The sequence below is a fragment of the Dama dama genome, chromosome 23, assembly GCF_033118175.1.
Source record: "Dama dama isolate Ldn47 chromosome 23, ASM3311817v1, whole genome shotgun sequence".
Lineage (NCBI taxonomy): Eukaryota > Metazoa > Chordata > Mammalia > Artiodactyla > Cervidae > Dama > Dama dama.
In genome coordinates, this window is record NC_083703.1 from 2,106,144 (window position 1) to 2,178,232 (window position 72,089).

The window sequence follows — 72,089 nt, forward strand, 5'->3', positions numbered from 1 at the left end:
GTCCAAGGGACTCTCAAGAGTCTTCTCCAGCACCACAGTTCAAAAGCAATTTTTCAGCACTCAGCTTTCTTCACAGTCCAATTCTCACATCCATACATGACCACTGGTAAAATCATAGCCTTGACTAGATGGACCTTTGTTGGCAAAGTAATGTCTCTGCTTTTTAATATGCTATTTAGGTTGGTCATAACTTTCCTTCTAAGGAGTAAACATGTTTTAATTTCTTGGCTCCACAGAATAGAAGACACTGATTACTTGACAACTAAAAGTACACAGCCTCAGGCCTCCTGGAGCCTAAGGATTGAGAATGTGACACCACCCTGTTCCCTCCCCAAATCAAAGAATTGTATACCAGCTCACCCCTCCCCCCTCACCTGGCTTTTAAAAGTGCTTTGCTAAACTCTTAAGGGAGTTTGGGCTTTTAGGGTGTGAGCCACCTGTCTCCTTGCATAGCCCTGCAATAAACCTTTCTCTGCTTCAAACTCTGATGTTTCAGTTTGTTTGACCCCAGTGTGCATGCACAGGAATGTGTGCTAACAGTAGAATAAGTGTAGTTGATATAGATATAGAATAGATGGAAATAATAGAGACATAGAATAGATGTAGTTCATATAGATGTAGATGTAGAATAGATGGAGATGATACAGATATAGAATCTGTGAAGAGCACCCTGGGGTGACAGTGGGGATGATGCTGGGCTGGTGAAGGGACCAGATCCAGGGCTGGCTTACTAGCAGTGGCAGTGACGCGAACGAACCCAAGGTGGGGGCCCGCACCATCATTGTGAGGCCGGCCGTTTCCTCCGACCTCAGCAGCCAAGAACACATGCCTCCCGCCAGCCCTGAAGTGTCCACGCTTATTCCCGACTGGCTTTGGGAGACCATGGAGCAGGAGAACCAGGAGTCAAGGAGAAGACCAGAGAGCCTGCCACTCCCTACCCTGCCCGGAGGCGAGGACCGTCACCCCCAGCTCAGCCCCCTCCACTCGCAACACCCGTGAGGACAGCAGCGCGCGAGCCACCGATCACGCCGGTGACCGCCAGGACACGTGCGGCGCCACGGCCGCGGGGACTACGCCGAGGCAAGCGCTGCGCTCGCGGGCAGGACCGGCCCCGGCCCCGCCGCCGCCGCCTACCACAAGCAGGTGTCCCTGTCGCACGCACGTGTAGGAGGAGGCGGCCAAGGGACCAGGAGCCTGCGGGAGTTGAGGGAGCTAGGTTGTTTTCCTTTGGTAGCTTTGCCAAGGTCACTTCCGTCTTACCTTAATGGTGCTGATGCCCCCTCCTGGGGCAACTTGGAGAGGAGGGGAAGGGGCTGTTTCCAGGGGGGCACCTGTCCCAGGACTTCTCAGAGGGGCTCAGCTGACGTCTGCTCTATCTTCCTGCCTTGTTGAGGGGAACCATGTTTTTAATTTATATGTCATTTTCTTAATTTTTAACTTTGTTGCATTTTGGCAACAAAACTTACCTTTGCTTTGGGGGGGCGGTTACACTCCTGAGGTTGGCATTATAATGAAGGTCCACTTGGTTCAGGGTTCTGTGAACTGTGTGGTCTCAATTGGGAAAATGTATTTCCTATACTTGTGTCTTTAAAAATAATGTGAACAGTGAAAGTTTAGGTTGCTGTGAGCGGGAAGTTTCCCGTGGGCTTCTCCAGCTTACTTCTCCTTCCACTGCTTAAAGTGTCCCAGATGCTTTAAGATGAGCTGCTTGGCCCTTTCCCTAACTTTGGGGACACCCTAAGTCATACTGAGGAGGGGGAGCATAATGGGTTTACGCCTCCGGAAAGTGACAAGGTTAGGAAGTGTTGAGAGTTTCTGTGTGCGTCCTAGCTTTGTTTAGCAAGCTTGAGTTTCTTTTCTGTAGTCCTTGTAATCATTCTCATTCTTAACAGTGCCAGCTTTGCTTGAATGACTTAGAGGTAGCATTGTAAGTGTCCAGAATAAATGTTTGGAATAGTGCTAACCTAAGGGATGGCGATTGGTTGAACTTCAATTCCAGACTGTTAAGATGGCAGCTTTGTGCTGGAGGAGTGGGTGGTTCTTAATAGACTCTAGTGATCTTACTTAAAAAAAAAACAAACAAAAAACTTGTGTTATATTTTGGTAAAAATGAGCCCACTTCCTTCTTCTGAAAGTACTTAGTGATAGAGCTGAAGGGGTCTCCTTTTTACATTTAAGGACTAAACTGGATATACCTCCTGTAATTAAGTAAATTTCCAACACTTCTCTTATCTGCCCCTCCCCCATCCCACCTCCTTTATCATGTTAAACAGTCCTTTTGCTTTTCTTATTCCTCCTCTCCTGGAGAGCTGTGATTAGAAACCACACCCATCCTTGAATGAGGTGCTTGAAAGGGAGGCTGGCTACCTGTGAACAAACATTGGCAGCAATGAGGGAAAATGACTGTCCCTGGACAGTGGACTAGATTACAGCCAGATATTTCAAGAGCAGCGAGACACTGCTCTCTGCAGCCTCTGACAACAAATGAGACCCATAACACACTTGCTTAAGCTTTTGAAACGTGAATCAGTGTAGCAAAAGGAAAGCCGTTTTCCCCACCCCACCTCAATATATTTTTCTTTTCCTCCTCTTCTGAGAAAGCCTGTATATTGGTGAGCACACCCTCACACACTTTACTGTTAGAGAATTCTGTTTGCTTTTCTAATCTGTTGGACCATTCCCTCATTCTTATATGAAAGCCTGCGTATTGTTGAATACACACGTACACACACTACACACACACACTTTACTATTAAAACTGCTGTTTGCTTTTCTAATCTGTTTAACCATTCATTCAAGAAGAGTGTGAGGCTATAGTTGGGGAAGGGAGTGACAGTGCATTTTCCGGTAAAATACTGGGGACTAGATTTAAGAAGCTAAAATGGCAAATGCAATTAAAATTTGGGAAGGCCTGTCTAGAAAAGTGACAAGTATAACGATTTGCACTTCATTTATACCAAAGTTGGAAAAGTAAGATTTAAGCCCAGGTCAGCTTTTACTTTATGGATATTAAGTAAACAAGTGTGTATTTTCCACAATGGATTTAAGCACTATGCTGATGGAAAGAAGCATGATGTTAATAGTTTTCATGAACTTTCAAAGGCTGTTCATGTTTATAAAAATGCACTGCTCTTAAACACTCATCTAAATCAAAATTAAATTTCAGTATGTTTGACAAAACCTGGTACACCGAGCTACAGAACTTTCTGCACACCTAATTCGTCTGCTTTTTCTGCAGCTGCTTAGAACCTTGAAATAGATCCCCTGCCTGAGGGCCAGTTCCTCTCCTGTTTTTCAAATGAGGACCTTTTCTGATCACCTTGACCTCTTCCCAGAAAGTACATAGATTATTCTGCTGCCTTCAGTCATTGTGTCTAATTTGGGTTGTTCCTTTTCCTTTTTTTTTTTTTTTTTTTGTGGAAGAGTGTAAAGATGATGCAGAATTTATCTAAAAGTTGTGAGAGGATGTGGTTGAAGTGATTTAATTCTTACTTTTAAAACAATTATTTTTTTATTTCGGCAATATACCAAACCTAAAAAGAACAACCAATTTACTTTAAAAACCATTTAAGACAGTTAAGAGAAAGGATACTAAGGCAAAGAGCAGTAATAGAAGTAATGCACTGGAGGTTTTTTAGGTTCATCCCAGTTCTTAGCGTTGCCTGTTTTCAGTCTCTCTCTCTCTCTCCCCTGCTCTCCCTTCCCTCAAAGATTAAGCCCACTGCTTCCTGAAGTCTTGCATCAACCACCCCTCCCCCTACCCAGGCAGAGAAACCCATCTATTTATGCTCACCCCCTGTTTCCATCTCATACTCAGTTCTCTCCTGATTTTTATTTTCATTAGGCAGACCATCCATACTCATGAAAGCAATTATAAAATGAAAGGTTGTGAGGTAGTTTAGCAGCTTCTTTACAGCTAGCTCTGATTTTAGTGAGGATTTAAGGCCCAGTTTAGTCTCCTACACAGCTTTTGGGCTGTCCCTTTCGTGGTTCAATTTTAAGCAATGTCTCTCAGCATAGACAGGAGGGTGAAGATTTAGAAGGAACTAATATGCGACCTATCAGTGAATCAGCTGACAAGAGCCTTAGGAAGTCTTTTTACTATGTATTATTAACCTCACGTTCTGAAGCTGTCTAAATTGACTGGAAGAAAGTTCTCTTGGTGCCTTATTGGTTTATCCTTGCAAACCTTTGTCATACTTTCTTGCCGTCGCTTCTGAAGAAGGAATTCATAGGGCCTGGACTCCATCTCAGGCCTGTCTGTGCTGGCCGTGCTCAGCTGCCTCTCCAGCGGACTCTGAACTCTCTGCTTAGTGCCTGTGGGGACGACAATGGAAGGATAAGACCCCCTCCAGACAGGGGAATCTTGAAGATCACATCCAGGCTACTCATTGCCTAAGAGAAAACAGACACTAATCACCCCTGCCTCGGGACACTATCTATCAGAATGTAAGCACAGGCTTATCAGTTATTAACTATTGGAATGTAACTGCAGGCTTATTGATTATTGACTGTTTGGACACGTACACATGGGGTAGGGGGTGCGTTTAGACACGTACACATGGGGTAGGTGTTGGGTCTGGACACGTACACATGGGGTATAAAAGATTTTCACAAATGCTGGACGGGGTCCTTGGCTAAGAGGAGACTCTGCCTTGGACCTGCCGGCGTAATAAACTGCACTCCACTATCTGCATTGTCCTTCTGAGTGAGTCTGTTTCCCGGAAAGCGTGGCTATAACACTTCCAACGACGGGCCCATGTGTGTGCTGTGTGTCACTGTGCGTATGTACAGGCTTAAATAATGTGCCAGCAGCCCTGTTTCCAAGTTGGTATTCATTAGGCCCTTTCCTCCTGGGCTAGGGCTGCACTAATCCTGACACCGGCTGCCAGGAGAAAACCTCATGGATCCCACACCAAACCTTAGTAACAGCATCTGTGACCTGCAGTCTCAAGTACAGAATGGGAACCCCAGAGCTAGGAGACGTAGTTGTATATTTTAATGAACTGCCACCCCTGCTAAAGAGGCTTCTTTCACTTTTGTGCTCTACAGAAAGACCAAGGAGGCTAGGAGGGACAAAGCTTTGAATCACTGCTTTCTAACACCAAATGGGGCCAACAGGACAGAGAACATCACAAATCTAGGCAGGTGTGAGGTACAGTGGCTGAGAATTGCCTGCTCCCTCTGCATGCCCTTTCTTGCCTCCAAAGTCCAATCAAGTGATTCTGGGAAAGAAATCTGCCTGGATTGAGGAGGGTGGTTCTGAAAGAAAAAGCTACCAGGACATGAAAGCAGAGTGAAGGGTAGGCAGGATGAAAGTAACTAAGTAACCAGACTCAGAACTCTCAAAAGCTTCTAGCAGCTTGATGACAATTACAGGATTTATTTCAGCCAGGATAATGTCTGTGGTACATCATTTGAAGACAATATTACTTCATGTTCTTAAAAACTGTATGCATAGTATGTATGTGTTGTGGGTGTATATAAATAATTTATATATATGGGAGATTTAGTGACTTTTGATACGGGTTTGGTGCAGGTGAATTTATTACTGAGCCAAATGAGGCACATACTGAGTCAGTAGTTTGAGCCCAAGGCATTCACTACTTTTTCTGATTTCCACATATGTGTATTGCCTGTCCCATGAGGTATTGTCGATGTCATGTCAAATCCAGAACTCATAAAGCAATGCCAGTGGTATTTTATTTGTAGACAATCAACTCAAATCTATAAATTATTACTGGTAGATGATTATAATATTGAATCTCTTAACACTAACAAAAGGAAATCCAGAGCATCTTGATAAAAAGTTTTTTGTTTTGTTCCTGGAAGTCAGTAGAACAGCAGTTGTATGTGGTTATGTTAGTTTCAAGGTACTTAATTTGCTGACACTATTTCAGATAAAAAATCTGTATGTATTATATTTGTGGGAAGCTAAAATAATGGTTTGAGATTTTTATCAAATATGGAGAGTAACTATTTATGAAAAACAAAGAAATGCCTGTTTTTGTTTCTTTGTTCCCAATTAATATAGATAAATTTTAAAGTGCATTAAAGCAATGGTAAAGTAAGTAAAAAGATGCTACACAAGTATTTTTCTCCTCATGCTTTTTACAAAGAGACACACTTGCTTTCTAAGTGATTCCCTGGAGTAGGAAATGGCAAACCACTCCAGTATTCTTGCCTGAAAAATTCCAAGGACAGAGGAGCCTGGTGGGCTACAGTTCACAGCATCTCACAGAGTTGGACATAAATGAGCATGTGCTGGCTGAAGGCACTATGTGGATTCTAACTTAATTATCAGATTTTTCAGATATGAGTGGCAACCTTTTTATTGATAATGAAATTAAGCAAACTCCAATCACAGAAGCAGAACTAATGAAAACATGTTTTACTTGAATATACTTCTTAGGTTTCTCCTGCCAATCCTGTGATTGTTTTATGATTCACTGGAAGAAGGGAAATACACAAGAACAGAGGCACTGCCTGACATTGTGTTGTTTCGTCAGCTCTGTCTAGACTGCTGAAGCAATTCGGATGGAAGCGGTGCTGTTCTGTGTGTCTGCTTGGCAGTCATGAACTCCCCAAACTTGATCATTCAATTTACAACTTGGTATGAAGGCCTCCCAGGTGGCTCAGACGGTAAATTATGTGCCTGCAATGCTGGAGACCTGGGTTCAATCCCTGGGTCTGGAAGATCCCCTGGAGAAGGAAATGGCAACCTACTCCAGTATTCTTGCCTGGAGAATTCCATGGACAGAGGAGCCTGGCGGGCTATAGTCCATGGGGTCACAAAGAGTTGGACATGACTGAGCAACTAACACCTTCACTTTCATTAAGGTCTAAACACCAGTCAAGGAGTCCAGATAAGGAGATATATATTCTCCCTCTATATTTGTGGAGAACTGGTTCCAGGAACATTCCCTCCTGCAAATACCAAAATCCACAGATGCTCAAGTCCTTTATGTAAAATGGTGCAATATTTCCATAATATAACCTACACACAGTCCTTCCGTCTTCCCCCTGCATCCTCCCATATACTTTAAATCATGTCTAGATTTCTTTAGACTAGACATTAGACTTCTAATGTCTAATACAAATCCTCAGTAAGGAGTTGTTTTAAGTATAATGCAAATGGTTGGTGGTAGGCAGCAAATTAAAGTTTTGTTTTTCTGAACTTTCTTAAATTTTTTCCCCAAGTATTTCCAACCCATGGTGATTGAATCCACTGATCAGAACCTGTGGATACAGAGGACCTATTGTAAGTTGATTTAAAGTTGCCACTTCCCTGACAATATGGACAGATGCTTAGCAAACCTGAGAGAATGTAGTGTCAAAGTAAGATGAGCATTGTTAGACTGGTACACATTAGGGCATTTGAGAGAATAGAAAATACAGCAGTTGAGCTGGATCCTGGTAGAAGAGCCACTGTGCCTTCCCCATACAGGTCTCCATAGTTGACACATCTTCCTGATGCTTTCTCATTGCTTATTCCCCACCAGTAGAAAAGGGGCCTGTTAGACTTGGGTGGCTAGAGAAGTAGGTCATAATGCATTTTTAGTGGCTTAGTTGCACAGCTCTTTAATTGGTCACGTCCAACAGAAGGAGAGGCAGTGTAATTGTTCTATGCATAGATTTGGGAGCTAGACTGACTAGGGACTCAAATTCCAGCTCCATCAATCATGGGCTGCTTGATCCTAGACAGATTGTTTAACCTTTTAGTACTCTCATCTTAGTACTTTCTCATCTGTGAAAGGGCGATAATGATGGTATTTATATTTTAGAGTTGAGAGGATCTGAAGGATTAAACCAGGTTAAGGTAAGTATCAATAAAATGAGGAGGAAGCAGCCATTCAGGCATGGGATGGGCGAGAATTGAAAGACTAGTTTTCAAGTTTGTGTCTGTGTAAGAATCATTGGGGGTTCCTATTAGAAATGTAGATTTCCTGGCTTTGCTCCAGGAACTGAGATTCATTTAGTCTAGGGTCCAGGAAGTGGTTCTTTTTGTTTTGTTTGCTTGTTTCAACTTTTAGAATTATTTTAGGTTTACACAGAAGTTGCAAAAATATATACATCTTGCCCTAATATTAACATATTATCATAGCACTTTTGTTAAACTGAAGTCAAGATTATCATATTACTATTAACTCCAGACTTCATTTGGATCTCACCAGATTTTCTACTAATGTTTCTTTATCTGTTCCAGGATTCCACTCATTTCTTACAGGCTTTCAGCCCATGAGAGGCAGATGGTCTAGGGACCACATCTTGTGAAATACTGGGACACGTAAAGGACCAAGCAAGGTCAAACTGCCCTATCCTCATGTTGGGAAGATGAATGCAATTTTGAAGCAGAAGGGAATAAACTGATGAGGCTCTGGAGGGGATGGGGCTGGATATAGCAGTTTGATTTTAAGCCTTGGGATGGAATTGCCTCCGTTGGATGAGAGGGGTTACCTTAAGAGTGAGGCATCTGTTCCTAACGCCAGGTGAAACAAGTTGTGGAGTCTGGAACATGGGGTTGCTGCTTAGCCTGAGGTGATACGTCTAGAATTGTGGGCAGGTCAGGGGACTGAGTGCAGCAGATGGGGAACAAGCACCTTGAGGAGGGCCCAAGTAGTTGATTAAAGGGGATCACAGGGACCAGTTAGCCTGTGAGCCATATAAATCCTGTACTTCCTGGAACCTGCTAAGGCTTTGGAAGTGGATCACAGTAGTAACCAGCATCAAGCACTGCCACATTTGGCACTAGCAGAAAGTCAGAGGGTGAAGCTGAGATGATCCTCTTGAGAGAGGCCAGTGGGAGGTGACCAAACACTCAACCTTTGCCCTTGGAAGAGTCAGTTCCCACAGGGAGGAAATACAGGGCCACCGTCTGGGGAGCCAGAAGTAAAGGTTGGAAATGAGAATGCTAGGATGAAGGAATAGATGTTTTAAGAAAAAGTTAGGAGAACAATCTGAGTAGATATGGACACATTCTTGAGTACCTTAGGTTCTGAGGCTGTCGCTGAATTTTTCTAATATTCAAATTACTAGCTCCCTTCACATTTACCTGGGCCTTTTTTAAAGAATGTTAACCACTTTTCATTTGACTCTGGATTCCTCTTAATTTCTATTTCACTTTCCTAGTTCTTTCTGCATCCTAGAGTTCCCTAAACCACAAACTGTTATTCTTAAAATTTGTTTCACATTAAGTAAATTGTTCTCTCATCTGCCAAACCCATTTAAAATAGACTAAATTGCCTCAGAAACCAGACTGCACCTGTGTACAAGGGACCAGACTTTGCTGAAGGGCTCCTGGATTTTATTTTTGCTGGCAGTGTCAGGCCGGCCAGGGTGGTAAGTGGCCAACAGTTGAGATCTTAGGTGATCTAATCCTTGGTAGCTGCTAGGGATAATCGACAGATTCTGCACAGAAACTAGCGCTTGCCTGAGAGAGGCTCTGCCAGCCATCAGGTGCTTTACCTAGTAGCTCTGAACTCACAGACCACAGCTTCTGGGCGAGGAACAGTCCTAGTCACTCTACATGTGGTTAGAAGGCTTGTGTGATCAAAGAGTTCAGGTAACCTACATGCTGTATGGAAACACTTCCCAAAACATTGCATAACCTGAAATATAGAGTGAATGATTTTCCAGTAAATACTGACTTCATCAGCACTTTTAAAAAATCAAGTAATGGTATATCTTATAAAATGGGAAAACTAGCAAATGAAACATGAGTTGTTATAAAACCAGGATTTAGTAATGTTGAATTTCAATAATGGGCATACTGGGTACTTTAGATGTGATAGAATAGGGTCATGATAGAATCTGATACAGAATGGAAAAAGCTTCTCAGAAACACTGGGCCCTAAGTTGTCTTAGGGTGAACCACGTGAATTTAATGTAGAAAAATGACAATTTCATTTGGTTCAAACATAGATTTGAAACCTTTGTCTTGTCCTTATAAAGTTCAGTTCACAGTATTCCAGTTAAAATTGCACCGTCGGTATATTCCAAAAACTAAAAATGAAAATAAATTTGAGTTGAGGTATTCTTTTATAGTCTTAGTACTTTAGGGAATAAACTCTTCCTAGGTATAAAATCTCAACACTACCCTATTGCCCCTACTAGGAACTAGTTTTCATGCCCTATAGTACTTATGAGAACCTTTAAGTTTTCCATTTATCAAAATGGCTGTAATTGTCTCTAGAATTAACACTGAAAGAGCAATTTTTAGTGATTCTAACTTGTCTTCAAACTACAGTCGTGTCCAAGCAGTGTTCCTACCCCCCCTTTTTTTTCACCTTTGACCACTCAAGATGTGACAGCATTTCTGCTTAGTAACTGGCATATTATTACATGGTACAAACTATCTTAGTGATTTGTCATAGTTTTTCTCTCCTTCTGCACTAATTCAGATTATTTCTCCTAATCAACAACTTACCAAGAACAAAGTTAAAAGATCTGACCCTAGGTAGTGAATTAAGGTGGATGCAGACACAACAGCACTACCAGGAGTGATGGAATCTTGCGCGAGTGCAGTGACCAGGGTCCTAGAGAAACCTGATGGTGACCTGGTACATCACATGGCTTGTTTAACATCACCCTCTTTATAACAACACAGTTCTACCTCCTCTTATTCCATCTTCTTTCCTGTTCAGTGGCTTGAAATCCTCAAGTAACTCATGTTCTGATTCAACAGTATTTCTGTAACTCCTTTCTGTGTTTTACCTTTTATCTTCCAGTGTGCTTTTTTCCCCGGTTGGTACAATAACACACAATTCCAAAGTGCCATCTAATGCACTATGCCACTGAGCACCACAGCCAGTGATTTTAAGTGTACTAAATTATCTTCTGGTTGAAAAGAACATAAGCCGAAGAAATAAATGCCTGTTAACTAAAGGCAACGGTCAAAGGAACTTTTGAATGGGTAGTCGGAAAATGCTTTCAGGCCTGCCTATCAGAGCGGACTGAGAACATTTGCGCTAAGCAGAGCCGTGATGTTATGTGAGCAGTGAGAAGATGCACAACAGCCACGTATTTTAATTAAAATAGAGTTTATTAGCTTTTCTTTTAATATAAACATGAGGAAGAAAAACCACACAAGTTGTAGCATTCTTTTCAAAATAAAACTGCAATCGATACTTGAATCTCCAAGCTCCATAAACAATATTTTTTGAGGTGGTAGACTGTAATATTTTATATCCATTATTTATCATTTATGTCTCTGTCCTTTAAAAATGATGGAACCTGTGGCACTCAATATAATGTGAAGCCTTGCTATAAAGAGAGAAAGTATTTCTAGCCCAGAAATGCTTTGTTTACAGGCAAAATTCCTAGGATTATGTTTGAGAAGGTAGGAGAAAGATTTTACATAGTTGAGAACACTTTTTTTTTTTTTTTTTTTTAATGTTTCAAGTTTAGGTGACATCATTACCAATTTCCTAAAAGACTGATTACTGGACCTCCCTGTCTTTTAATGGGCTTCCTGGTGGCTAAGTGGTACCCTGTGTTTTAAAAAGCCTGAGGTAAGGGTTCCTAAGATTTATCTTTCCTCAAGTAACAACTTGAAGTGACACACCTACAGCCAGGTTAACACGCAGAACAGAAAAGCTGTTTCATGTCGCTTACTTTCCTGTCACTACTACTAGGGTCCAGTTCCTTTCAGTTTATTACCGAGAACTAATGCTATTGTTCATTATTCCTTTACCAAACCTAGAAAAAAGAAACTTCCGTGTTCAAGCAGATCAACAGCCCAGCCAGGCAAAGGACTATTTTAAAAAGAAGAGGCCAGGTCTATAAAGATACAAGATATCCTCCTGAAGTCTTTGTGCAATTTGAAGCTTTGATACTTGTAGAAATATAAATGCTACAAACTTACAAAACATCACCTGAGAGTTTACTTGAATTTCTTCTAAACTCATTTAGTTTTGTAAATTTTAAACATTAAGCTCTTAATTTTAATCTTTTGTTTCAGCCTATTGTTTGCCATCTTCAAGAGGGACTGAAACAAAGAATTCAAATTAAAAGCTTAACATCTAAGATTTACAAAACTAAATGAGTTTAGAAGAAATTCAAGTAAACTTTCAAGTGACATTTTGTGTCTGTAGCATTTATACTTCTGCGGCAGTGTCCTGGAGTGTCCAAGCACACTGTATTAAAGCTTAAAATTGCACCAAGACTTTTGGGACACCTTCTATTTCACTATCTGCTTATTCCTGGACTAACAGGTTGGCTAGAATTATGAAAATATCCTTTAATACAAGTATTTAACAAAGAGGAAAATCATCAGAAAATGAGAAGCACCATTAGAGTTAACAAGAAACGCAGCTCGGACCCAATAGAAGTAGGTAACAACATACTTTCTCTGCTTATGATCCCAAACATGCTAATATGCTAATAAGTAGTGCTTGCAAAAAAACTGAATGACAAGTGTTATTCAGCAGCTTTTTGGTTTAAACTGATTGCCAAAAATGACTAGCAGCTTCAATGAAATAGGGAGGAAGAATCCTTCAAACAGTCTGTTCCCTAAGTGGCTTTATGAGTCGTCAGGAGTCCCGTGTTTGAACGGCAATACTGCATTGATTCTAAAGGAATATGCAGCAATATGGGCGAGAAAAATAGGAAAAAGTAAAAGTTACATAGTGTCTTTAAAGTCTAAAAATTTAAACTATTAAAAAAACCTCACATAGTTCACAGTTATCGGCCTACACAGTAAGCAAATATCTGTGGGTGGGTTGGGAGCTTTTAGCTTTGGAGTGGTTTTTGTAACTCTGTTTCCATTAAAAAGGACAGAAGAGTGTGTTGCCTTGACAAGGTCCAGTTTTTTCCTATGACCATAACCTTTGCTGTCTGCAAGTCTCTTGAATTCAGTGTCTTTCTTCTAGGTGAAAATACTAACTTTGCTGGTTTCTGAGCAGGAGAGGTGGTATTTCTCCAGTCCTTGTTGCGAGGGGTTCATGATGTTACAGCCCCTCACCTCTCTGTTCATGAGAGGATGGCATTGGAGCGCTGAATACCAATGAAATTATCAGCGCTGAAAGACCTTCTCACAGCAACTCTGCCCAAGTCTTTGTATTTGTCTTCACACAGTCTGGAGATGGCCTAAGAAAGTCAATCAGATAGAACGTAAGTATAATTGGGGGAAAAAAGTTCCAACCTTAAAGAAAGCAGCATTGATAAGCCACACATCTGCATTCATTTAGGTTGACAGTTGCTGCTACTTTGGATAGCTCATATCTACACTGCTGATTCCCTAAGATAATATTCTTCAAGGGCTATGATGAGATTGCTGGGGCAGGGAGGAACATATTTAAAAACTGGGTTCCCAAAATAGGCCCCATCTAACAGCAATATGATGTTACCTACATACTAGGTCCTTAAGCATAATGAACACACCTGAGCAAAATCAGTGTTTACCCAGCTATTCAACTTCTATTCAGTCTTCATTATTTACTACACACTGAGAACATTTTAATGAAGTAGGTGTGTGTTGAAGGCAAGAAAGGTCTGGTGATGAAGCACTACAAGGTGCTATTTCACATGCATGTAAATTATTGTAGAAAAATGTCTTATTTCTAAAGTACCAAGGTACCAGAAAAAGTGTCAACTTTATATGTATTCATTTCAGCTGTAAATTTTGCTGTATACCCACCAGAAATCACAAACTACTTCAAATTACTCTTCAAACCACTACTACAAATTACTTCATCCCATGTATGTTACCACTTCGATTAAAAACCCACCTACTTTCTACATCCAGTTTCTGAACCCACATTATAATTTCCAAGTATAGGTCTCACAGGTTAGCCCCTGATGCTTCTGGTCTAATAAACTCATGGGGCTGAACTGTGATACACACAAACACACACTACAAGCTCAGGCAGTTAAGAGTGGTAAGTAATTATCAATGTACATATGATTAGGGATACAATTATAAGAAATTATTCCTGTATGGTTATATGTAAGTGTGGAGGTTCAAATGGAAAACCATTAAGAACAATTAAATCTGATTTAAAATATTCTGAATTATGGTTACATAAGAGATATCTGTAATTTTTTTTTAAAAAATAATGTGATATCTCTGTCTAACCCATAAAAGACACAGGGAATAAGATGCCAATGGGTTAATAAGCTCTTCAAACTGTTAGTCACTGCGTAGTGTAAGTCAGCCACAGATGCTGGCTTTGGTGGCTGACAGAAAACCCAGTTAGTGAATCCCCAGTCTTACCTCTAGGCTCTGTGCTCTTTCTTTGCTAAGAGGAGCAATTAGAAAACTCAGGTTGTTGTCATCTGCTAAGGAGCAAAGGTCAAAGTAGTATTTGGCATAAACACTGGCGGAAACATTAATATTAAACTGAAGGAGCTCCAGAAAGTGCCTTTCCATCTCATTCCTGGGGGAGGAGAAGACAAAACCAACATAGGACAATTTTAGTCAACTGGGCTATCTTCAGAAACCCCATTCTGTGCCACAACAGCTCTAAATACAGTTTGGAAACAAATAATGGCTCCCCAGCTGGATTAATACACTAATGTTCAAACAAGGTACAGCTCTTTGTGGTTCTTCCTGCGTCCTGGCACTTGGAGTTTGGGACAAGGGGGGGAGGTTACGGCCCTCTTATGCACCCATGCTGCTGACTCGGGGGCTCATTCTTCAGAGTTCCATTAGTGCAGCTGTGCATTCATGCTCCACGCTCACTCACAAGGCCCCACTATAGTCATCAGATGAAAGGAATGATGTATGCTGTTTATTAGCTCTGGAGAACTTGCAGACATTTTCACTGATAACAGGAAGGGGCTTACTGAAGTAGAGACACGCCAACAAAAGCAGTAGGCACATCACCACGGCAACAAATGGGGCCATGGAGAGCCACTGCTATTATCTCTGAGGGGAGAAGACTCTTGAGGCAAGAAGGATTCATCTCAGATAAATAAATAAATAAGCTACACTCGATGTGAAAGGGAATCCCCTCCCCCCCGCTCCAGTGCAGGGGACTGTGGCAAAGGGCAGAATGCAAGTTTCTGTTCCTCTTAATCCCAGTAGGACCAGAAGGTGTTCCTGGGACAGGATGGGATACACTTTTTAAGCTATGGGAGGCAGTAGGATTAAGGGGAGACGTCTTGGCTAGACTAAATGCACCTGAGCAATGACCCCAATGGAGCAGTTCCCCCTGTGCTCCGTCCGCCGGCCCTGACTAGGACAGAAGGTGCATAGGCACGCAGGGGGCAAATTCAATGAAGTGGGAAAGTAGGGTCCTGGGAGCAGGTCTTTCCTGTGGGACCATACACAGTCATTAGCTTGTCTAATGTTTAAGTAAATAAAATCAGAGTAAGTCTTACCACTTTCACAGCAATCACTTTAAAGAGTTAATTATATAAAAATGATAAATACCCAGACAAATGAAAGTGACTTATTTTTCAAAATATTTGTTTCCTGGTTTTAAAGTGTTAATATTTTATCCACTGGTAAGTCATCAAATGTTTAATGTTCTCCTGCGTGGAGAGCAGAGTGTGAGCAGAAATGAGGTTTCTCATTTGCTGAACTTTAAACCTAACTGAACCTACCTCCAAAATTAATTTCCTGTTCATATGGCCGTAAGTCTATAGAAATGTAAATCAGATAATGTTTTGATAATCAGCTAATCAGGACTTAATTTACTACGGGAATAAATGCACTTCACTATCCCTTTTATATTCTCTTCCACTAATACATTTTAATTGTGTGGAAATACAGTACTTCATAGGATTAACATGTCTATTAACAGAGCTTTACTTACTGAAGAAAAAGGCATTAGGACTACAGAATACGCTTCTGTGTTTTTTTTTTTTTTTTTTAATGACTAGATGACTGAAGAGCATGCCATTTATAGGTGCAGCAAATTTTCTGAACAGCAGCTGCTCAATATATTCAAACAAGATACATGGATGTTAGAAAACTTTTAAGGAAAAGCTGATAGATGCCAATTTTTCAATTTAGACTCAAAATGAGACCATTACAAATAGCAGCCAACAGCAGGGGGATGAGACAAATATGACTTGAACACTTGGCTGTAATGCTTTCCAGTTTCCAAAGATCATAAACAAAAGCAACCTATTACGAACATAGCTCCTGGTGATTCTGTTGTACACAGAAAAGTGCTGTTTACAATTAGCTTCTTCCTGTAGCTAGACACTGCCATCAGTGCTATTGGGCTCACATCTATGAACATCCACACACTTCCCTGCATGTTCTCTGATGCTGTAACTGGACCCAGAGCCCCCATTAGCTTAGCTGCAGGTTCTGAGAAAATTTCAGCTGCCATCATGGCAGACCTGGTGTTTATGATTACACATTTTCCTTCCTTCAAGGAACCAGTTTAAAGATGGATGATAGTGGTGCTCAATGTCACCTTACTTCTACAAATTCCAAAAGTACTTCTACTTATCTCGAATTATCTGCCGTAACACTAAGGTGGCTACCAGCATTATCACCATGACACTTTTTATCATCAAAGTGGACATTTTCACCAAAAGCCACTTTGACAGCTACCAACAATCACTGGTCCCTTCTCTTAGTCACAAGCTTCTTTGCTTCAGTTGTAAATATGCACTTTGGTAAATCTGAATTAAGAGTCAGGGGCAAAGGTAACAAAAACAAACTCTTGCCACTGCCTGCCATGACCTTGATCGTCCTCTGCTGTTCACTATAATAAAGAGGTGCCCCTTTACGTTTTCCTAAATGCCACCCACAAGGACATTTTTGCTGTCAAGTGAGCACTTCTAGAGTCTGCTGCAAATACCTCTCTGGTTCCTGCTGCCTCCCACCCTCGGGGCCCTTCCCTGCAGCCAGACAGCAAGCCTGATGTTTCACGCCCATGGGAGCATGCCATCTGTGAGGAACCCCCCAAGTTAACTCGAGGCCCCACCAAGTACCGCTGTGGTTGCTGAGTGCCCCGGGTGAGGCCCCACTGACACTTCCTGGGCTTCCTGGGCTACCTGAGACAAAGGAGTTTCCTAACTCAGCAGACCTACTTCTAAACATGGGGAACACTCCTGACAGTGGAGGAGACAGAACACAGAGATCTGAAACCTTTCTATTTGGTCATCTGTACATCATGGTTTCCGTAACAACAGAACCTTAGAGACAACCTCAGATTACAAAAGAAGAAAAGACCTGCAAAAACAAACATACAATGTGTGACTCAAGTTGAAGTTATAACCTCAGTAGTCTGGAGGTGCTAAGACCTCAGCAGTGACCACTTGACTTCCAAGGCCAGACATGTGTCTCTTAAAAACAGACTGGACCTGGTAGACAGCTTTAAGAAAGACACGAAGTTATTTACTGCATCATGTTGTTCTGGTAGTGAGCTTGTAAAATGGCAAAAACCACCAGAAAAGTAATTTCAATTTATCAAGCAGAATATTACAACAGTAACACACCAAGATTTAACTAATGAATGATGGGAAATACAAATGGTTACACTACAGCTAGAGAGAAAGAAGTCTAATTTTATATTTATACCTAATTCAGCTCTCTGCGCAATGTAACCTTTCTTAAAATGTAACATTTCTTAAGCTGTAAACTTCATGGGAGCAAATAAGGTATTGGAAAATGGTTAGACAGTTCACCGTAACCTTACAAACTCACATGTCCTCAACTGTAATGTCCTTTAGGATCTGGGAGTAGTCCACATTCCAAACAGCCTGATCGTCCCAAACCTTGGAGGCAAGAAGAATGGCTCCCAAAACAATTCTTTTCCAGTTAGTGGGGCAAATGTCGATCTCAGCATAAGTTAAAAGCCTTTCCAAGTAAACCTGCAAAAGTAGAGGACTGACCTTTGATTTTAGTTCAGTTTAAGGGCTGTGATAGAATTGTTAGGAATGATAGGTTTCATCTGTTTTTAACATGTCTTTTATTCTTTGGTTCTACAGAGACTTTTGCTCGGCCAGCCAAGGCCAAAGGCCAGGTCACAGTTGTAAGGCAAATATTTCTGTCAGTCTGGTATTTCTACTCTGCCCATGTGAATTTCCAACCCAATTTTGGTCGCAGGAATGAAAGGACATCTCAGCATTCTAAAGACAGGCATTGTGTTATTACCTTCCCACTTGTAAAAGGCAGCACGTATAGCCCAGCATCGATTCAACCGTTCAGTAAATGCTTGAGTGCCTACCGTGTGCAATGTACCTACCATACTGGTGGTGGGTACGTGGCAATTTTACATAAAGCTTGAGTATGTAAAACTCTGGTAAGACTGAGCAGTTCTTTATCTTCTCTTCAGAGGGTGAACTTGAAGATAATAACTGGTGGTCAAGAGAGCCTCCCAGGTCAAGGAGCGTCCCTGCTGTGCCACGCAGGACAGGCAGCACAAAGCAGCTGTGCTTTACATTTAGTGTCTTTTTAGGGAAGATTCATGCACAAAAAGAGCTTTTTGTTCATATCCCCGATTTTTCACATCTCCATTATTTCATAACTCATTGGTCTTACATATTCTGCAACTTAGTCAATTTGTTTGGTTCTAAGGTGGTTAAGAGCTGCCGGTGTCTGAATCCCTGGGGCTCCTCTAAATCTGCCAGGTAGTTTGTGGGATGACTTCATGGCTTCTTTTATATGTGTCAAATGGCTATTCTATAAAGAACCAGACCAAGTTAACAGCTGAGTAAAGATTAAAGACCTAAGTTGTGATGGTATTACCTCTGCAGAAGAAAATATATGCCATTTGACAAAAAGAAAAATGTCCCGTTATCAGACTGACAGCTCCGATCTGCCAAAGCTCTCCAAACTCAATTGTGTTTCAAACACGGTTACTGAGATTATATACCCCTAGTGAACTTCTGCCCCCGACTCCCCAGAGAACTCCGCATGCGCCAGTACTCTCTAAGAACGAGTCTCCCACAGGGTCCGCCCCTCTGCTGTATTATGGCACTGACAGAGGCAGTTCAGCCTCAGGGGCAGTCCCTCAGCTTCCTCTCAGCTTCACTAAAGGCAAACCTGGTCTCATTTACACCACTTGCCCTCCTGTCTCAGTGGAAGTGACATCTCTTTCTTTTCCCTGAAGCTAACTCTTCTATGAATGAAGTCAGTCCCACCTCTCATTTCTGCAGAACACTGTTCCCACAATTCATCTCTTCTTGAACAACCCCCCTTCTCTGTCAGAGATTTTCTCCAATGTTCTCTTTCTTACATGTTCTCAGCCCATCCGTCACCACTCCTTAGAACACTTCCTTCAGGAAATGCTCTGACACTGGCTCCTCATGACCCATCCTCTCCTTAGCCCATTTAGTCTGCCCCTGGCCGCCACTGCCCCCCTGAAACTACTGAGGCATGGTCACTGCTGCCTTCATGACAAACAGCCAGCACTCTTCATCACAGCGCCCCATTCCCCAGGCCTGCCCTCAGAGCTGAGAGACACTGCCACACGCCTGGCTGCCGGGACCAAAGACCTCCACTTGAGTTATCTCACTACCATCTGTTGGGAATTCTTATCTCCACTTTCACTGGTCACCTGCCGGCTCTGCTCTTCTGTCCGACACTTCTGGCTTCTATCACTGCCATTGCCTCCTAACTTCTCTGCTTCCACTGACCGCCAACCACAGTCTGTTCTCCCCAGAGCAGCCGGGAGAGCCTCTCAGATTAAGTGCACTTCACGGGCCTGCCCAACATCTGCCAGGGCTCTCCCATCAAACAGGTCACTTCTGTGGCCTGCTAGTTACGAGGCCCTGTGTGAGATGCCATCGTCCTTCTGTGCCCTCATCGCCTGTGCCTTCCCTTATTCCCTACTCTGATCACAGCGGCGCCTTGCTGATCCCTCAGCACAGAACCGCTCCTGTCTGCGCCTCGTGCTCTGCCCCCCGCCTGTGCTATCAGGCCCCTCATCTTCCTCAGTCCAGCCAGGTCCTGGTTCAGATCTCACCTCTGTAAAGAGGCTCTTCTGGTCTTTCTAGCGTGCATGCGTTAAGTCGCTCAGTCGTGTCTGACTCTGTGACCCCATGGACCCGTCTGGCTCCTCTGTCCATGGGGAATTCTCCAGGCAAGAATACTGCAGTGGGTTGCCACTCCCTTCTCCAGGGGATCTTCCCAAACCAGGGATGGAACCCAAGTCTCCTGCACTGCAGGCAGACTGCTTCCTGTCTGAGCCACCAGGGAAGCCCCTCTAATCTCTCCATCCCTTTACCTTGCTTTCTCTTTCTAGCTTTCACTACTACTTCAAACAGTCATCTTTTAAAAAATACTCATTTTTAAAAGTCTTACACTCTGTGGTACACCCGATACTTACACACACTGTAAATGAACCATACTCCATAAAAACTAGAGAAAAACAAAACCCTTATGTCTGCTATACTTACCTCAGAAAGGCAAGAACTCTCCTCTATGCCCAGCACTGAGAACCGTGACACGGGCAGGCATTTGGTGCCTATGTATGCCCTAAGGAACTCCTTGGCAGCACTCAGCACGTGCACCATGCTCTCCTTCTTCAAGCTCTCCTGGCAGCTCTTCTGATTCTCTCCTGGGTTTCCTACCACTCCGAGTGGCCACTCCTCTGGGGATGTGTCCTGTAAGTGCTGACAGTCCCCACAGATCTATCTTCTCCTCAACTTTTATTTAACGTACTTTCTCTGCATTTGAACAGCTACACGTAATTCCCTGCCTCTTGCTCAGCTTCAGGCTCCAATCCCATACAGTCAAATGACTGCTAGACACGGTCACTGTGCTGTCTCACAGGTCCATCGGGCTTCACTTGTCTACAAAGAAATGCCCCTCTTCCAACCCACATACCCTCTCCTGCCTGCATTTCCCAGCTCTCCACGTCCAGCGCCACTCCTGCCTCTCTCAGGCACATGCGAACTCAGCACTGTAACTGGCTCGCAGCTCCAAGAAAAGGCCTGCGTCTGACCCGGGGCCCACTGAGGGGAAGCCGCCTCTCCTACACTCTGCCTGCAGGGGTGCAGGCAGCGGTGGACGTAGGCCCTCCCTTCAGACCATGCAGCTGACCTTCCCCTGTAGGTTTGCTATAGGGAGGAGTTAGGCAATCCCAACTACCTCTCAGCTGAATATGATATATTATTCAAATGATAAAATCTTACCATAGGAATTCAGTATGGATGACAGAAAGGTCCTCACATAGCTGGAGCTCGGCAGGCTAACCTGAGTAAAGCCTGTCCAAGCACTGCTGACACCCCAGTCCTGGGTACCTTCACACGCAGGCACCAGGGGACAGCAGAGATGGTTAACACTGTTGTCCAAGGTCAGGGAGGAGAAGGCAGTCGGTCTCAATCAAGACACACATCACAACTGCCTAGGCAACACAGCCTGAGACTCAGAAACACACTGAATCTACACCTGCCGTGGGCCAGGAAGTTCAGTGATCGCCTCCATCCTACCACCCAGCACACTTTGCCGGTGTGTACCTGTGTGCACTGTGTGTGCATGCATCCTGAGGTGTGGAAGGAGAAACCAGAAGTCTCTCCTGCTGCCTTTAACATCAACTGTTTTGTGATGAGAAAAGCAATGGCAACATTTTAAATCATGATGATTACTAAAGCTCAAATCTCTATGTTTTAATTCTTTTTGATACATTTCTCTTTAATAAAGTTCTGATGATCATTTCAGGAACCTACTTTCATTTGAAAAACAGGCCCATACCTTTTGTACAAGAAAAAAATTTCTAGAGATGCTTCTATTAAGAGAAAAATATATTACCAAAGTCACTATTGCACATTCAGCAGTCAGCTGGGCGGCACTGAAAAGAGTATGAACAAATCTGTAAATGAATTTGTGTTCAGGATCATGCTTAAAGTACTCCTCCGGAACCCTTTCTCGCTGAAAGAAGAAAAAAACACAATGTTAAGTATCCACTGAAGAAAAATACTTAAAAGTACCCTCAAGATAGCAATCTTCACACGTGGGCCCACGTGCTACTTAAAATAATTTTGACTAGTTGACATATCTTGTAGTCTTTTAAATATAAACAATTGGATCCTAAAGTACCATAGTGATTCAATACTCACTACCATTCATTAAAGAAAAATGCAAGCACAACCTCAGAAAATGTATTTTCACCTTCTTCCCCAAAGAATTCTAACCAAATGCAAACTATTTTTAGGCTCAAAGTCTTGCTGATCATTGTACGTCATCATACTTTTCTGCAGTCAACTATGAAAACACCTTCCCAGTGTCCTGTAACCAGAGACTCTAAGAGTGTGCTCTCTTACACAGCAGTCACCAGTCACATGTGTCTACTGAGCACCTGAAGAAGTGAGTTTTTAAACCCTGTCATTTTAATTAGTTTAAAATTTAAACAGTTTTTAAATTTTCTCCTTAGAGGTCTTAGATGTGTTAGGAAATGTTTATATTGTGTGATGCTATGGAAAATCATCCTTTAAAAAGCTACATTTTCTGTTACTTGGGTATGTTTACTTACCTGCTCATTCGTCATACAAAGCGTAACTTGGTTCTTATCAGTCACACCCCTGACACAACATGCTTTTGGTAAAATTATTTGACATAATATGGGGTGGGGGAAGAAGACTTAAAAGAAGACAATCTTGGCTTTGAGCTGGAGGCAATAATTTTCTTCTAGTGATTAATTTCAAAGCAAATCAACATGAAATAAACACAACTGTAATAAAAGAAAAATACACCTTCAATAAAAGTGACACTTACTGTGAGTGGATGTGATCTCTCATCAAAAATGTCCAAGGACCTATTGGCATCTCTATAAAATAAGAATGTGTATTTTAAAAATTAATTCAGGAGTTACTAGCTTAGTAAAATATCTGCTAAAAGTAGAGAGAGGAGTAGAGGAAGCTTAACCTTAATAAAGCAAACAGTTTTACATATTCTCCTGGATTCTGCCATTAGAAAAGTTTTCTGACCTATTTTATACTCAGCACACCAAGTTGCATGAAATCTCTTCTACAACCAGCCAGAGCTGCCTTTACCCACACAGACCCCTTCTAACAGGCAATGTTCGTAGACCAATACATTTCCACTTCACTAACCTCACAATGGAATATACAAGAACATTTTATAAAGTGGTAGTAGTGGGCAATAAAGTCTTCTAACTTCAATGAATGTAAATATGAGATTCATGATTTTTTCTTGTCTCCACCCCCTTTTGTTCTTCATATTATATTCTTATTGTTTATTTCTTCTTGTCTCTTTTAAATAGTTTGAGTTAAAAATTTTAATTGTCTTTTAAGAGAGACCAGGCTTTTTCTTTTAAATTCCACCACACTACTACACTGTGCCCATTTAAACAGCAGTTCTGCAAATGTGGTCTATAGGCCTCTGGGAATCTCCCCTGGCCCCTCTTCAGAAATCCTGTAAGTCCAAGAGGTCAAAACTTTTTTAAATAAGAATACCAAGACATCACCTGCCTCTACACTGTTTGACACTTAACTATGATTGTATAAAAGCAAAAGTGGGTAAAAATTGCTCATTTCTGAGTGTGAATCAAGGCAGTGGTATGAAACTAAATTAGAAGTCATTCACTTATTCCTGGCCAAATGAATGTAAAAAATCTGCTTCACTTAAGAACATCCATGATGAAAGAGTAAACATTAAGTGTTCTTAAACCTTTACTCTTCTTCCTCATACTCTGAGTAAGCGGAAAGTATGCATTTAGCACTTGTATGGACTGAGATATGGCTGTGCTAAGGGAGAGCACTTGTAACTTACCAGGAACCAAGTCACCTTTTTCCCCCTAGAACATCATATTTAAACCACTTTTTTCATGAAACACCAATTGACAGTCATTTTTTCAAAAATGAACAAAGTGAGCCTGTCACTTCAAAGAAAACTCCAAACTATTTGTTGCCAATGATAAAATTCAAACCATCAAGCTAAAAATATTAGGATTTTTGGAAAATTTGTACCTTCCAGTGTGTTATTTATGGTGAGCTTGATTTATCAATACTTAAAGACTTTTCCGATAAGACTGGTAGTGATACTAACAAGAGTGAGTTTTTGACACTGTCTGAAGACATGTGAACCAATACTTTGCAAATGACAATATATAATATTATAAAATCATGTACAGATAAAAAGATCCACTCAGTATGCATGACAGATCAATGGGCATTAATTTAACATAGTATCTACCTCAAGTTCACTGATAATGACTTGGAACTCCATCTTAACTAATTTAATAAACTGGCACATGTGGATTTTGGGGACAGGATCAAAGAATATGTCAAATTATCTCAAGGCTTTAAAAATTCACCTCTTCCCAACTATATGTCTGCATGTAGCTGGATTTTCATATTGCTTCTTCAAAGCAAATGACTGAAGACAATGTTGACATGAGAATCAACTGTCTCCTATTAATGAGATACTATCCTCTCCACTATTTTGTTGTGGAAAATGGTTATTTTTCATTAAAAAAATGACTTATGTTAAACACTGGGGTCCCCAGTCAGATGGTGATCTCATCCCTCAGGAGACAGTTTTCCTGTCCTAATGTGGAGAGAAGCAGAACACCTTACTTGCACCTACAGAGCAGAGGCCAGGGTGCTGCTAAATACTCTGCGACACACAGGGTGGCACCCCACACCAAAGCCTCATCCAGCTCAAAACTTCAGCAGTGCTAAGGAAAGCCTGTTTTAACATACAGTGGATTTAATTTTTTAAATTTTTAAATTTCAATTTCTAATACAGTAAATATCCATATAAACCACATAAAACTTAAAGAATTAAGAGTCCCAAAATAAAAATAAATGATTCACTTCAATACTGTAATGAAAGCACTCTAACAGTAAAAGCTTACTCTAATACTGTCTATTGTTATTAACACTAAACTTGATACTGTGTAAATTAATTAGCTGGAATAACAAGACAGGTTTTAAAAGAGCTCACCTGTTCTTTATGTGGTAATATATTGCTAAGATCACACTGTGGAGGAAAAAAAAATATTGTAATAATTGGTTTTTATCACATTAGGCCTGAAGACATTTTAAAGGGTTGGCAGAGAGGTAAGACCATCCAGATGCCCAGTGGCCCCCACACCCCCTAATTCAGAGCAGTACCCATAGGTGGTATCCCCCATGTTTTAGGTTCTTTGGCTTTTAGCAAAATTAGGAGACCCAAAATATAGATGTGCTCTTAGAAGACATGTTTGGGTTGATTATTATAATATATAAATTATTATATATTTCCCCGGTCATTTGTCCTTCTATGCACAGAATCTTTCATCCCATACAAGTTACATCATCTATCCACATGGTTAAATTTAAGCCATACAGATTTTGTGTGTGTGGCTTTTTGTTAGGCACTGCATTTCAGTTGATTCAGTTCGGTATTCCCCCAACACATCTATTTTCCATTATTTCTCTAAAAGTAAGTAATACAAGTGCTCCATATCAAATAAAATGGATTTAAAATCACTTTCACACATAATTATTAGAAAATTTAATAGCAAAATTTTATAGTCACAAAATTGATGATAGGCCTAGTTATCCTGAAATAAGCACTGCTAATAAGGCAGCACAATACAGCACAGTACACTATTAATGACAGGTATTTCCACATTATTTTAAATAAAGTATTAACTAACCAACAGGTACAAGTCCTCAGATAGTTTTTACATTACTATAGCCCTAAGTTATTCACAGATGCTGTGTATTAGGCAATTAAGAGGTTCTCTGGTTAAGTTATTTGCTTCCCTTTGTTCTCAGTATCTAAAATGAAACTCAAAATAATAGAGAGAAGGCAAATCTGAATTTTGTAACTCGTCTATAGAATCTTAGCATTTGCAGAAAGGCCTGTAACACTGTTAGCATCAAAGATGGATACTTCTATAGTGCTTCAAAGTTTCTTCAAATTGATTTTAAAGTCACAGAATTAAAAGTTACATGATAAAAAGGGCAACTGAACCTAATATGATACTTAACCCATTTTACAAATAAGAGAATCAAGGCTTAAAATTGACTTACTCAAGGTCCCACCAATTATCAGAAGTAGTTCTCTTTCTCCTACCCTCAAAGCAGAGAGTGGTTCCCAAGGTCAGCTGCACACTGGATTACCCGGGACGCTTTAAACACTGCCTAGCTTCTGCTTCAAAATGTTCTGATTTAACTGCATTAGGTACGACCTGGGCAACAGGATTGTATTTAAAGCTCCCCAGGTGACTGCAACATGCAGCCAAGTCTAGGAATGACTGAGTCAGGGTTAAGATCAGAATCTCTCAGGATGCTTTTGTCTATGAAATCATGCCTCACACATCATTCCTCAGCTTGTCAAAAGGGGTGTGTGTGTGAGAGAAAGAGACACAGGGACAGAGAGGCAGAAAGACCCACAGACTGTGTCTTGAGGGCAGGGAGGAAAGGTGGAATTCATGTATGTGTTCAGAGACATACATCTTGAAAAAATTGCATAAGTGATTCTAATAAGGCTCACCTACCCCAAATGAAAACTAATCCCATCGTATTTTTCAAAATCATTCCTAAAAGCCAATTTGCCCTATTAATTTTCTCAGTAAACCTTTATTTCATCAATAATGAATGTGAATGGTCATTTTTAAAACTTAATGAGAAAAAAATTTACTGTATTTCCAAACACTAAGACTAGGTTGAGAATAAAAAGCATGAAACCTACTTGTCTGAGCAAGGTTAATCTTTAAAACTACTTCTGAATTATATACTGGAACATCAGGCTCTTTTGAATTCAAAAGAAGCTGTGAGTCTAGCCACAGTGAGAGTAGTTTTTAACCCACAGATTTAGAGTCTTGGCTGAATAAAAACATTCAGTGATTACGAGAGAAGTGCCAAAACTCAGGACTTTAAAGAGCAATGGGGCTCAGTTTTTGTTGAAAAATGATTTGACTGAAACTAATATTATAAGAAAGTTACATTATTATGATTGTGAACTGGTTGTTTTTAATTAAAGTTAGAAGTTACTGATCATTTAAATAGCTAAAAAATAAAAAGCCTTGCACATTAAAAATTAAATTTATAAGCTAATTATATTTTTAAGACAGAAAAGTAAAATTAATGATAAGGATACTAATATTTTCAAGTAGCATTTCCCAAACTGTTCTGGAAAGTCAACATTCATATGCTAAGAAGACATTAGTTAATGTTCCATGGACAACCCCAAGGGAGGTAGGAAGGTCTGCATCCTGTTTGGTTTTTAATTCTCTCTCTTAAATAAACTTGAACATTCCCATGATTAGGGCGTTTTGGACTGTGCATCTCCAATTGTGGACTAGGGGCGTCCAGAAGTTGAGGAATAGTTTTCGTCATCGTAACACTGTTCGTGTCTTCTTAAGTATAAGCCTGGCCACAGCCTTGTTTCTGAAACTTCATCTCTTTTTTTGTTCTCTGCTTTGATTGATACAGTGTGTTAGAGATACACATATATAAACAAAAATTAAAAAAAAACAAAAACAAAAATTAAATGTGTCTATTAAGTTAAAATCTCAGTTGAACAAATTTCATATATGGAGAAATTAAGCTTGAGAGTATGCCCCTTAAAACGGTTTTGATATATTTTCCCCCTCTTTGGTGGAGAGGAAGCAGAAGTAAAATTTCCTACAGAAATATTGCAGGAAAAAAATGCACGGTGGGATAAATCTGACCAAGTCCAGTTAAATTTAACTGCAGATTCACTTCGGTGCCAGTAGGGGACAAGCTGTTCCTTCTTCTAATGGTAGCTTCCAAACTAGTATACATAGTTGTAGGACTCTCCCAACTCATAAAGAAATAATTTTTTTCTAGAAACATACAATAAACAGGTAGGTACCTCTGTTTCTCATTATGTTCAACATTGTCTTAACAATAGAAATGAATCAAATGAGGTTTACATTTTTCCTGGGATTTCTCACTTGCTAACTGACTTTCCCTTCTATCATGTACTCTGTGATTAACATGGAAACTGAAGACTCATATTGAGAGGTTCTTGAAACCAACATAGAGTTGACACCAGTTTCTTAACCTGATCACTGAAAAAGACAAACCAAACGAATGAAATTATGTATGGCGAGGATGCTTTCAGCATGAAGGGGGTCTGCCACTTAGCCTTGGCAAGCTAGCTGTACTCACCATTTTATTGTGGTTCTAAGATTAGGCTGGCTGACTGTGCTGTCATCCAGAAATATGGTTGGGCATGAGCTATACTTTTTAGTAAGCTGCCCTGGAGATACCTGAAGGGGAAGGGAGATAGGAGAAAATGTCACAGTAAGTTAAACCTATAAAAGTGTGTTTTTTCCTTGGTTAAAATGTCAAACGATAAAACATTAAGATTTTCCTTATACTCCATGAACTGCTGAGTGTTGCATCACGTGCAGCTCCATGGGAAACCTCTGTACTCTAACTTCCACAGGCAAGATCTGAGAAATGTGGTATAAACTGCTGCTCTTGAAAAAGGACCCACAAATGAACCTGGAAAGCACCTATTATAAATTGCCTTTATAGTAATGAGAAAGCTTTTAGTAAGACTTCAGTGTTTCTTCCTTAAGCAATGAAATGCAGCAGAGATTTCTATTTCTATTCATTTACTACAATAAAATGCAATGCTTTATATAATATCGATGTGAGAGCATTTCATTGCAGTAAATGAACGCCAATCATAAATGTTTTAGTTTGGGAGACAGTGTGAGGAAACAAGCGTTTTTGAATCAGAGGCTGGGCATGCCAGGGCTGCTCTATCACTAGTGAACTGAAGGCCATAGATCTCTTTGAGCCTCAGTTTCCTTATCTAGAGGATGAAAGGGTATAGCTTTAAGATTCTCTCACAGCCAAGAAACAGACAAAGCAGCTCTGAGAATTTCACGGTTAAGTAAGACTGCCATTATATTACACAAGGGAGAGCCTCAGAGAATACTTTCCACTCATCTCACAGTTTTATTAATTCTACTCTACATGTTATCTGCCACTCATCATGGCACTCTGCTGCCTTGCGCATGCTGCTCTCTGCCTGCAGTGGCTTCTTCCTCCTCCTTGTCCCAGCAAGCTTGACCCCATCGACCTCCAGCAAACCTCAGCCAGCAGCCACACCACCAAACTTCTACCTTTCTGCACACTTACACCTGTTTCACCACCTGTTACATGGTCTCAACAGCTTGCCTGGTATCCCCCTCCTAAGTAAGCAAGCAAGCTCCTCCAGGTGACAGATTCTTACTGCTCCTCCTCCAGCTGCTGAGAACAGAATCTGGGACAAATTAGGAATCAAGAAGCATTTGACCAATTATTTAAGATCAATTACAACTGGAAGGTAAATCATGCTAATGATACACATTGAAACTATCTGCAATGGTGCTGGGTAGGTGAAAAAGAGCTTTGTCAGACCCTCAGGAGAATAAGCTATCTTTAAAACACTTTAGAAGTATCCATTTATTTGTGAAGAGCCCAAAACACAGCCATAGTCAAATACTAAAACAGCCTGAACTATGTGAGGACAATTCTCTTCCTTTAAGTAAAGGCCAATAATCAAATCCCAGTCACTGTCAGTAGCTCTGAGTAAGAGCATTCTTTAATACCACAGAACACAAACAGTTTTAACACTTGGTTTTGTTGGTTTTTGTTTACTAATTCAGATGAGCCTTCCTTCCTTCTATTAAAATAAAGTAGTTTTCACCACGCTGTCACACTCTATCAGTGTCCTCCACAAATGCATCAAAGGTGAAACAAGGAGAAAATCTAGTCAATGTTTTTTTTAAAATACAGAGCATTTAAATAAACATTGCCAGTAGCCAATAATAAGAACTATCCAAATGGGTGTATAAGCCACCGTTTTGCTTGTTTCAGGTATTTTATGGCAAGGCCACTTACTCCTTATTAACAAAAAGTTCAACACATAACATACCCGAAAAGTACCACTATTGGGAAGAATTTCTCCTTCAGGCTAGAAATGATTTAAACTGAAACTCATATATTCCTTAAGCCATCTGGTTAATGTGTAATTTTAGAATCTCGAAAGAGACACAGCATGAAAACTGTTCATTCAAATAGTTATATTCTAAATGAAGTTATCTTTTAAAAGGCCACCACTATTAAGAGTATGACACATTACACACAGTAAAAGTCAGTTCTGACTATAAAATCTATCTATGAGGGGAATAAAAATAGTAAGAAAATGCACCAAAATATAGACTAGTTTGTAGAGCTTTGGCTTTGGGTAACATTTATCTCGTTTTTCTCTATTAAAACTTTTTCTTTATTATGAATTATATCTGTTTATCTTTGGAAATATTAGTGCTGAAACGTTTAACAAGTTTAATCAGACGCAGCCCTACAGACTATGGGTGCTCATTTAGTCTATCAGTAACCTACAGACTACTGGCTAGATCCTACCAAAGAAATAGTGAACACTTCTCCAGACCTACTCCTGAAGCAATTCAAACTTTTGACATCTACTATTCACTAAAGGATGGCAGAATTAAAGCCTCTGAGCAAAGTCTGGATGTATTAGCTGTCAACAGATTACTTTCCCCTCATCTCACTTTAAAATTTAAGGTAACTGTCCTTTATGATTAAAGCCTTATCATCACTGGCTCAAAACCTCAATAAACTACACTGACAAAGATTAATGATATAAAATGCAAATACAAAAATCAAACAGCAAAACCCACTCACTCATAGTTTAATGTTCAATGAAGAAGAGTATTTACCTTCATTCAGAGCTAAGGACAGAACAGATGGACTTTTACAATCTTTACAAGAAGGGAAAAGGCTTACTTAGTAGACTTCAGGTTTAATGGCAAAGACTAGAAAATCACCATACTGGAAGACTAATAAGTAACAATCCCCCCCCAAAACTTATCATTAAAAGTCAAGCACCTGTTGAAATTCTGCCTCCACCCAAGTGAATCTTCCCATCCTGCCTACTGCCTCTGAGTTTAACCCATCAAAAAAATTAAGCTGAAATTCACTTTTTTCTTCCCCTTTCCATAAGCTTTAGATGTGTTTATTAATAATTATTAAGACTTTAACTTAAAATTTTGTAATATTCTATGCATTAGCGTGGGGCTTCCCTGGTGACTCAGTGGGTGAAGAATCCACCTGCCAATGCAAGAGACGCAGGTTTGATCCCTCAATCAGGAAGATCCCCTGAAGAAGGAAATAGCAACCCACTCCAGTATTCTTGCCTGGAAAAGTCCATGAACAGGGGAGCCTGGTGGGATACAGTCCCTGGGGTTGCAAAAGAGTCATGTCTGACTTAGCAACAAAACAACAAGAAGTGCATTAGTGTAAACTACTCCATCCACATTACTGCACATTAATGGACAATGTGGCAGGATGAGTAGTTTGAACAGGATTCTTAATCAAGGCCTTAGTAGAAATGTACAGTATTTTAATTGTAGGTATAATAGAAAGTATTGTCTGAATCAGTATCATTAACTATACTGAATTAAAACTTTTAAACTTAGAATTTACATTCAAAGTATAAATCCAAATTTGAGTGGACCAACCACAAATCTACTTCTTTTCCCACCTTCTTTCAGAGATATCATCTCATTAGAATTAAAAGTATTTTTTTAAAAAAGCTGTACCCAAGACAGGATAAACTGCAGATGATTTTTGATGATTGAAAGATGAAAAAATGAGATAAAGGAGTAGTAACTGACATGGCATAACAGAGGAAGCACAACCTTGGAACTACAGAGTGACTGGGCCAGGAACAACAAAACCAATCTGTCTTACAGAACCCAAGGCAGGTTCAAAATTCAGAGACGTGGTCGCCAAATCCATGCAGTGAGGTCTGTCAGTTAGCAAAGTGATGCTTCCAATTAGATCTTAACAGACAGCGAGGGACCATCACATGTTTGAGGGAAACCTCCAAGAAGTCACAGATCAAAGCAGGGAGAAGGAACTGATGGGAATGATAAAAATCCAGGAGCAAATAAAAACTTAAAAAAAAAATCTTCAACATCTACAGAAGGATGAGAAATTGCATCAGTGAAAAAAAGAATGAAAGGATGGAAGAGAACTCTAAAAAATAAGGTAGACAAAACAATATATTCAATAGAAGGATTAGAGCAGAGTCAAGGAAACCTCCATGAAGTAGGACAAGAAGACAAAATGGAAAACAGAAGGGGAAAAAAATCTGTGCAGAAATATTGCTCTAAAATTTTCAACATCTAACAGGAATCCAAAAGAAAAAAATAGAAAATACCAAAGCAGCACACAAAAAAATTCACTAGAAGAAAAGATGTTCTGCATGTTTAAATGCCCCAATAGCGTGACAAGGTCTATACCAAACCATGTTATGAAATTTCAAAACCCCACAAAGACAGAGGGTACTACAAGGTTCCACAGGAGGAAGGAATGGAGAAAAGACTAACTTGGTAATATACAATGTATCAAATTCAATAGATTTAAGAGCAGCACTGTAAATGAGAAGACAAGAGGGAAATGTCTCTAAAACTGCAAAAATTAGTTTCGACCTAGAATTTTACACTTTATCAAATAGAAGGAGTTTCACAGAGGCTAGGTCTTTATAAAATTTTTGCTCATGTGCCTTTTTCCAGGAAAATGTGCTCCAGTAAAACAGGACAGAGGGAAACAGAATCTAGGACATACGGGATCCAACACGAGAGAGCAGTGATGTGAGATCCCAGGTGACTTCACACAGATATCCCAGGAAAACAGGCACAGAGCCAGTCCAGGAATCATTAGTATGTAGGGGGTAGGAAGACAAAAGGTTGGCGAAGAGTGTCTCCAAGAAGAAATGGAACAGATGTGGTTTTGTGGATGGTAAATATTTTTGACAGGCATGTGACAAATGTTACAACATTTGGGGGAAAAAATAGCTGTTAGAAAACAGGCAAGTGAATATAGTCAGGAAATTAATTCCACAGAAAAAAAATGAAGAATGTGAAAACAGGGAGACTGGCCAGGGAGCTACTCAACTATGTTGGGCTGTGTGAGATCATGTTTGCTAGAAAAAGCAGAATTGGATTATCCTGAGAAGTGTGGAAGTGCTCAGATTTCATTAATATTGAAGAAAAAGAATGAAAGGTGCGTAAGGAGGTGGCACAGAGAACTACATGGCTCAGCAATGAACAACACTTGCTTAGTCATAATAATGTAAACAGGGATTCCGATTTAATAAAAACTGATGCATGTAAGGGAACAGAAGGAGGGAAATAAAATCACGGTGGACGAGAAAGTTAAGCTTTCACCTGTTGTGCCAAGAAGTCAATGGACGGTGCTAAAAATTAAATTACCTATTACACTCTTATTACTTTGGTTAAAAACTAAGATAAAAAATTTAAGGCAAAAGAATTTAAGGTAGATCTTTATGCTATAACCATATTATTGAAATTTAACTTAAATGTCAGGACCCTTAAAAAAAGAAAAGGGTACTACTAAGTCAAAAACCTTTCTGAATATACTTGATAATTAGGAACTAGAGATTCAGAAATTTTATAAATAAGAGGTTAATGCTAACAGTATTGGATCCATCATACTTTTTAGGAATCATGGCAGACATGCTTTTAATTAATCAAACTATTGATTTCTTAACTTTTCAACTATTTACTTACATGGTTTAAATGGTTGCTCTTCCTCTTTTCTCGCACTAAGAATAAAAAAAAATTAACTGATGAATTCTGATAAAACTACCATAGAAAAATAAGTCACTAATTATCTGATGGATTACCAATATACACAACGAGTTAAAATTTCATTCTGTTTTTTAAAGTAATTTCCAACAAAATATATAATTTAAACCACCCAGCAAAATGAATCCTATAAATAATATCTAAAAACTTAGTTTTACTATTTGACTAATACTAACAGATACTCTGTATTAGGTACAAATCAAAGACTCTCCATTTACAAAAGAAAAGGACAAAGTAAATTAGGCCAGGTGAGATATTTAGCTAATAAAAAAATTTACCAGCTGCACAGTATGTAGTATTTTCTAGTTCTACATGTACTTTCGTCACCAGGATTAACAGATGACAACTCTAAGTTCCAGTTTCTGGTCAAGCACCCGTGTCTCTGGAAGCATCCTGAACCACTTATTGGTCACCTACTCAAACACCCAACTTAAAAAATACAGGTTCTTTACACACTGGAAAGTAATCTATAAATTTTAACATACGTGCTGACCTCACTGAACATACATCGACAGCACATAGAACTGTTTTGCTCCAACAAAGGCCAGAAGAATATAAGCTCAAAGAGGGTCTTAGGCCAAACACTTTCCCATGGCATCACAAGCACGAATTCCTTTAGACTGAGGAGAGACAGGGGCATGGGACAGTGTTTCTTTTACTCTCTCCACCGTCTCTCTACAGTGTGAGCAGCTCATGAGTCTGGAAAAGACTGAGAAATACAGTAATCCTAACTAAAAATAATTGCCTCAAGGCAAAGTACACACACTTTAAGAAAATGCAAACTAGAAATCCCAGGAGCTCCCAGGTTGGAGAACATGTGGTACACTCTGGGCCCTGCCCCCATGCCTGGCCCTCTTCTGTCTGGCTGTTCCTGAGACAGACCCTTGGATAAAAATCAGTAATCTAATGAAAATAAAAGAGGAAAAGAACCCTCTATTTTTTACTGTGCTGCATTACTTCAAATATTATAGAACGTTCACTTCTGGTATTCCTGCTCTCATAAACAACCGAAAAACCTGATCATATATGGCTTTTTAGCAAATAAACTAGGATTTAACATATATTAAGGAAGACAAGCAGGAGTGCAAAAACTTCTGATTCTCATCTTAAAACAAGCAGGACACTGGAAATTTACACAAGGTTTCCCATACTGAGGATAACCTTCTGGAAAATCCCATATGGCAGGCACATTGGTCTGATTACCCTGACCCAGCACTACATCAGGATGAAAGAACTTTGAAGAGCTAAAAGTTCTTATAAGAACTTTTAAAAGAACTTAAAAATTCACATGAATCTGGATGTGAGAGAGGTTCACCCGGTTGAGCACTGTGTAAAATGGTGCCGAAATCACAAGCCTCGACTCCCGTACATAACAACTGATTATGCAAACCTAACTGTGACCTAAACCGTGTCATTCATCTTTAACTCATGTGCTCTTGGAGCAAAAGGAAAAGGACAAAGTAGCATGGAAAAACAGACCACAACTAAATCATGTGGCAAGCTGACTGCTGATAAAGAAATAGCAAAGTGTATAAACAGATGGTCTAGGTGTTTCTCCTCATTAAAACAGTGACACCTAAATGAAAAATGTATCATCACATATTAAAACAAAACATCACATATTAAAATATTATCACATATAAAAAAAAATATTTAAACCATTCTAAGTGCTTTTCTGTATCTTCCTATAATACACAAAACAAAAACAGTTTTCAATCTTTTTCTTAGTGGGGGAAAACACTGTCTTACCGTCCGTTTGAGATTTGCTCAGGAAAATTGTGCTTGCCCTTGGGTGGTCAGAAGGGTTTGATTCCAAAGCTAAGTCTGCACAGGAAAAAGAGAGAAAAAGGTGTGACAATTTAGTTGAGTAGAAAAAGACATGACTTTTAAAACAGCTACACGCTGATTTTAATCAAGTTTAATAGTCTTAAGAAGAGCATTTAGTAATGACAAGAAGGAAACTGTAGTAAAGGCAACAATACAAAAATTCTATTGGGAAACAGAAAAATTGTAGAAAGTCTCCATATATGTGGAATAAAACCAGGGCTATGTCTTAGGCTTTTTTTTTTTTTTTTAACTTGCACCTAATCTATGCCACTTTTAGGCGAATCATGTATGTGATTCCCCTCCTACGTATTGATTAAAAATTCAGTCACCTCTCTTTAAGCTGATATTACTAGCACATTTCAGGAAGTCTCAAGAAGCAAGTTATGCTGTAGTCAATTACTATCAGATACCAGCTCAATCAATCAAATATGCTATAACCAAATGAGCTGCTTTTGGCAAACGTTCTTCAGACAATCTAATGGCTAATTCCAACTACACTCAACAAACGAACTCATTTAGTTGGCTGCCGTTTATCTAGGGGCTATTCATCATGGCAGATTTAAGAGGATTATATAAGAGTTCAATGTTCTGATCCATAGGAACACTTCCAGGATAGTGAGTTTTAACTTTGCCCTCTATTTCCAAAGCTAAACTCTCACTTCTTCCTTTCATGCTGCATGATTAATAGAGGGCTTCAGTAAGAGTACTTCCTGGAGCACATCAAAGGGCTGCTTGAAAAAAATTTTGCCCATACCTACATAAAAAAGGTGGGTCTGCTGGCAGTTCACCTTGCACCAAGGTGGGACAGTCTTCTATTTAGGCAGAAATATCAAGCAAGCACAAGCTGCCATGCTGGACAGTAAGGTTGTTGTTTAAAACAAACGTAAAAGCCCTATGGGCAGTTACTTAGTGAAGTCCACCTCAAACCAATTAAACAATCTTTTAAGAAACTGGACCAAGATTTTTAAAGAGCAACAGTTAAGGCAGCATTTCCCAAACCATATAATAATTGGCCTATTTTTAAAGGGGACTTTGGTGGTCAACGTGATTTACACATTATCGCTGAGAATCAAAAGAATATATACAATTGATATATTAAAAACTAACCATGTGTTCCCCATCCCGTATGGCAAAAACTACTACAATATTGTAAAGTAATTAGCCTCCAACTAATAAAAATAAATGAAAAAATAAATAAATAAAAACTAACCAGTCCCACAGTGAATTCTGTCTGACCCAGCATTTCACAAATGTTATCTACCTAGAATCCTTTTCTTCCCCAAAGAATTTTGCATGAACAGTAATTTGGGACTTCCTGGTTTAATGGGAATTTAATTGTTACTGCCAGCACTAGAAATTTACATAGCTAAACCGACTGCTTTGTTCTTCGTGAAAATTCCTTCACTGCATTCGGAGTTTATTAAGCTGTTTTTGGAGAAAATATTCTACTCAACAGTTTTATGTAAAAGACCCATAAAATTATTTTAAAGTTTTTTCCCCCTACATATTTGAAAAGTGGGACACTGGGAAAATAAATTATTTCAGCTATACACAAAGTTGACAGGCACAGACTTTCGACCTAAGGCTTCTGAAAGGATTCATGACTACTTAACTGTACCAGAAAGTAAACAGACTACACTGGAATCTAAAAAATAAGCAGAAATGCTTGCAAAGTAGCCATATGGAATGGTAAAATTTAACAAGAGTCAATGGAAGTCCAGGAAAAATAAGTGTCGGGATCAAAGAGAAGCAAGCTTTAACACACACACACACACCCTGCCAAAGCAGGGTGTGTTACAGGTATGCTATGATGTGCTACTACGGATCTATATACAGAAAGCAAGAAGGCTGGGATAAAAGAAATGACAACATGCAGGAAAACAGTAAACTTGCCCAAGTGATCAGAAAAGAGCTGGCACTCCCCCTACCCTACCCTAGAGGTTTCAAGGGTGGGCACATGACCCAGAACTGACTGATAGATCACAGCTTTCCTGGAACTTCCCAAGAAGCAGAAGAAGGCAGAGCGGTGCCCTAGGACCCTTAGCTAGTCTGGGGCTGCTGGACACTCCTCTTGCCATCATGAGGGGAAAGGCTTTTCAGGAGAGATCAATAGAGGACAGCAGAACTGAGATAGGCTGTGAGGTCATTGAACTCCTGGGTCAAGTACTGCTTAATTTACTCATTCAACTCCAGTTATATAAAAGTCAATATATATATATTTTTAATTTAAGCTATTCTGAGACATTTTCTCAAACTTGCAACTGAAAGAGACCTGGTTAACCAGCAGTACTGATGATCACAATGAAGGTGGGGAAAGGTAAAAGTCACTTGCTCATTCCTTTAACAAATGTCATGAACAAAAATTTGCATGAGCCAAAATGACCCTATTTAAAAATTAACCCACAGACTTACAACCCTTACTTTTAGTTGTTTTCCTTATACATTAGAAAAAGCTCTAATTAGTGTATAATTTATGTCTTCTTGTTATTAACAACCCTTCTACATCTGACTGTTGCATATTTACTGTTTAATGAATACACAACAGCCCATCAAGCATTATTCCTGTGCTGGACTTAGCCAATCCCCTATTGCTGGGGTTTAGGTACTTACAACGTTCTATTCTTTGATGAGGAAACTTTTCATCTATTGTTATACAGCTTTTTAAATAAATAATGGATTTATCTCCTTAGCAAAGATCTTCAAAAGTGGGATGTCTAAGCCAAAAGGTTAGATCATTTTCATGGCTCAAGGTACAGTGCTAAACTGCTTCCTGAAGAAGGTGGGGCCACATTAATGTATAATATTACCAATCATGACAGTTTTAGTTCCGACCCCTGCTCTGTACAGTTGAGAGGCGGGGGGGAAGTCCTACTAATATAAATAAGGAACAGCACTGTAGATCTAATCTGTATTTCTTTCGATTACACAGATTTTACTACTTTCCCATAATTATCAGCATCATTTCCACTTTGGTGAGCTGCCTATCATTCATACATACTAAACATACCAGGGCCTTACTGCTGTCAATTTGCATGAGGTTTTCAGAAAATATTAATCTTCTGTTTACAGCCTATATAACAATTTTCTATACAACTTGCACTTTTTGCCAGTGAAAACTACATCACTATTTTATAATAGACTTGACAGGTAAGCCATTAGACAGTAAACTCATACATACACACAATATTTCTGCACACTCCATTAACTGTTTCGCCAAGAGTCTAAGGAGACGATGAAAAAAATCTACCGTAATCTTCACTGTCACAAAGGTAAGACTGTCAACTCTGAAGCAAAGCATTACCACCCACACTTCCCCTCATCCCCTCTCCCACAAGCACACACAGTAATGTTAGAGGTATTTTGAGAAATTACTGTGCATCTTATATGTGAATTCTTCCTAAAATTACTTCTCTAGAAATCTTTAAGAATGTTTTAACCCAGGAGAAATATTCTTGAGCTTATGATTAGGGGTTATCATTAAAGTTATATTTTAAGACCCATCACTTTTATATTACCAATTTAAATTGCAACTTATTTGACAGCATGATAGACTTATGTGGAAAAAGGATGACTAAAAAAATTTAAGTTCGGGTCTTAATATAAACACTCCCAGGAGGAAACCTGCAAAATACCAGGTCACTGAACATTACTTTTCCTCCAACCTAACATTCTATCAATCATGAGATCCATCTCAATTGCAGATGTTAAAAATATGAAAATAAAGGCAACTTAGGACAAACAAGATGCATTACTGAAGCCTAAAAGTGTTAAAATTATGCCGTCAAACTGTCAATAAATTATTTTTCCCTGTCAAAATATCAGAGAGAGGGTAGTGACCAAGAAATCATCTGACAGGAGGAGACTAATGCCAACATACTGACTTCAGTTCAGTTCAGTTCAGTCGAGTCCGACTCTTTGCGACCCCATGAATTGCAGCATGCCAGGCCTCCCTGTCCATCACCAACTCCCGGAGTCCACCCAAACCCATGTCCATTGTGCCGATGATTCCATCCAACCATCTCATCCTCTGTCGTCCCCTTCTCTGCCTGCCCTCAATCTTTCCCAGCATCAGGGTCTTTTCAAATGAGTCAGCTCTCTGCATCAGGTGGCCAGAGTATTGGAGTTTCACCTTCAACATCAGTCCTTCCAATGAACATCCAGGACTCATCTCCTTTAGGATGGACTGGTTGGATCTCCTTGCAGTTCAAGGGACTCTCAGGAGTCTTCTCCAACACCACAGTTCAAAAGCATCAATTCTTTGGCGCTCAGCTTTCTGTATAGTCCAACTCTCACATCCATACATGACCACTGAAAAACCACGGCCTTGACTAGATGGACCTTTGTTGGCAAAGTAATGTCTCTGCTTTTTAGTATGCTGTCTAGGTTGGTCATAACTTTTCTTCTAAGGAGCAAGCGTCTTTTAATTTCATGGCTGCAATCACCATCCGCAGTGATTTTGGAGTCCAGAAAAATAAAGTCAGCCACTGTTTCCACATCTATTTGCCATGAAGTGATGGGACTGTATGCAATGATCTTAGTTTTCTGAATGTTGAGCTTTAAGCCAACTTTTTCACTCTCCTCTTTCACTTTCACCTGCATCAAGAGGCTCTTTAGTTCTTCTTCACCTTAATATATTGCAATTAAACAGGACTGTCAGCATTTTCTGGGCCAACTTCTGGGCTCCAGTTTACTTAAAGGTTTACTCCATTTACTGAACTGCCCTATCACCCCTAGTAGTACAGTATATTAGTTTTACGGCTAACAACACATTTCATGTCTTACAGTCATCCGGTGATTTCATCTGAGTCCACACTTTACACCCTAGCCAAGCGGTTCTTGCCAGCAGATGCTGACCTGGGCTGTCTCACCAGAGGGCACACAGCATGCTCCTGCAACCCCCTCAACTGACCTGCTTCCCCAGTTTCTGACCAACCTGGCTTCCAAACTGCTTCTCAACTTGCCTCTAACTTGGTTCTCAGTCCTGCTTTACCTTAATCCTCAATCAAGTGCTGTAATGATGACCAAGAGATGATATACAGGTAAGTATACCTGGCTTAATGTATTTCTAAAGAGTACTTAGCTCGGGCTTCTTGGACTTTTAAGAACCTTTCTGGGTTGCAAGCTACGGTGATTTCATTTCACATCATACAATGTTACTGTTTTAACTCTTCAAGTTTTATTACTTTAATACCCTAAAAATAAACAATTTTTCTAAAAGGGGCGAGAAAAAAGGTAGTATTTCAAAGCAGAGCACAAAATGACATCAATAAATTTTATCCCTATATGTCATGTATATGGAATTTACAGTCCTGATCTATCAAGGTTTTAAAAATGAGTAAAACCTTGGACAATTCTATACCTCAGAGAAGAATCCCTACACTGCCTAACTCAGAACATGATAAGAATCAAATGAAATTCAAGAGCAATCCATACACTATAGCTTCACTGAGTTACACAAGCCCCTTCACCATGACAAGGCTGCAATCCATGAGGGGATATACTATATAAAGCATAATAAATGACACATCACAGCTTTCACAAATTAACTCAAAAGCCAAAAGTGAACATTTAGCATTTCATAGGAAAATTGATGTCCACTTATCACCCTCAGCCAAATAACATCTTAAATAAATAGTGCTTTGTTGTTGTTCAGTCACTAAGTTGTGTCTGACTTTGCAACTCCATGGACTGCAGCACGCTAGGCTTCCCAGTCCTACACGATTCTGTTTGTGCAAACTCATGTCATTGAGTCAGGCCACCCACTAAAGGAAAGAGGATAAGAGTACCCAAGGGCAAGCATTTCTCCTAGTGTTCTTCCTTTTTCTTCTTTAATAAGCAAATACATATCATTTCTCCTGCTTCTGTCATGGAGATTAGTGTATATTTTCTCCCCATTTTTTTTCAGGTTAACATCCCCTGGAGATGAAGTCATTAACAGTGGAGAGAGCTCCTTCACAGCTCCCTAATTCTTCAGTGTCTGGATGTGCTAGTTTACCAGTCCCTTACTGGACATCTGAATTATTTCCAGTATTTTGCTACTGAAGATAATGCAACATATGCAGCCTATACCTTCAGAATAAATTCCTTTAGTAGAATCTCTGGATTAAGTGAGACTGTGCAAACTTCCCCTTCAAGGGTTGACCAATTTCCCATTTTTACCAGCAATATATGAATGGAACTTTCTTCAGTATCACCAAAGAACGCAGTGCCAAGTTTCTGAATTTTCTCCCAACCCAAGCTACAGTCGTTGTATTTTCATTTCTCTTGTGTGTGAGGATATGCTTAAAAGCCATCTGCATTTCTTTTTCTGTGACTTATCCCATTCATATTGTTGTTAGCCTACTTTTAGATTCACTCAGTTTCTTCAAGTCAGCCTGTTTTAGGCCCTTATTAATGTTGCTTTTTTGTTCAAACCACTGTTGGCTCTCAGCTGAGTGACTACACCAGCCTCCTAGCTTGTCTCCCTGCTTCATTCTGCCCCTGCCCACGTTAGAGTAGCTCGTCTGATCTCCCTCCCCTCTCCCCACGTCTCCTTCGCCTTCTTTAAGAATTATCACCATTCCCTTGCATATAACCTTTCAATGGTTTCCCATTACAATTAGACTAAAATCCGTATTTTTTCTTGTCAAGGTCTACTAGACACAAGGCCTTAACCCCCTGATATTCCTCCTGGCATTCTTTCACTCAGCTGCAGCCACCCTCTTTCTGTCCTCTGCCTACACCGAGCATATTTCCTTCTGAGGACCTCACACGGCTCCCCCTCACTCCTAGGATGCTCACTGTCATTTAAGGAGACCACCCCCAGTAACACTGCTCCCTCCCCAGTCCATGACCATCATTTTCTTTCTTCTCAGTGTCTCGCTACTTGACATTATTCCTGTGTCAACAAGCCCCAGGTACCTCTAGGAAGTAAAGACCAGAGTTAGGGTTTGGGTTTTGTCAGTATAACCTCTGTTTGTCCTGCCCCTAAATGGTGCCCAATAATCATCCATTTCAGTGTACCCCCAAATCATTTATGCTTCTCCCAATTTTCCTTCATCATCTAAGATTTCTTCTAATGCTGTCCTTTGATGTGTCTGTCACCCAAGACCAGCATTAATTTCAGATCTCTTCGAGTGGTAGTTTAGTTACTCAGACTCAAAGACACCGACAGGTTACCAAGACCCACAAAAACCTGAGAGAGGAAATCTACTGTTCAGTGAAAAATCAATGGTAACTTTAATTTGGGGAAAGAACACTTAATGTTAAAATACCTTAACTACAAAATGACTCACCCTATGAATTTAATTAAGTCGTAAGACAAAGCCATAAGACCAGAATTCTACAGGGAAGTACGATACATCACTTTTTATGTCTGTGCCCAGATTAAAGCAATATGATGAGATTATAAAAGACAATCATAAAGGGTGGGTAAATGAATGATGCTCCAACCATTAAACAGGTGGTAAAAAGCAGACTGCACAGCTACATGCAGCTGCGTGGAAATACATCCTGGAGCACGCTTCAGGTGTCAGCACGGTTCCAGGAGCTTCCCGTCTTCACTTTACAAGAGAAAGTTACAACGTGGCACACAAAGAACAATCTCATACAATAAACACAACATTCTGTTTATTCGTATACAAAAGGTTCAGGAAGAACCAACACCAAAATATTAATGAAAATTCTGGATATTCTGAGTATGAGTGAATGACTTTTTAGTATTTTGCAAATCTTTTACCTCAGATGTTTACTGTTATCAAAAAAGTAAAAAAAAAAAAAAGTGTTTATAATAGCTACTGAAAGGAGGAAAAACCTGTTGCTCAGAGGTTTTCCCCCATTACGTTGTCAATTCCTTCCCTACCCACTCCTTGGAGGATGGAAGGAAGGAACCACTTGAGAGAGCAGCTTGCACCAGAGAATGAGCAAAGTTCCTGAGAGGAGAATATCAAGGCTGTTTGAAAAGCTGATGCATAGTAGTAAAATCAGATAACAGGACCTCAGCACCTTATTTTCTATTATTGACACGAACATCAGCTACATTGGATACACTGTGAAAGGCAAGATAGCGACAAAATTCTTTTGAGTCTATCTGATATTTATACTAGGTTCTTAGGAGTTAACTGAAACAGCTTGAAGAAACCATGTTCTTCTCAAAGGTTTCCGAAGAAAAACACACAGCATCATTTATGTTTGGTTTTGTCTAAGTAACCAAATAATTCTTCATTACAGAAAAGCCAAAATGTTTTATATCAATGCAGGTATTTCTCAGTTTCCAGGGAAACTGATATAAAATTGTCTGAAATAAAAACATTAAGAGCAAACTTCCAATGTGCTTGCACTTTACATTCGTGTTCTGACCTCATATCTATGGAAACTTAATAATAGGCAAATGCTGAAATTGAGGTCTCTCTCATCACTTTATGGAATGCCAAAAAAGAGAGACAAATTTAAGTAAAATTTTAACAGTCATGTCAAACATAAAAAGGTAAATCCTGTGCTCATGAACTCTCTTTTTCTAGTTCCCGACTCAGCACTGCCCCTCACTAAATGCTTCGTACCTTACCTGCCCGCTTACCGGTTTCTCCTAATGGCCCTCTGTCCAGGGCACTCTTGGCTTCAATTCGAGTCAGCAGAACAAACTCTTTAAAATATACCAACATGTTTACCTGACTGGTAAATTGAGGCTATTTCACGACTTCTTTTATTCCTATCCATTGTAATAAATGTACAGACACAGAATGGAGAGGTATGTGTTGCTTCTGAGTTGTGAACCATAAACTCAAATGGAAATAACCAAACTGAAGTTGAGTTAGGCCTATCTTATGGATAAATTATAAAATAAAAAGTGCATTCCAAACTTTTTTTTAAGCACCCAACAACTGAATTTGGTGTATCTACCACTCTCAAGTTTGTCTCTTCTGTTCAGTAGCTATGTTACACAGTTATTTCAGAGCTCTAAGTCTTGGCTTCTTCATTGGCATCACAGGGAGAATATTCACATGCCTTATTTATAGATGGAAGGGTCAGGTGAAATACACCCGAAAATATGTTGTAAATCGTAAAAGAATCACACAGAAGTCCAACTTTGGTCTCCCTACACTAGCCTACTACTGTTTTTTAAAATCACTTAGAGGCTTACCTTATAGCAACAAGCTGAGCAGTTTTCACAGGTATGCACAAGCTTTGTTTTTAAAGCTACAATTAATTTACATAATTTGTTCTTTCACAGTATCTGACTATTCTGAAAAGGGAGTACTTTCCACTTACAAAGCCATGTCCATCACATGGGTGAGTTCACAGGCTTACCTATTCTAACTTTGAAAGAAATTAAGTAAACCCAAATAAAATTTAAATAGAAGAGCTATAAGACATTTCCTCTATGAAATAAAGAAATACTCTCTGGCATTTAAATGAAACAAGTGGGCCAGTGGGGCTTTAACATCTTCACGGCACAATGTTTTCTACTTTAAAGAACACAGTCTTTATTAATGAGCCACAGTGTCATCCAGAATCTTTTTTTTTTAAAACCTAGAGCCGTCCAGTTTCAAAATTCTAGAGGAAAAAAAAATCAAACATTTCCTCTCCTCTCTCTCCTCTTCTCCATGACAACCCTCCCCCACCCCCAGCCACTTCGTCTTCAGAATTTTACCTGAACATTATAAAAGTTGAATAGGATTCCACTGGCAGGAGGGGGTTGGAAGGAGAGGTAGCCATGGAGACAACTTTCCTGCAGGATCTGCCATCTTAACTGCCAAATCTTTGTATTACAAATTAAAGTCTGAATTTCTTTTTTCTCCTTTGAAACTTTTGACCAACAGTCTCAGGAACCACCCCCAATCCTCCCTTAGAAGAGGCAACATGCAAGTGAAGTTGGTTAAAGCTGGGGAGCTGAAGACATTTTTGTGTCAAAGTGGGAATCTTAATCAGAGCTCCGTGGGATCGTCTTTGGGTAACAACAACAACAACAAAACTATTCCCTGCAGCCGTTGCAGTAACGTTTCACACCGTTCAGTTATTTTAAGACCCCCTCTACCCTTTTTCTTTCTTATCGTTTTCAAATTATAGTTAGAATAAGGTCGCTTCAATCAGGACAACTCTAGACAGAATATTACTTAACGCCACACTAACTCTGTCGATATCAGTTTTGATTTTAAATAACAAACCCTAAAATCTGTCTTAATTGTCCCGAGTATCAACTATCCTAACGAGTGGAAGTGTATCTAGATCCTTACCTCGTTCCTTCTCTTAGGTACCATCTGAATAGGTAAGGATAGGAAGATGGGATGGATATCGCCGAAGTTGGGAGTATTTAAGTTTTCATTGAGAAAAGAGAGAATACATCAGAAAGTCTTTACAAAGTCCCACAAGATGTTAAATAGAATCACGAACAGGAGCCACAGACTTGAGGGTCTTGGGTCGGGTTGCGAAAAGGGAATGGGGAAGAATTGGGCGTTCGGGTAGAGAAGAGGGAGAAAGACTGGCCGGACGCGACGGAGAAAGAATAAGGGGTGGGGACGCCAGGCAGGGCCAGCCTCCGTCCCCGGTGCCCAGCCCCGAGAGAGCCAACTCCAGGCAGGAAGGAGCCCTAGGCGGCGGCTCCCTCCCGGGGGACCTGGGGGTCGGCGGAGGCCAGAGGTAAGCCCGAGAGCAGACGGCGCCGGCCGCTTCCTTACCTTCGGGCATCTCCCGGTCGCTGATGTGCTGCAGGTGGCGGCCTTCACCCGCTCGGAAATCCAACTCGGTGGGTTCCACGGCAGCCGGCGCCGGTGCTACGGCCACCGCGTCTCCGGCCGCCGCCTCGTAGACCTCAGACTCGTAGTCTGGCTCCGCCGGCCCCGCGCGCCGGCCCAACTTGGGGCTGGCATTGGGGCACACGCAACAGGTCAGCGTGTTCCCCATGGGGCGCCTCCGCTCCTCGCCGCCGTCGCCTCCGCTCGGCCCCGGACTCCGCCAAGCTCAGAGGCCGCCCCCTCCCCCAACAATGGCGCGGCGGGCACCGGCAGACCCGGGCTATGCCGGGGCTGCGCCGCACATGTAGACGCGGCCTCGCCTGCCTCTCTCCTGTCCGCCCCGCCGCCGGGCCCGGCCGCACCCGCGCTGTCTCGCTCCGGGCCCGGCCGCACCCGCGCTGTCTCGCCGCCGCCGCCTCCCCGGAGTCAACCAGTCTGTGAAGGCGGCGACCAGCCCGGCTTATTTAAAAGGGGTGGGGACCCGACAAGCGCTGAGACGCACAGCCACTGCCGGGAGAGAGCGCGGCCGGAGCTCCTCCTCCTTCCGCCGCCGCCTCCCGACTGAAGGCCGCTCGCCTGGCTGGCCCTTGCCAACCGGAACGCGTCCTTCGGTTACCTGGTTACGACGGACCAATCACACACAGAGTTTCCTCCCAGCGCCCGCCTCAGAGAGCAGGCACGTGACTCACAATGCCCCGCCCCCGCCCCGCTACTGCTCCGCCCCTCGAGTGGCGCGCCCCGGACTCCTGTTTCCATTCCTCGTGCGGCGCTCGGAGCTTTCCGGTCCTTCGGGAAGCATTGCGGGAGTTTGTGAATCGAAGCTAGAGAGTCAGTGGACCCTATAGAAGGCTTGTTAGTAAAGAGTCAGTTCCGTTAAGCAACTCGGTTTCACTGGGTCTGACAGCTGACTCATTTGATGCATTCCTCAACGAACTTAGTTACACCCGAGTTGTTGACAGTTTTTGGTAACTAAATGCTCCTCTCAAATTGACTTCGAAAGAGTGTTAGTTTCTGCCTTCAGTTTAACCATAGCAATGCCCCGGGTCCTCAATAAAGAGCTGTGTCCGTGTCTTGAATGAGACTCGAGGACGCGTCACCCCCCGCTTCCTCATCGGTAAATTAGGGACCGAACTCCTCCCTCCCAACTCTGAAACGCTGGGATTCAGCAACTCGATTTTCTCGCTGTTTCTCTCTTCCACGGCACGAGTCTCCAGGTTTCCCTACTTTCACCGGTCACATAAAGCATAAAGCACGATTTTCTCATACAAAACTGAAGAGTCGCAAAGTGAAGTACCACGGTTTTGATTTAATGAAGGTGATGGTAAAGATATGTTCCCAAGGTCAGGGTATGATTGCTCAGGGGTATGGCCAGGATTTGGTCTCCGATTGTTTGGATCCGCAAAGGCACCTTATTGGGATTATAAGAAAATAAAGGTAGAAGTCAAATTTGATTGGAAGTGGCATAGGATTTTCTCTAAGGGAGAACAATTTTTTGAAGTGGATTTTAAAATTCTTTCCCTTCGTTCAACATTGGTTAGTCCCTCCCACTTTCTAGGCACTGTGTTCCTGCAATAGCCCTGCCCTCGATGAGCTCCGTCAGGCACATGAGAAAACAAAGGCTTAGAAAGTCCAGTTGTCTGAGGTCACTCACACTGCTGCCAAGTACTTGAACCTGAAATTCAAACCTAGATCTGTCTAACCCCAAAGTAGGTTCTGGGGTAAAGAGCTTGATTTTTTTTTCCCCCCAGAAACATGAAAGCCTTTGAATGTCGTGACGTTAAGGAGTCAGAGTCAGGTGGTTTCTAGTGAGGTCACTCTGGACAATAAGGAGGATTGATGGAAGAAACAAGAGCAATGAAGAGACTTTATATTCATCTAAGAGCGGAGTGAGAGTTTAAATTAAAGGCAGTGGCAGAGACTGGTGTGGTGGGAAAGGATTTGAGGTCACTTGGTGACTAGATACGGAGCAAGAGGGGAAAAAGAGAGGCAAAAATGGCTGCTAGGGTTCTGACTTAGGGAACTAGGGACAGCACAGTGACTTTTTCCTAGATAGTGCAGAAAGAGGAAGAGGTTTGAGGAGGAAGATCATTTGGGGCTCTGTTAATGAGAGCATGGAATTAGAGCTCTCCAGTTGAAAGTTAGATGTAAACTTCTGTAGGCCAAGTCCATTTTGTGATATCCCATCTTATGTTTGTGAAAATAACACATACTAAATCAATTTTAAAATGTAGTTGGGGAAATCCCCTAACGCTGTGCTGACAGTTAAGACTATAATATTTTTCATGGAGCAAATTGGAATCTATGGTTTTAGTAAATGACATGTCCTATGTAAACTAAAACTGTTAAATGAGAACAATATTAAAATTGTCATTGGAGTACATACAAAGTAGTTGAAGCCATGGGTGTAGAAGTAATTGCCTCGAGAAGACATGTATAATAAGGAAAGGAATGAAGGAGGGAGAGAGGGAACTTCAAAAATAGGGAAATTTAAATGGCATTTAAGTAAACCTGCCAAAGGGAGAAGTGGAAATCAAGGGACCTGTGTATTAATCAGAAATGGCTGATCAGCTGAGTTCCATGAGGGTAGAAATCACATCTGCTCTTTTCTGGAACAGAGCACCTAGCACAGTACCTGGCCAGTAGAAGCTCTAATTTGTAATTCCCTAAACAGAGTCCAGTGTTGTCCAGAGGGCAGGAAAGTTACAAATACCACTGACCGTGGTACATGGGTAACTGAGGATGGGTGCAAACTGGAAGGCAAGCAGTGAGTAAAAGAAATAAATAGGAGGTGATAAAGTGGAGACAAGGATTTTCTTCCCAAACATTTGACTGAGAAGAGAGATGTGCCAGTCATTAGAAGGAAATGTGCAGTTAATAATTTTTTAAGATGGAAAAAAAATGTGAGTATATTTATATGTTAAAGGGTATGAGCCGATGGAGAAAAAAGGAGTTTGAGGTTAGAGGAGATGGGAAAATTGACAGAGCAAGGTCCTCAAGAAGGCAGAAGTGGATGTCCTCCAGGGCAGACTTAGATTAGCTTTGGATTGAGAGAAAAGCAAGGAAGGAAACAGGACCTGGGTGACAGATGCCTGTTCTGGGTCTGTCAGAATAGAGACATTTCTGATAGAGAAGATGTTTAAGAAGAGCCCATCTGATGACCTCTATTTTTCTCTGTTATAATAGGCTTCTGTTTGGAAAGCTACTCCAGGAAAGTGAGGATAATGTGTAAAGAAGTTTAAACATTAGAAAAGCTTGATATACCTAATAAAAAGAAAATGATAGCTTCCCTCAAAATCAGAAAAGTTGAAAATAAATTTGAGCAAAAAACCAAGGAGCTAGGGTATAAAACAGGTATGTCACAAAAGTGAATGATGGGAACATTTGTTCCTCCAAATCATAAAAAGCAATAGCAACAACTCTCAAGGGGGAAGAGTTTTTTAAAAATTAAGGAATTACATGTAATTGCCAAAAATGTGAACTTTTACAAACCCTTTCATCACACATAAGACCAAAAGGAAAGGAAAAAAACCCAGAGGGAGTATTCTCCTTTGTTAAAAGGATACCAGGATGGAAAGGTCACCTCAAAAATCAAGGAAGCAAAGATGATTAATATTTAATTGTTTAAAAGATATAAGTAAGGTTTGGATACAAAAACAGGCAATATATTGAAATGTGGGAAACCATGGTAGAATGGGAAAGGATTCAAAGAAGTTCAGTTTCAGTGAACAACTTCTCGTTAAATCCTTAGGACCTAGTGACTACATTCCATGACAATAATAATATTGTCTGAAGTCCTAGGAATGTCTTTAGCTACCATTTTGGATGATTCTTATAGACTTGGGACAATGCCTAAGATTAAGTTTCAAAACACTACCTGCATTTAACATCAGGCACATACAAAAATAGATAGGCATGACCTTGAAAATTAAAGAATTTTAAACTTGCTAAGCAGAAAAAATATTCAGAAGCACCAATATGAAAGTATTAATAGATTTGAAAATATTTTGTTTTAGAAGAACATTGGAGGGCAGTGAGAAAAAACCTTATCCTGTTACGACTGTGGCAAATCTGGGAGAGAAAAGGGAAGCAGAGCAGTAATGACGTTTGAATTAAGCTAGAGTCTGATTCTGTGATAGAACCTGATATTTGCATATGCCAACTGATGTATGAACATTCCGTGTTTTACATGGATCTGGAGTAAACGCATTCATTAATTCAACTTATTCATTTAATGGCTGTTCAATACCTTAATGACTCAGAAGGTAAAGAATCTGCCTGCAATGTGGGAGACCTAGGCTTGATCCCTGGGGAGGGGCAAAGAACCCATTCCAGTATTCTTGCCTGGAGAATCCTCATGGACAGAAGAGCCTGGCAAGCTATAGTCCATGGAGTGGCAGAGTCAGGCATGACTGAGGAATTAAGCACAGCATCTGAACTCTTGGGCTTCCCAGGTGGCGCTAGAGGTGAAAACCTGCCTGCCAATGCAGGAGATGCAGGTTCAATCCCTGGGTCAGGAAGATCCCCTGGAGGAGGGCATGACAACCCGCTCCAGTATTCTTGCCTGGAGAATCCCATGGACAGTGGAGCCTGGCAGGCTACAGTCCATATGGTCCCACAGAGTGGGATACAACTGAAGAGATAGCATGCACGCTCCCGAGCTCTTATTATAAGCCACACTTTTTAGGTTCAGGTTTAGGTTGCTTTGACCAAGAAAAACAAGGTCCCTGTTCTCATGAAATTTATCTTCTGATAAGGGAGTCCACAAACCAGTCTTATCCATCACCCCTCAAGCTCATGGCCCAGGATGTCTATTTATCTCCAGCTATTGTGTCTTCATTCTAGACGGTAGGGTGGAGGAGTAGAAGGGAGATTTTTTCAGAAATCCACATAGCACAGTGCTTACATATCATTGGCTTAAAGCTTAGTCCCATGGACATACATAGCTGCAAGGGAGGCTCAGAAAATGTAATTATATAGCTGAGTAACTAATGCAGAAGGGAGAACTAGACATTGAAACTAGATATTGAAAGCACGCTTTGTAAGGAAAAATCTGTAAGGAAAGATTAGAGAAATTTCAACTTAAAGCAAGAATGATCATGATAAAATTTCATAGCCTTTTGCAAGCATATTTGAAAAAGTTATACAAGGAGTTCTATAATGATCTTTTCTTAAGTTAAAAGGACAAAAAAATGGAGAAAGACAAACTGTAGAATGAAACTAGGTCAGATGCAAGAAAGAGTCCACAATGATCAAGTAAACAGGATTATATATTATATGTGTGTGTTGTGAGTAATTGGATTCTATCCTGAGTATTACAACTTGTTGGTCTTATAAAAGAGGATTTTGTGTGTAATAGGTACATTTTTTTTCTGGATGTAGAGTCTACCCTTATCATCATATTCTCAGTGGCATGTGTGAACAAAAAAGTTGAGAATTACTATTATACCTGATTTCATGTGGGACAACTTGACTTCTCTCATTCCCAACTTCAGAACATTATAATCCAGATTTTGGAGTAAGTGGGGGCATTAGACAATACTGGGAGTCATATTGTAATAAACTACCCCATGTCTGTTCCAGCTTTCTTCCTTCCCTACTTCTTCTGAACCGTTCTCCCACCTTCTTTCTCTTCTCACACCATCTAGGTTTCCTTCTGCCAAGTGAGTCTGTTGAGATGAGAATGCAAATTTAGCTGAAATGATGCTCTAAAAAAATGAAAAAGTCGTTAGTTTACCATACCATCAGGGCAATGAATGCTCACTGGACAAGTCACTGTCCCAAATATTGAAGCATTTTCTCAGACAAGTTCTAGGAAAAGTCTGCAGTTCTAGAAGAGTCAAGGGGTTTCCTTTTGCCTTCTTGGGGCCATCACTTTCCTCTGCCATTTAATGGTTTATTTACTTCTAGTTCCATTTGTCTAAGTATGATAGGAAATCTCAAATCTTTCTCAGCCCACCAGTGCTTCCTCTGATCACCTCCAAGCGAAGGCAGAGGAGCCGTTCTCTTCTGGAAGTACCTTGTTCAGGCTGCTGGTTTCCTAAAGCAGATGCCAGCTGCTCCTAGCTCCAAAGACTGTAACAGTATGTGGTCTATACTTAACTGGTCTCATAAGAGAGCTCCTCCCCTCTATACTTACCCAGAAAATAATTCACTGCCAAATCCACTTAGAACAAGGCAGAGAGATTTTTAAAAACACTCACAGTAGATGCTTTCAGTTGTTTGTTCTTAATCATGCCAACGCTCTTTTCCCCCAGCATTTCCAAATTTCACTATTTCCACTTGTTTCCCTTGTGTGTTATCTTGGGATGTTTTAAGACATTTATTCTCTGCACTTCCATTTAATTTTATACACTTAAAACGGAATCCTTGGCCAAGTTGCCTTATTGAAGTTAGAACCATTTTCTTGCAGTGGTTCACCATGTCCCCCTCAGTTTCTCCTAGCCTTTTTGACAACGGCCTCCTGAAACAAAGTTGATGTTAGAAACATGGCACAAAAAGGAGTTTCATTAAACTTGGCAGTAGGGAAAACTCTGAAGATGTCTTTTTCACCAAGTTTGTCTCCTAGAAACAAAGCTCATGGATTTTTAGGACATGAAATGTTTCTCATATGAATCTATTGCCCTTTTCTGGAGACAAATCAATTTTTATTCTCATAGCATGGCATTCACCCTGAAATACTTCTAGAACTTTTCTATCAAAAGGGATTAAGACAGCAAACTGGAAGGAGGTAGGGGCCAGGGAACTTGTCTGAAGAGTCAGATTTGAAAAGACAGCACACTTTGGGAAAAAAACAAACAAACCAATAACACAGGTTACATTGGGGGTGGGGGTTTAGGGGGTAAGGAGGGCTAAGGCCTTGTCCCCTATGTTGAGTAAGTTTAGCTTATGTAGGGCACTTGTTTGACAAGCCTAGTTTGAGTAAGGCCATACACCCCATGACCTGTGTTTTTCCAGTCATACTTATCATGCAGATAAAACCAAATACTCATCTGAAAGTAATACTCTGGTTATGCAATCAATGCTTTGCCCAGGAGACACAAGGAAAAATCAAGACCACAGGAACAGCTGAAGCTACTGTCCCAAAAATGAATTCACTGTTCTTTGTAGTCCTAGAATTTGCCCTGTCCCACCTTGGCCATCTGGTAAACCTCTACTCATTCTTTTGAGGCTTATCTCAAGCAGAACCTTCTCTGCAGTGCTCTCTGACTATTAAGCTAGGAAACCTCTGCATCTTCAGGGCAATCAGTTCCTTCTCTAAAGCAGCCTTATATCCCATTGTATGGTAATCGCTTGACATCCTCATTAAACTAGCCATTCCCCTGAGGACAGAGCTATTTTATTCAGCTTTTTGGTATCTCCAGCACAAAGTATAATGCCTGGCTTGCAGCAGGCTCAATATGTTTTTTCTTGAATGACTAAATGAATGATAAAAGTTGGAAAAATGAAAAAGTTGGACTAAGTGTACCAGCAATCACAGCTTGAGAACTGATACAATTATTCTTTACTTTTCAGCCTTCTCTATTTTTTTTTTTTTTTTTTTTGTGTGTGCCTCTCCTTCTAGTTTCTGTTCCTCTAGAGCATTTTTTAAAAACAATCGTCATTTTCTAATGGTATAGATGACTATATTTACAAGGCAAAAATAGAGACACAGACATAGAGAACAGATATGGGGACGCCAAGGGGGAAGGGGAGGTGGTGGGATGGGTTGGGAGATTGGGGTTGACACATATACACTACTGTGTATAAATAGATAACTAATGAGAACCGACTTTGTAGCACAGGGAAACCTACTCAGTGCTCTGTGGAGACCTAAGTGGGACAGCAGTCCAAAAGCGAGGGGACATATGTATGCATATAACTGATTCACTTTGCTGTACAATAGAAACTAACATGACTTTGTAAAGCAACTGTACACCAATGAAAATCTATGTAAACAACAGTCGTTTTCTAATGCTCACAATTTTTCGGGTCCTCACGGGCAGGGCACAGTGGGGACCACCCCTCTCTGACCCAGAAGAGTTCGGGCCTCATTTGGAATGGATCTAGCTGCTGGACACGGTTCATGCAGGGTCACGCAGCTGGAGGGTCTGCTCTGGCTGTCAGCTGAGTTCCTCACTCTCCCGTCAGATGCCTAGTCTCTGAAGGCTGGGACATCTGGGTCTAGCCAGACAGCCACCAGCGCATGGTGGTCTCAGGAGAGTCAGACTTCTTACTGGATGCAGGTATGTAATCCCACTGTATTTTGCTTCCCTAGTAAGTGTATTAATCTAAAAATACAGAGGAGGAAGGGAGAGGTATGGTGAGCAACATTCCTTAAATCAGAAAAAAAAAACCTCAAAGTTAACTTATTCACCGAAGTCCATCAACCTCTGAAGATCATCCAGGCCATCACCTTATAATGTATTATGCTAAACGTATACTGTAACCAAATCTAAGTCTTATGCACTATCTGCCATTCAAACAATTCCTTTCCCCGCTTGGTCTCTGAGTTTTTTGGTAGCTAGAAAAAAACACAGATTTGTGCAGAAACAAATTTGCCATAGGTTATGTTCATTTTGTGATGTCTCCACTTATGTGTTTGAAAACAACATGATGATTGTTGTTAGTTGCTCGGTCGTGTCCAACTCTTGCAACCCCCATGGACTGTAGCCCGCCAGGCTCCTCTGTCCATGGGATTCTTCAGGCAAGAATACTGGAGTGGGTACCCATTTCCTTCTCCAGGGGATCTTTCCCTCCCAGGAATCGAATCTGGATCTCCTGCACTGCAGGCAGACTGTTTCTTGAAAACAACATATAATACATTAAATGGAGAAGAGTAGTAGGAGAAATTTCCTAAAGTTTATATGCTAAGAATAGCTTATTTTTCTAGCGATTACCTTGACAGAGCAACTTAGAATCTATGGTTTCAGAAAAAAAAAAAAAAGTGTCCTGTAAAACGAAACCACTGATGAAAACAAAACTCCAAACATTATTATTGCTGCTACTTTTTTCCCCTTTATTTACTTCTGACTGTGCTGGATCTTTATTGCTGCACAGGCCATTCTATAATTGTGGCTAAGAGGGCTACTCTTCATTGTGGTGCATGGGCTTCTCCTTGTGGTGGCTTCTCTTGTCATGGAGCACAGCCTCCAGGCACACGGGCTTCAGTAGTTGCGGCTCCCCTGCTGTAGGGTACAGGCTCAATAGCTGGGGCACGCCGGCCTAGTTGCCCCATGGCATGTGATATCCTCTGGGGCCAGGGATCAAACTCCTGTCTCTTGCTTTGGCAGGTGGATTCTTTACCACTGAGCCACCGGGGAAGCTCTACAGCTGCTACATTTAACTAGCGATTTCCATGTGAATGTATACTGTGAAGTGTTTGATGTGCAGAAGAAATATCCACAAACCACCCCCATAATACAGTAATATTGTTCTAGCCACGCTTTCCAGGAAACAGACTCACTCAGAAGGACAATGCAGATAGTGGAGTGCAGTTTATTACGCCGGTGGGCCCAAGGCAGAGTCTCCTCTTAGCCAAGGACCCCGTCCAGCATTTGTGAAAATCTTTTATACCCCACGCGTACGTGTCTAAACCCACCCCCTACCCCATGTGTACGTGTCTAAACCCACCACCTACCCCATGTGTACGTGTCTAAACCCACCGCCTACCCCATGTGTACGTGTCCAGACAGTCAATAGTCAATAAGCCCGCAGTTACATTCCAACCAGTTAATAATCGATAAGCCTGTGATTACATCCTGATAGATACGAAAAAAGTTTATGACCTGTCCAGAGACCGGGGTGATTACGGTATGCTTCCTCTTAGGCAATGAGTAGCCTGGATGTGATCTTCAAGATTCCTCTGTCTGGAGGGGGTCTTATCCTTCCATTGTCGTCCCCACAGGCACTAAGCAGAGAGTTCAGAGTCCGCTGGAGAGGCAGCCGAGCACGGCCAGCACGGACAGGCCTGAGATGGAGTCCAGGCCCTATGAATTCCTTCTTCATTCCCCCCTCTTGATGCTCTTAGTTTCCATAATGAGCATCACTCATTGAGATATATTGTACCTTAGCCCTCCTGTCACCCACATGAGAGAATGCTATCAACCTCTGGGTTACAAAATTCACAAGACATTGTAGGAAGCAGGGCCCACAGAGCAGTATGATTAAGATTACTATAACAACAGTTACAATGGTTTTCCACCAATCTCCCTTTACCCAGGAGAGAACTGAGGTCCAAAAGGGAATATTTTCATTAGACATGGCTTTCACTTGATTTTGCATATCCTTCAAGGCATTAGATACATTTCCAGACAGTCAGGGATGTACACACAACATTCAACTTTAATTCCGGCGCAAGTCCCTCCTTGGGCTGCTGTGAGTATGTCTAATGCCATCCTATTTTGAATTACTGCCTTCCTCATCTGAATTTGTTCTTCGTTCAAAGCTTGAATGGCTTTTGTACTGTCTAAGAGGGCCTGTTTAGTGAAATTAGTTAAGGCCTCTACCTTAACCATGATATCTGTTGTTCCTACAGAGGGTACAAACAAGGCAGCAAGATAGTCATACCACTGGAATATGGATCGTGTCCATCTTGCATGCAGATAAGGCAGGTTTACTGGAGGCTGGTGTAGGCCAGGCTTAATACTGCCATGGGCGAAAGCAAATCCTAATGTGCAACACCCCACCCAGCCAACTGGTAACCATGGCCATAAGTTAAGCCCACAGAGCCACTGGGTCCCAATGAGGGCTACCCAGCGGATTCCAGGATTATATTTCCAGTCGGAACCGGGCCACTGAACAGACTGATTGGGGTGATAGGTAACTTCCAAAATTTGTTTGCATTGTTCAGGGGGCAAATAACCCATATATTTTAATTCTTTTGGGTCTAGGGGGTGGTCTCCAAATACAAGTTTCTGTTCTTTTTGTTCCCAGCAAATAGTAGCAGGGGTAATCAACTGTCCTTTCTCAAGAGTCATCCAGAAATATTCATTCCAGACCTGGTAGTATCGCTCAAGGTACCGGGAGGCCTGTCCCCATTTTGTTAAGGGAGGCCTTTTCCTCTTTAATTTTCATATATGAGGTATAAGCCTTTGTTATTTCCATAAGGCTGGTGTTCATGTTAAATGTAACCCTATGTCCCTGGCCCATTGATGGCTTCTTCTTACACCAGGAGAGCAAAGAAAGGTTATGGTTGGTGAGAGAGAGAAAAGTTCCTTTCTGTTGCTCTAAGAAGGAACACAGTGATATAAAGTCCCCATAACGGAGTGGCGATACCCACCAGGGGAGTCCGTCCATTACTGACAGGGGCATGCCCCACATACCCAACAGTTGGAGGAGTTGTGGAAGTTCGCTTAAGAATGTGCCCACGAGATGAAGACGTTGTCCTGTGCAGGAACACTGGTCAGGTTCAGAATTGCGTTGATGAGGCCGAGCAGCAGGAGTCATTTACCCAGCTCCATCCTGTAGAGGGCTCGTCCGGGATCTCGTTCTCTTCTTCCTCTTCAGAATGATCTTGGTTCCCCGTGGGTCGGTGGGGTCATTCTGGGTGGTCCACTCAGCGTCTTCCGGGTCAGTGTTGTATGCCTTCTTCGTTCTGGTGTGATGGATTCAAGGGGCATTGCCTGCAACTTTAACTGCAGTAGGGGTAGTTAGAATAACATAAGGGCCCTTTCACCAAAGGGCTAGCAAATCATGTTCCCAATCTTTGACCCATACTTGGTCACCAAGTGTAAACTCATGAATCTGTTCCCCAAGGGGGAACGGCACCCTTTCTTGTACAAACTTAGTTACCCTATTTATTACCTTACCCAGTTCCATCTGCTGTGAAATCCTATCCCCCCTTACCTGAGGCAAATTTGTTGACACCTGTTTTATTATGGGAGGAGGCCTCCCATACACAATTTTGTGTGGAGAATAGCCTTGGGACTGTGGGGTCATCCTGAGTCTGAGCAGAGCCATCGGAAGCAAGTCCACTCAGGAGCAGTCAGTCTCTCTGATCCACTTGGAGAGTCTCTTTAAGTGTCCAGTTGGTTCATTCCACCATCTCAGAACTCTGGGCCTATATGCAGTGTGCAGTTTCCATTTGATGTTTAAAGTTTTGCTTACTTGTTGTACTAAATCAGCTGCAAAAGCCGGGCCATTGCCTGATCCAATGCTGGTAGGAAATCCAAATCTGGGAACCATTTCCCTAAGCAGGCACCGGGCTACTTCTGATGCTCTTTCAGTCCAGGTAGGAAAAGCTTTTACCTATCTCAAGAATGCACATATCATGACCAGCAGGTAATGGTAGTGTTGGTGAGGTTTCATTTCAGTGAAGTCCACTCCCAGGTGTTCAAGGGGCAGTCTGCCTTTCAGCTGAATACCCAGAGGATTTTGTCTGAATACCCGAGAGGCAGCATTAACCTGAGAGCAGGCAGCATGGCCTAGGTGGGTCGCTTTGTGTGCTTGGCTTACCAGAGTGTGTGCCAGCTCCTCCGGTACCAATAATTTGTCACTTGACAATCCCCACCATCTCTTTTCAGTCTTGATGGCCCCTTCTGCTCTGGCTAATCCAACAGCTGTTGTCCTTGTTTTATCAGGCTAGTGCCATCAGTATATAGGACCCAATTAGGGTCTGGAACCTTGAGCCCTTCTTTAAAACAAACCCCAGATACCTTACCTCCTCTTTGTAGATTGTGCCTTCTTTTTCAACACCCGGTAACCTGCTTCCATCAACAGCTGGAGCAGTGCATTTGTCCCTTTCCAGCATTTTTCCTTGGTCTCAGGCAGCCAGCAGCAGGTCATCCCCGTATTGTAGGAGCTGACATCCATACTCTTCTGGATGGAATGAGTCCAGATCAGAAGCCAAGGCTTCCCCAAAGATGGCTGTGGAGTTAGCCTTTGTTATCTGATGCTCCCGACTGGATCTTCCCATTCAAAGGCAATGATGGGCTGTGATGCTGGGGCGAGGTGTATGCAGAAGAAGGCATCCTTGAGATCTAGGCAAGTGTAAACTTTAGTCCTCGGTGGGAGGAGGCTAAGCAAGGTATAGGGGTTTGGAACAGTGGGGTGTAAAGTCACAGTAGCCTGGTTGACTAGCCTGAGATCTTGTACAGGCCTATAGTCCTGTCTTCCTTCCCTTTTGACTGGCAGGACTGGCGTATTCCAAGCCGACTGGCACTCTACTAGAATGCCTGCTTGTTTCAATCTATTGATGTGGGGCAATATGCTGGTTCAGGCCTCCATCCATAGCGGGTACTGGCACCCTATAACTGGGATGGTGCCTGGTTTGAGTTCCATTATCACTGGGGCATGATGTTTAGCCAGCCTGGGGGGAGGGGGGATTGTCTTCCACCCAGACCTCAGGGAATAATTGAGTTAGCTCCCTCATGCTCTTCTGGCCCACCCGGTTCTGCCTTCAGAGGCTCATGCAACCTCCACTCATCTTGGGTTTGCACTGAGAGAGAGGGCAAATAAGTCATAGAGTCCATGCAGAAGGTGGGCCTCTCCTCAAGGGAGAAAGTCACTTGTGCTCCTAGTTTGGAGAGCAAGTCTCTTCCCAACAGGGGTACTGGGCACTCAGGAATGTAGAGGAATTCATGAATCACTTGGTGCCCCCCCCCCCCCCCAATCTGACATTTTCTGGGCTGGCAAAACGGTTTAATCATCTCTTCTTCTGATACCCCAGTTACAGCGGTAGTCTTTTTGGACAGAGGTGCCACAGGTTTTGTTACTACCAACGGTTCTGCTCCTGTATCTACCACGAAGTCAAAGTTTTGGTCCCCCACTTTTATGGTTACCATGGGCTCTCAGGGACCTGATATCTCTGAGCCCTGGCAGCCCTAGTTAATTTCCAGGTCAGCAAGCCCCACAACTGTGGGAGCTTCCTCTTCCTTCCATGCCTTAGGGCATTCATTCTTCCAGTGACCAAAAGCTCGCGGCACCGGGCACACTGGTTTGGCTGTAACGGGCCCAGGGCCTCCCTTGGGACTGGCTGAAGGGCTGTCCTGTCCCTGGGGCAGATGAGGTTTTCTGGAGGGCCCGAGTTGCACTGTAAGTCTCTTGTCTGTTCTCTTTCGTCCCCTCCGGCTCTCTGGCAGAGTGCAGTCTCTGCTTAATTCCAACGTCTCCCTCCCCCTCTTGTCAGTACTCACCGGGAGAGGCTGGTATAGCTTGGGCGGTTCGGTTGGAGCGGGATCCTGGAAGTGTTGGCCAGAGGCTTCTGTCACCGGGATCGGAGCCTGCCCAAACGGTGGCTCTACGAACTCCGGGAAAGCTGGCGGAGGAGCAGCGGCTGCTGCAGGAACTTCACCTGGCCCTGGATCGGGCATTAAGGCGGCCTCCGGTCCTGGTGAAGCACTGGGAGGCAGGCGTGTCATTATCCAGCATGGGGGAGGGGTCAGGTCATCCCCGTCCAAATCCTGTAGAATTTCCTTTTTTATCATCAGTCAATTTTTGTGCCCTTAACATTTTTCCCTTTCCCTTCTGGATACAGAACCTTGTCCAAGTAGGAGGGTCTCAAGCTAACCCTAGCCATGAGTCAATAGATGGATATTGATCCAGGTGCCCTGGCTCTCCTGTGACTACTGTATAGATTGCTTCAGCTATTTTTAAGTTCACGGTGTTCTCTGGTGGCCATCCTGCTCCCATAGGGGGCCATTCGACCTCACAGAGTATGTGGAGGCAGTTAGGCTTCATCTTCACCCCATAGTCTCCTCCTAATCCCTTCTTTAAATTTTTAATCATGCACTCCGATACAGTTGCCTTAGATTCACTTTCCCCCATCTTGCTTACCTTCTCAGACCTTCTACTTTTTCTTTTCGTTCTGTCTACGAAGTTCTCAGTACCCTATGTACTTCTGATATTTCCACTCAGTGACACTTAAATTGCCATTCTGCCTCCTTCCTAATTGGGGTGAGAAGAGCCTTACCTGCCATATCCCAGAGGGAGAAGGGGGATCGGCGTGTCTTCACCTGCTGGTCAGCACAGCTGAACCAGAACATCACATGGTCCGAGACTGTTTCTCCCTTAAAGTCCATTCTGCCTTGGTGGGCTTGATCAGGTGCGGATGAAAACACAGATGGGTTAAATATCTCATGTCCCAGGCCATCTCCGGAAAAGCCAATTCATACTCACTTCTGTTTCCCCCTCCTTCTAGCCTAACAATTCTGGCGGGGGGTGGGGGGGGGGGGGGTGTCAAGAATTTCACAGCAGATGGAACACCTCCTGGGGGAGGGCAGAATACGAGCATACAAGGACCAGTTTCCTATCCTAAAAATCCCCTGGCGATCGCTTGGTAATAATTTTCCCCGAGACGGCATGGACACACCTCCTAAAAGTCCTTCACAAATTTCTTTCCTAAACCCTAGCACGCTTGTCGACCTGTGTACCAAGCAATCGCCGCCTGCCTATTCCAGGCTCCTGTGGGTCCCCGCTCCTTCTAGTCCCTTCCAGGGGGGTGATCAGGCCCCCTCTTCCACCCTGCTGGGTGGGTTCCTCCTCACCTGAGCGCTCAGTTACCCTGCTGCCGTTCACTACCTGCCAAAGGGAAGAAACCGGGCTTTGAAAGGCTGAATTCTTCCAGAGGGGCGAGGCGCCTTCCCCCCTCTAGGAGATTCAAGCCACAAAGCCTCGGGGTGGCCTCAAATGAGACCTGTCTCCTCAAAGTGAGGAGTTTCCCGGCCAACGCACCAAATGTTATAGCCACGCTTTCCGGGAAACAGACTCACTCAGAAGGACAATGCAGATAGTGGAGTGCAGTTTATTACGCCGGCGGGCCCAAGGCAGAGTCTCCTCTTAGCCAAGGACCCCGTCCAGCATTTGTGAAAATCTTTTGTACCCCATGCGTACATGTCTAAACCCACCACTTACCCCATGTGTACGTGTCTAAACCCACCACCTACCCCATGTGTACGTGTCCAAACAGTCAATAGTCAGTAAGCCCGCAGTTACATTCCAACCAGTTAATAATCGATAAGCCTGTGATTACATCCTGATGGATACGAAGAAAAGTTTATGACCTGTCTGGAGACCGGGGTGATTACGGTATGCTTCCTCTTAGGCAATGAGTAGCCTGGATGTGATCTTCAAGATTCCCCTGTCTGGAGGGGGTCTTATCCTTCCATTGTCGTCCCCACAGGCACTAAGCAGAGAGTTCAGAGTCCGCTGGAGAGGCAGCCGAGCACGGCCAGCACGGACAGGCCTGAGATGGAGTCCAGGCCCTATGAATTCCTTCTTCGCAGATGGTAAAGAATCTGCCTGCAATGCGAGAGACCTGGGTTCGATCCCCGGGTTGGGAAGATCCCCTAGAGGAAGGCATGGCAACCCACTCCAGTATTCTCACCTGGAGAGTCTCCAAGGACAGAGGAGCCTGGTGGGCTGCAGTCTATGGGGTCTCCAAGAGTCAGACACGACTGAGCAACTCAGCACCGCAGAGCACACCCCGGCTGGGCGCAGGGGAAGGGCCGTGCGAAATGGAAAGCACAGTCCTCTCTCTGCTGCGGTGACAGCTGTCGGGGCAGAACAGTGTCTGGTTCCCAGAGTCCCCAGGAACCGTTTCTCAAACGAGTGGACATACCTGGATTCTCAGAATCCTGAGACCACAAGCTCCAGCTCATGAGGGAAAGCTCCAGCTGGCCATGGGGCAGGAGCCACAGGGCCCCTGGGCCAGGTCTGCCCCTGGCAGACACGTCCCAGGGTGCTGCCCTGCCTGCAGGGCCCCCAGCTGTCATAGCAGGTGGGTCAGTGAAAAGGGGGCCTTCTGGGCTGCACCCCCAGCAGTGATGGCAACCAGACCCCCCGGGGGCCCAGCAGATGAAACCCTGCCACAACACCATCCAAGCAGCCTCAGGAGACACTGGGCCAGGCCTGGCATCCCAGAGCCATCCGTGGACCCTGGAGAGACCACTTCCGCCTGACACGCTGGCTGTTGCACTTTCCTAATGGGGCCTCAAGCTGTTTAATGTGACCTCTGCTAAAAAGTGATCGGGCCCTAATTTATTCAACTTGTCAGCTTCCATCTGCCACCCACGACTTCAGGCAAGTGTGCCAGGACTTCTGGAAGCGAGAGCGGAGCCTTCTCCCCGCCCCAGGGCAGGTTCCTGGAGGGAGTCTGGGATGACTGTTCTCCAGGGGACGCAGGGGCCCAGGCAGGAGGCCAGCCTGGGTTCTGGAGGCAGAGGGACACCACCAGCCGCGCGGGGACCAGGCTCTGGCTGAGGGGCACAAGCAGGGCCTGCCCGGGGTGTGAGGGCAGATCGGCCCTGGCAACGGGCCCAGAGAGCAACCAGGTCACCCCCTCCCCCTTGGCAGGCGGGGAAGCCAAGGCCAGGGACAAGAGGTTATAGTGCATGACCCACTCCACCCAGGAGCCTGGAAGTAACACGGCGTCTGGCCCCGGAGAACCGGATTCAGGTCCTGACACTGAGACGGTAACAGGCAGGAAGGCCAGGGGTCTCCAAACAGAGGAAAGAGGCTGCAAGTGCCAGACATTTTTCTCTCTCTTAAGCGGCAGAAAGAAACAAACCAGCGATATGTTTTTCCTTCTCTATACAAATTTAAAAGGAGGTTTCTCTTAAAATGCTGTGTTGCCATGACACCTGGTCTCACCTAAAGCTAACTACTCTCAAACCTTGAGTTAACCAATACATTTCTTTTTCTTATGGAAATGTTGTCTTAAGCTATGTTAATGTACCCCAGACTCTATCTTCAAGTTGGTTCCGCCAAACGGCCTAACCTACTTACTCAGGTATTGTTCCCCTAATCTATGTAAATGAAACTACTTGTTGGTATTCTGCCCTTTTACAAGATTCAAGTCAATCATTTTATGGCCAGGGATGATTTATCTGGTGCCATTCTAAACTTTATGACACTCCTTTCCTTTCATTAACAGGCTGTGAGTGACTATATAACATACAGCCTAAGACAAGGAGGGGGGTACTCTTTTGCCCCCTTCTGATGCCTATGTCAGAAGCTTTCTCTATCTCCTTTATACTTTAATAAAACTTTATTACACAAAAGCTCTGAGCAATCCAGCCTCGTCTCTGGCCCCGGATTGAATTCGTCTCTTCCGGAGGACCACTCCCTTGGCCTCACCAGACCCTCCCCCTCACGGCTTCATGCCCCCTCACTGACACTGCTGTCCCCTGGGAGGGACGTTACTCTCCAGGCCACTCGGCTCCAAGGAGGAATCGTGTCCCCCAGAAGTGACCGAGAGCACGCGCGGTCCCCGAGGCTGTGCCAGGCAGTGACGGGAGAGAATCACAGCCCTTGTTTTAGGAGGGCACATAAAGAGCCTGCCTGGTCGGCGCGCCCTGCTGCAGCCACGCGGTCGTTAAGACGGGAGGCCGTATTTCTCTCCATCTCCCCACAGGCCCCCCTCCATACGCAGCACGGCCGGGTCATCCCTCCAAGCCAGCCCGCCCTCCCAGACGGCACCGGCAAGCAGCTCTGCCCGGAGCAGGCCCACCTCCCAGACTGACCAGGCAGCATGGGCAGCGGGCAGCGGCGAGGAGGAGGAGGAAATGGCGGGGCGGAGGCTGTTCCCTCCACGGTACAGTTGCTGGGAGACTTTGACGGGAGCCTGAGAATAAGGGCCCCCTAGCAAAATGGATGCCGGGGCTGAATAAGCACTGTGTGGTCAGCCCTCACCCGCCCCACACGCAGCACTCAAACTGCAGTCTCATGTTCATCCAGTCTGACCTCGTTCCTTACCAACTGAGCTATCAGGGAAGCCCCTTACCTTGTTCACACTTCAGCAAAGCCCAGGGTGTGAGGTGTCACTGCCCGCACTTCACGGATGTGGCAAGTGAGGCTCAGACAGGACAAGAGCAGGCTCAGATCACCCAGCTTGTGCATTCACACTTAGACTATCTACAGTCTGATTCTCATCCATGCCATGAGTAAGGGGCTGGCCAAGTTCAGTGGAGATGTCACCTTGGATGCACAAGACTCAGGGTCTCAGAGGCTATAACTTAGGAGCTGAGCAACCCTCAGAAGTGAGCCCTGGAGACAGGAGGCTGGACATTTGTCTGCCCACTCCTGGCCCACAGATGGGGCCCCTCTCAGGGGCAATGACCCCTCCATCCTCCAGGCTGCCTGTGTGCAGGCTGGGTGTCCCAGGGACTCCCAAGGACAAGCATGAGCAAGCTGGTAGAGTGCCGGGCAAGAAAGTCCCCTCCAAGGGGTCCCATGGAGCCTGCCTCTGACCAACAGTGCATGCTCCAGCCGAGGGGGTCCCCCCTCTGCTTCTCTGCACACAGACACTGCCCTTGCAGGCCACTGAGCCAGGGCATCCACCCACCTTCCCCCACTAGTCCTGCCCTGGGCCTCCAGCCTCAGAGTAACTGTGCTCAAAGAGTCCTTGGCGGGTGCAGGATACTCTGCCTGCCCTAGTGGTCATCTGACCAGAAGTTGGTTGCCCAGCATCTCTATACCTGCGACAGCCCCATAAGCGGTCTGCATGCCCAGTCCTGCCCTTTGCTGCCCCGGGCATCTTGTCCGCCTCTGAAGCAGCCGGCTCACGGCCAGCAGCAAGTTCCGGCTTCTGGTGGTGCTGTCCGTGGTGCTGACTCGTCTAACCCTGATTTCCTTCTGAGGCTATCCAGTGGCCGATGTCCACCCTGCCCGGACCCACCAGTGAGAGGTGGCGGCCTCCACAATTGCTCCCTGGTGTTCTGGAAGAAGGCTTGGCAGCAGCCACCCTCAAAAGCACTGGAACCTGACCCTCTTTACAGGGTCAAAGAGACGACTCAGAACACAAGACAGCCGACCAGGTGGGGCTTTCATCTCCCTCTCCAGGGGCTTTTGCTGCAGAGTGCTGCCTGCTGCCAGCCTGTGTGTCTGACAGATCGATACCCCTTTGAGACTGTATCAGAGCCTCGCAGCTTGATCTTAGAAAGCCTTGCTCTTCTGCAAAAGGACGGAGCGGTCCCATTCCTTTTCAAAGCCCCAAAGGGAGGCTATGACCACAGCTCTTAGAAGGGGGTGTGCAAACACCAGGCCTGGCCCTGGTGCCTGGGACCACATCACACTTGGGGATGGGACCCCAGAAGCCTCACCAACAGAACTAGTTAAATCCAGGAGACTTTTATATATTAAGTGCCTTGAACCTGTTATAAAGTCACAACAAATGTAGAGATTCCCAGATCTGCAGATAGGGAGATAGGCTCAGAGAGACTAAGTAACTTACCAAAAGCCACACAGTAATGATTGGAGGACCCAGGGCTGACCCAGGCAGCCAGGCTCTTGGTCGGGGTTTCTGTCACACCAGTGATAGATCAGATCCGGGACCTGGTCCCCCAGCATTGCCCTAGAACCCCTCTGACAAAGCCAGCACCAAAAGGACCTTTGTCTTCCTCAAAGAAGAGCTTCCTAGCTCAAGCCTAGAGTGTCTTTGGATACAGTGGGCCAACTCCAAGCTAAGAGACACCCTCGCCCACTTTCAAGTGCCAGGGCATCAACCCCAGCCCCTCCAAGCAGCAACTTCCATACCTTCAAGGGGGCCTTGTGGACACAGTCCCAGCTGGGCTGGTTCTCCGCTCGGGAGCCTCAGGAGAGCCCTTTAAGCCCTCACAGCCTCAGTGTCCTCATCAATAAAATGGGCCTAAAATCACAGAGCTCAGAGAGTTGGGGGGAGCGGGAGGAGGGGGGCTTCAGGAACTTGGAAGACCTTTGTGTTGTTTGTGTACAATGACCACAGACACACTCAGACAAAAGCATACGCAGGGATGCATGTGCACACACGCATACACGAGCACGCACACGGGCCCACATCTGCACACCCTTACACGGGCACATGCGTGTTCGGCCTGTGCCCATGCGTGTTCTCATGCCCCGGTATTCGCAGGTGTGGCCTCGGGCAGGATTAACAGACATCAGACGCAGTACTCTGGTTATAAGAAAATACCGATCAAATATTCCAGTTAATAAGCTGAATTCAGACCCAATAAAAATGAAAACACAGAAGCAACGTTCAGCACGTGAGACATGCAGAAAGCCCTCAGGGCCTCCTCTGGGTCCCGGAGCCCACAGCTGTGGCCCACCCCTCACCTCGCAGGTACACCGCCCAGCCTGACCTCCCAGTAGCGAACCCAAAACAGACCGGTCCTGGCGGGCAAGCTCTGGGCTGGGCCTGGGTGTCGGCGAGCAGGGGTCTCCCTCCTCTGCTCCCTCCCCAAGCAAGAAGTGGCAGTTTTTAGCAAGTGTCAACTTATTCCCAGCTGTTGTTGCCAAAAAGGGAAAAAAAAGAAAAAACTCTCCTTGGTTTCAAGGAAACTCACAACAACTTTAGAAGACCGCGTGAACATGATGGATGCGTTCATTCCCCTGAATATGCATCAAGGCCAGAGGCTCACGTTTGTCACATGCAGTTTGGAGCCGCTGGAAGTGGGCCGGGCGGGCCGGGGCCCTCGTCCGGGCCTGGCATTGTTCCCCCGGAGCCAACGCCAGGGTTCATGAAAGGCAGCATCTTTTCTTCCTCTTTATTCCCAGGAATAATGGCTCTTGACATAAATGACTCCCGCTAGCAATTAGCGGTGATTAATGTAGAACTCGCTGCAGAAGTGGAGGAAGTTCACTGGAGGGGGTGGGCAAAGATGGCATATTCATGGATTTGTGACAAACGCGTGTGGAACGGAAGGAGGGTGTTCCTGGGGGCTTTCTCCAGCGCTCTCGGGCCTGGGAACCAGAGGAGGCCAGTGTGGCCAGGGACTGATGACCAGGCTGGGGTCAGAGGACACACACCCCTTCCCAGGAAGCTGGCCCATCACAGACCCAGGTGCCTCGGGCTCCAGGCGGGAGGCCTCAATGGCCAGGGGAGACCAGCCGTCCTGCGGCCGGAGCCCGGCTAAGCTCAGACGCACGTCCACCCTTTCCTACAGTTACAAGCTGACCCCACAATGTGCATCCGTCCCTCTGTCCCACAGAAGAGGAGACCAGGGACCAGAGAGGACAGCGAGCTTGGCCTCGGCTCAGGGCCATCAGCGGAAGCACGGACACTGAACCAGGAACCTGCTGGTCGCTCTGCCCGCCATGGTGGCAGACCTGAGTCTCTCCAGCTGGGAGAGTGGGGGACGATGAGACTGCCTGGTCTGGGGCTGGGACGCTCTGGGGAGGGCCCTGCCCTCTCTCCTTGGGCCACAGGAGCCAGCAGAATGACATGAGCCTGAACATCAGAACACCCTGCAAACTTCCAGCCCCCCTGCCCTCATTAACAACCCCCCACCGCCCCGGCCTGTCCCCAGGATCCCCATTAACTCCATCACGGCGGGGGAGAAGGGACGCTGGCGGTCAGCTCCTCTTCTTAATTTAATTTCAGGGCTCGTTAGCATTCAGTAATTAAAGGCCATGAGAACACTCAACACCCCGGCAACAGCCCAGCACTGGGGCCTCAAACGGCCCTCAGCAGCTCCTGCTGGAGACAGTCCCTGCCCCACGGAGAAAAACCAGGCTCAGGCCAAGTGACAGAGTGACAATTTCACAGATGAGAAGCCTGAGGGCCTACCAAGCCAAGGGACTCCAAGTGCACCCTTCCTCGGCCATTCAAACATCTCAGCCAGCACCAGGCAGGTCCTCCTTCAGCACTGAGCCTGGGTCCCCAACACACCCATCTGTCCAAGGCCTCCACTGAGCTGAGCCTGCCGCCACCACTGGGGTCCGCCAGGCTCCTCAGGTGGCCTCCTCTCCAGCCTCCCCACCCCGGGGGATAGAAGTCCAGCTTTCCCGCTGCCCCTGCCCAAACCTTGGGCCTCCCTGACATCTCTCCTTCTGTAACCAGGAAGTTGCACTGGAGCCGCACCCCCTCCCAGGTTCCTCTTGCATTTCCAGCACGGCTCATCTGGATTATTGCAATTGCCTCTAGCTCTCCTGGGCTTCCCTGGTGCCTCAGATGATAAAGAATCCACCTGCAATGCTGGAGATCTGGGTTCAATCCCTGAGTCAGGAAGATCCCCTGGAGGAGGGCATGGCAACCCACTCCAGTATTCTTGTCTGGAGAATCCCATGGACAGAGGAGCCTGGCGGGCTCCAATCCATGGGATTGCAAAGAGTCAGACACGACTGGGCAACTGACACTTTCAATTTTTAGTGCCTCTGTGGAACCCGCGCCCAAATCTATTTTCAACCCATAACAGCAAACTGATCCTTCTAGACGAGTGCTTCTCAACCTTCCTTTCATTTTCTGCCCCTCAGCACCTAAGGAGTCTTTTTAGACATGTCTTCCTAGTTTGCCCCTCTCGAAATTTTAAGACCACAGATGAACTGTGCATCTCTGTGTGTGTACTTTATGTGTAGCTGTGCTTCAAACATAACAAGTAAGATTTCTTCACTGAAATCTTAAGAACCAGACTTAAGAGCCCCCCAAGAACCAGATTTTCCCCTTGGGGGTGAAATCAGCACCACTCCTATGAATGCAGGCTTTAAAGAATTATGAAACGCTGCCATTGCTCTGCTCCAAGCCCACCAAGGAACAAGCCAAAGTTCTGTTAGTTCGGTCCTACACAAGAAACGGGTGTCCTTCACCTCCTGGGCTCCCCTCTTCACAGTCTGCCCCCCATCCCTTCCCTGGGGTCTCTGATCAAACCCCTCTCTGGTGGCCTCCCTCCCCTACCTGCCTGACACCCCTCGAGCCTCTCTGCAGCCCTGGATGGGAGCACACCCGGGGGCCTGCGACCCCCACGCCCAGGGCACATCGCAGAGCAGAGAGGCTGTCTGAAAAGGAGCAACAACAGCTCAGCGACTCCATGGAAAGCAGCAGAAGGCGCCTGGGGCCAGGACAGGAGGGCGGCGGGCCCTGCAGGACAGAGGACGGGGAGGGCGGCCCACACCCTTCTCCTGCCACAAGCCCCACAGACCCTGCCTCCACGAGGCCTGTTCACAGCTCCCTCCTCTCGTTCTACAGGGTCTGAGGCCGGGGACCTGGGCAGTCACACTCCAGGGCCGGTTTAATGCTCTGCTGTTGTCATCCTGCTATTTTCCTGATTTTGAACAAGGGCCCCTGGCCTCATCTGGCTCTGGGCCTGCACAGTCTTGCCTGCAGAGGCTGTATCAACCGGGAGGCGCTAGACTGAGCCACGGGAGGAAACAGCTTCCGAATCTCAGCAGCTGGGGCAACGATGGGCGATTCTCACTCTCGCTGCAGGTGCCTCCAGGATGCAGGACGGTGGAGGAGGCACTGTCTCCGGGGCCACGGGTCACGGGGCAGAGGAAGGAAAGCCTCCTGAGGGTCTTGTCCCAGCAGGAAGGCCTCTGGCCCCAAAGAGACGCATGTCACGGTGACCAGGACTTGCTGGCCAGCACTAGTCGCAGGCCCCACCTAAACACAGGGGGCCTAGAGAGCAGGCCCCACGCAGGGAAATTCCAGAAGCAGGAGCAGGAGACACTGGGTGAAGTGCACACACCAGAGACTGCAGGGAGCCGCTCCACCAGCCCACAGGCCCAAGCCCAGCCTTGACCTGGGCTGGGAGCTCTTCATCAGGCTGGCTCCCGCAAGCCTCCACCCAGCCCCCTCATTGTCATTCCAGGCTGTGCACAGGCCGCATCTAAGGGGGAGGGACGCAAAGTGGTCCTCGCAGCAACTCAATTAATCCTCTATCGGAAATTCTAACATGATCAATTTGGGGAGCCGGCCGACATCGCAACACAGTAATTAGGAACACGTTTCAACTCCCGGCTTCCTTTGAAGATTGTAATTGCAATTACTTAAACATTCTCACTGTTCCTCAGAGTCTGCTCCCGAGGAAACTGGAGCAGAGGCAGGGGGTGGAGGGGCCCTGACCCCTGTTCCTAGCAGTGCAGGGATCAAATGGGAGCCGTCTCCTTGGACTATGGAAGGACATGGAGTCTCCAGTCTCCCTGGGAATGCTGTGCTGGCTGGAAGGCAGAGGGAACCTGCCTCGGGTTCCGAGCTGACACCCCGACTCCTGTCCTCCCCCGGGGACCCCCCAGGATGCCCAGCTTCCCTGCTCAGCAAGCTGACAGACCCCGGTCACATTCATAACATTCAGAGCAGCCCCCACAAGCAGGTTCTAGAGGCAGAGGTCCCGCGTGACCTCTGACGGGTCACACCCTGCCCCACGTGCTGCTGTACCCGCGGTGGTGGGGGTGTGAGTGACCTGGCGAGGCTGCTGGTGCCCCGAGTGAGGGATGTGGAGAGGAGGCGTGTGCTGGGCTCCAGGGTGGAGAAGGACAGAGGAGATCCCCCCTGGGTTAAGACAATGGGAGAAGGCTAGCTGCCAGAGAGTGGACAGTCCCAGCGGGAACAGCTGGCCCTCTGCAGGCTCTCACTGCATGCCAGGCTGACCCAGGGGCCTGAACAATGAGCTCTCCCACCGCCCCCCCCCCCCCAGTGTCCCACCCAGAGGCACCGTGACGTGCTCCCACCTACCACTGAGGACCTGAGGCCCTAGATACGTGCTGACCGAGGGCTACAGGGCCGGTGCACAGAGGACCCAGCTTTCTGGCAGAGGTATGTTGTCTCCCGGAGCCTGGGAGGCAGCCACTGCCCACCCCAGCGAGTACCAGGGCCCAATGTCACAGCAGTCAGCCCTGACACAACACCCACAATATTCAGTGCAGACCACCAGGCTTGCCTCTGAGAATACAGCGGAGTCTTCCGGCAAGTCAGAGGGGGTGAAACGGTCTGCAGCATTCAAAAAAAGGTGTTTCTCTCCAATTTCCAAAAATAATTGGAAGCATCATTTTTAAGATTTTATCCCCTTAGCCTAAGACTCGAAAGCCAGTCCAGGATAAAACAGCGAGGCCAGAAGTTAGAGGCGCCCTATCTGGGAGATCATGCCCGAGGAAAGCTAGGGCAGAGAGGCACAGGTGGGCTTTGAGCTCCCTAGCAGCCAGAGCAAAAAGGCCAGGCCAGGGCTTCATGGCTCTGTCTGTGAGGAGGGCAGCAGGAGACCCTGCATCCCAGAAGGGGCTGCCCAGACACTCATCCAAGGGGCAATGAGCAGAGGTCCTGAGGTCTCCCAACACTCCCCGCCCCCACAGGTTTCTTGATGCAGGAAGTCTTCCACCCCTGAATGCCCCACCCCCGCACTGAGTGGGTGGTCAGGAGACAACTTAGATGATC

General features: G+C 43.8%; 1 protein-coding gene across 1 annotated transcript; it reads right to left on the reverse strand.

Moving 5' to 3' along the window:
• Window positions 1-11,020: 11,020 nt before the first annotated feature.
• LOC133044535 (cyclin-Y-like protein 1) lies at window positions 11,021-46,379 on the reverse strand. The gene is made up of 10 exons (XM_061125915.1): window positions 45,998-46,379; window positions 35,268-35,342; window positions 33,441-33,475; window positions 27,997-28,097; window positions 24,815-24,850; window positions 22,622-22,673; window positions 21,659-21,778; window positions 17,609-17,775; window positions 14,213-14,375; window positions 11,021-13,086 (listed from the first exon to the last, which is right to left on the reverse strand). The coding sequence occupies exons 1-10, from the start codon at window positions 46,221-46,223 to the stop codon at window positions 12,970-12,972; spliced, it is 1,092 nt and encodes a 363-aa protein (XP_060981898.1). The 5' UTR covers window positions 46,224-46,379; the 3' UTR covers window positions 11,021-12,969.
• Window positions 46,380-72,089: the final 25,710 nt, after the last annotated feature.

Bases quoted from the DNA above. Each gene is read 5' to 3' on its own strand.
- LOC133044535 (XM_061125915.1), bottom strand. From the start codon at position 46,223: ATGGGGAACACGCTGACCTGTTGCGTGTGCCCCAATGCCAGCCCCAAG. The intron at 33,476-35,267 runs GTAAGACAGTGT...TTTTATTCTTAG, and splicing joins GAGCAAATCTCAAACGGACG to TGCGAGAAAAGAGGAAGAGC. The intron at 17,776-21,658 runs GTAATATATTTT...CTACTTTTGCAG, and splicing joins AATGTGCAATAGTGACTTTG to GTTTACTTGGAAAGGCTTTT.